This window comes from Staurois parvus, unplaced genomic scaffold (genome assembly GCF_062004578.1).
Source record: "Staurois parvus isolate SC_StPar_1 unplaced genomic scaffold, SC_StPar_1.0 ptg000445l, whole genome shotgun sequence".
Lineage (NCBI taxonomy): Eukaryota > Metazoa > Chordata > Amphibia > Anura > Ranidae > Staurois > Staurois parvus.
This window is the reverse complement of record NW_028318241.1, coordinates 4,938,498-5,010,586: the sequence shown is the minus strand read 5'-3', so window position 1 is coordinate 5,010,586 and position 72,089 is coordinate 4,938,498. Positions and strand designations below refer to the sequence as shown.

General features: G+C 42.1%; 1 protein-coding gene across 2 annotated transcripts; it reads left to right on the top strand.

Annotated features, from left to right (window-relative positions):
• The first annotated feature begins 17,700 nt into the window (after positions 1 to 17,700).
• GPBP1 (GC-rich promoter binding protein 1) lies at positions 17,701 to 44,513 on the top strand. Of its 2 annotated transcripts, none has more exons than XM_089688065.1 (10): positions 17,701 to 17,879; positions 24,227 to 24,346; positions 28,107 to 28,230; positions 30,530 to 30,753; positions 32,552 to 32,618; positions 34,178 to 34,356; positions 38,397 to 38,513; positions 41,416 to 41,600; positions 42,852 to 42,954; positions 43,776 to 44,513. In XM_089688065.1, the coding sequence occupies exons 2-10, from the start codon at positions 24,284 to 24,286 to the stop codon at positions 43,929 to 43,931; spliced, it is 1,218 nt and encodes a 405-aa protein (XP_089544191.1). In that variant the 5' UTR covers positions 17,701 to 17,879; positions 24,227 to 24,283; the 3' UTR covers positions 43,932 to 44,513. The 2 variants fall into 2 exon arrangements, with proteins under 2 accessions (XP_089544191.1, XP_089544192.1); XM_089688066.1 differs by lacking the exon at positions 17,701 to 17,879 and adding an exon at positions 18,093 to 18,236.
• Positions 44,514 to 72,089: the final 27,576 nt, after the last annotated feature.

The window sequence follows — 72,089 nt, the reverse complement described above, 5'->3', positions numbered from 1 at the left end:
AGTACTACCAGGATTAGGGATGAGCAAATCCACTGAGGTTCAGTTCACTGAGGGTTTGGTGGAACCATACAAAAATGTACCACATATTCTGCTAGGAATTCCATTAAAGTCAAAGCAAGGCAAATTTTAACAGGCAACTGTGGCCTCTGTTGGGCTGTTGGGCAGGCTGTCACCAAACAAATAGCATTTGAAGCATGAAGCAGGGTGTAGATGGGCCATGGGAGCCTATTGGGGATGTCATGGCTTCGGAAATTTCAAAGTTGCCGTTGAGCTCTCCTGTACAGAGAGGAGCTGCTGGATCACGTGACCACAGTGGGAGGGCATTTGCTAGGAAAATAGTAAATAACCGCAGTACTGGCCAGCAAACTCAGCTTAAAGGGTTAGTTCACCTTTACCAAAAACTGCCTATACAGATAAGGGGTGACTGTACATAGAAAGCTTTGACCAAAGCTGAATATTGCCCTTAGATGTGGGCCATTTACATACCCCATGAAGCCTAACTGGAAAACGTCCAGGATGTTGCTATAGATGTTGCCTAGCTGGTAACGCAGAGCTGAGTTCTCAAATGCTGCATCAGGGGACAGGAAGTACATGTAAGGGTGTTGATTCAGAGAAAGAGCTCCATCCTGTGATGGTGAAGGTGAGCAGTAACAGATGGGCTTCTCATAGAAATGTCCTGGGAGTTTTCAAGAGGTACATAAATTGCCTACAGCCCTACACCTATAGCAAAGGAATTATTTAATTATCGTCAGAGCTGCCCAGTTTTTTTTTATCTACAGACACCCCTTATCTGCATATGCAGTTTTTTGGTAACGGTGAATTATGCCATTAAGTAATGATGATTGCAGCCAAAACAACCTTGATATATAGTCATAGCAGAGCTACAGTGAAGGAAATAAGTATTTGATACCCTGCCTATTTTGAATATTTGCCCACTCACAAAGAAATGATCAGTCTAAAAATCGAATAGTAGGTGAGGGACAGAATAGCAACAAAAAATTCCAAAGAAATGCATATCTAACAAATTATGCACTGATTTGCATGTTCATGAGCGAAGTGTTTGATCCCCTTCACAAAACATGACTTAGTACCTGGTGGCAAATCCCTTGTTGGCAATCACAGAGGTCAGACGTTTCCTGTAGTTTGCCACCAGGTTTGCACACATCTCAGGAGGGATTTTGGCCCACTCCTCTTGGCAGATCCTCTCCAAGTCATCAAGGTTTGGTGGCTGACATTTGGCAACTCGAATTTTTAGCTCCCTCCACAGATTTTCAATCTGATTAAGGTCTGGAGACTGGCTAGGCCACTCCAGGACCTTAATGTGCTTCTTCTTCAGCCACTCCTTTGTTGCCTTGGTCGTGTGTTTTGGGTCATTGTCATGCTGGAACACCCATCCACGACCCATTTTCAATGCCCTGGCTAAGGGAAGAAGGTTCTCACCCAAGATTTGATGGTACATTGCCCCATCCATCGTCCCTTTGATGCGGTGCAGTTGTCCTGTCCCCTTAGCAGAAAATCACCCCCAAAGCAGAATGTTTCCACCATCATGTTTGACAGTTGGGATGGTGTTCTTGGGGTCATAGGCAGCATTCCTCGTCCTCCAAACACGGCTTGTTGAGTTGATGCCAAAGACCTTGATTTTGGTCTCATCTGACCACAACACTTTCAACCAGTCCTCCTCTGCATCATTTAGATGTTCAGTGACAAACTTCAGACAGGCCTGGACATGTGCTTTCTTGAGCAGAGGGACCTTGCGGGTACTGCAGGATTTCAATCCTTGTTGGCGTAGTGTGTTACCAATTTTTTATTGGTGATTTTGGTCCCAGCTGCCTGGAGATCATTGACAAGATCCTCATGTGTAGTTCTGGGATGATTCCTCACTGTTCTCATGATCATTGACACTCCACGAGGTGAGATCTTGCATGTTGCACCAGACCTAGGGAGACTGACAGTTGTTTTGTGTTTCTTTCATTTGCGAATGATTGCACCAACTGTTGTCACCCTCTCACCAAGCTGCTTGGCGATAGTTTGGTAGCTCAGTCCAGCCTTGTGTAGGTCTACAATCTTGTCCCTGACATCCTTGGACAGCTCTTTGGTCTTTGCCATGGTGGAGAGTTTGGAATCTGATTGTTTGATTGCTCCTGTGGACAGGTGTCTTTTATACAGGTAACAAAATGAGATTAGCAGCACTCCCTTTAAGAGACTGCTTCTAATCTCAGCTTGTTACCTGTATGAAAGACACCTGGTAGCCAGAAATCCTGCTAAATGATAGGGGATCAAATACTTACTTCCCTCATGAACATGCAAATTAGTGCTTAATTTGTAAGACATGAATTTCTTTTGAATTTTTTGTTGCTATTCTGTCTCTCAGTGTTTCAATACACCTACCATACTGATTATTTCTTTGTGAGTGGGCAAACATTCAAAATCAGCAGGGGATCAAATACTTATTTCCTTCGCTGTATATGCATATCCAAGGCATAGAGCAGTCTGAGGTGCAAGCGTGGCAGGACTTACTTGCTTACAGGTGTCTGGGAATTCAGGGAGAAGAGAAGGATCATAGCTGCTCTGTACAAAACCATTGCACAAAGCAGGTAAGTAAGATGTGTTTATTATTTTAAAGAAAAAAAAACAAGCCTTTAGAACAACTTTAATGTGATTCTAAAGGAAGGATCTTTCTTTAACATGATACTTAAAAATCAATAAGTTGATTCTCTAAATGTTTTAAACAAGAACCTAATGTGATATTAAAGATAAAGTTTTTTTTAAATAACAAACATGTCATACTTACCTGCTCTGTGCAATGGTTTGCACAGAGCTGCCCCGATCCTCTTCTTTTAGGGTCACCCAGCAGTGAACCTGGCTCCTTCCTCCTGAAGAGTACCCCAAAATCAAGTCTCTTGCTATGGGGGCACTCGAGAAGGTTCGCTCCTGAGCTGCGCTCCTGTGAATGGATATTGTCCATTCACACGCAGAGCTTGTCTCAGTCCCATTCCCCGCTCTCTCCTTATTGGCTCACTAGTCGTGATGGACAGCAGCTGTGTAAGCCAATGAGGAGACAGAAAGATCCTGGGGAGCCGGTGCTCTCATACACATTGAAGGACTGAGATGGGACTCAGGTAGGTATTGGGGGGGTGCACCCAGAAGGTTTTTTAGCTAAATACATAGAATGCACCCGTGAGCCTTTAGAACCACTTTCAGTTTTGTAGTCTACCCCTACGTATTATATATATATTTTTTTGCTACAAATAGAGCTTTCATTCAGTAGCAAATTTGGATCCATATGTATATTCTTAATTGGGGGGGCTGCACCCAGAAGGTTTTTTATCTAAATACATAGAATGCAAACTTTAAATTTTGTAGTCTACCCCTACCTATTATATATTGGGGTTTTTTTTTGCAACAAATAGAGCTTTAATTTGTTAGCAAATTTGGATCCATATATATTCTTAAATCATATTAGAAATAAGTAAAAAAATAGAAAATAATAGGAAGAAGAAGAAGAAATATAATAATAACAATAATAATTAAAATAAATAATAATAAACATTAAACTAAATAAAATAATATTAACATTTAAAAAAATGTCCTCAATTAAAATGATATCACAGTAAACCCTGGTTCACATACAGTATATGCGGTTTCCCTGCAGCTGTGTTTCTTGTGCATAGCAGCCCATTCATTTTAAAGGGCTGCAGTAGCCACTGGAAATGCAGGAAAAGGTCCCTACACCTTTTCATAAAACAGGACCCCAGGGACCTGCATTGTGCAGTGCAGTTCCCATTGCAAGAAAGTGTGCTGTAGTTTTCAGTGCGAGGGAGTGCCATTAGGGGCAACCCCCATGCACCTCCTCCATGGTAGCGCATTTTTCTGTGCGGGTGGTTGCAGCTGTGGAAACTGATGTGGTCCCGCAGCGGCAACCATCCACCTAGATGTGAGCCTTAGTGCAACTTTTATGTAACCTAGCGTAATGGTAGAGTTAGGAGTTAATGTACACGTTTTACTTTTGACAGAGCTTTATTCCCATTTTGGCACTAGATATTGATGAATATAGGGGAAGAAAAACGGTTTGTGTAAATTGATAATGTAATAGTAAGATAAGATGAAGCCAAGATGAGGGGGGCACAGATTAGCATGATAGCAACTTTTTCAGAGGTTTTCGATTGTGGAATGAAATTGCTTCACGTTCATGAGCAGTGAACGCAAATGTTATCCAAATCATCCAATGCCATTGTTGTGACTTGGGAAGGAAATATTTGAATGTATTTTTAGGATACGCTGTATGGGTTTGATTTACTAAAACTGGAGAGTGTTGTGCATGGTAGCCAGTCAGCTTCTAACTTCAGCTTTGACAAAAAAAACTGGAAGCTGAGACTGGTTCTATGCAGAGCTGGACCTAATTTTACACTCTCCAACCCATATATATATATATATATATATATATATATATATATTTGAGTCTATACATTCTTCTTTTGTATTTCTCATTTTAAAAAAATATCAGCACTGGAGAACAGGAAAAATGCTGAAAAAGATATCGATAGCCGCCTGTCAAAATTTCTGAGCTGATGGTAAGTAACATGTAATCATTATGTGATATGATTAGATGTTTTGTAAATACTGCAAGAACATGGCAAAAGGTGAACACCACAAATGCCTGATTTCTGAATCTGGGAGACAAAATCATAGAGCTGCTAATTATTAAATTAAAATAATTAAAAATAATTAAAAATAAAGCTAAACTCCATGCAGGTATAAAGGGCCCAGATAATAGCAGTTTTGTGTTTATTAATATAACCTTAAATATATTTTTTCAATGCAAGTAGTGTTAAGCCAGCCATAGATGGATTGAATATTGGTCGGTTCAGCAGGGACCAGCTGAGATTCTGAGCTTTGATCCATCAATGGGCAGGATGATTGTACCCAAGTCAATCCATGAATCAACTTGGGTACAACCCGCCTTTCAGATTTTTAGCATGCGAGTACTGCCTACGGCTATAGCCATTGGCATAAACATCGTGGTCTGCCAGCCGGGAAAGCTCCCCGCCAACAGAGCACAATAGCGCAGTGGGAGGCATTCCCCTGTTAACACTAACTGTGTTGATGGAGGAATCCAGCTATTTTCTTTCCTTCCATCTGTGCTGGACAGTCCATACATTTTAACCCATTTACAGACTGTCCATAACTGTCTGTTATTGACAGCAGACAAATGTGAAAAATATAGCTGAGGGCTAACTTTTGAACTGCGCAGGCCTCTATCTGTCTGTTGTATCCTCTCCGCAGCCTCTAACCATTTCCTGTACTATGTCCACAGCCTCTAACCATCTCCTGTATCATGTCCACAGCCTCTACCCATCTCCTGTGTCATGTCCTTAGCCTCTAACCAGCTCCTGTATCATGTCCACAGCCTCTAACCAGCTCCTGTATCATGTCCACAGCCTCTAACCATCTCCTGTATCATGTCCACAGCCTCTAACCATCTCCTGTATCATGTTCACAGCCTCTATCTCTTGTGTCATGTCCTTAGCCTCTTAACCATCTCCTGTATCATGTCCACAGCCTCTAACCATCTCTTGTGTCATGTCCTTAGCCTCTTAACCATCTCCTGTACCATGTCCACAGCTTCTAACCATCTCCTGTATCATGTTCACAGCCTCTAACCATATCCTGTATCATATCCACAGCCTCTAACCATCTCCTGTATCATGTCCACAGCCTCTAACCATTCCTCGTATCATGTCCGCAATCTCTAACCATCTCCTGTATCATGTCCACAGCCTCTAACCATTCCTCGTATCATGTCCGCAATCTCTAACCATCTCCTGTATCATGTCCACAATTTCTAACTATCTCCTGCACCATATCCACAATCTCTAACCATCTCTTGTATCATGTCCACAATCCATAATCATCTCCTCTATCATGTCCACAATCTCTATCTCCTGTATCATGTTCACTGTCTGACCATCTCCTGTATCATGTCTACAGTCTTTGAGGGGGAGCCTGGAAAGGAGTCAAGAGTGGGAGCACCGCCGGTGACATGACGGGTGTCAGACATGTGTGGACTGTGGAGAGGAGAATATAGGATGAAATAAGAGCCGCCAAGCTGGAGCCATCTGCTGAGCTCTGCACGGTGCACCTGTGTGGAGGTCAGTGACAGTGCAGCGAGGCCAATCTGAGGGGGGTTGCTGGTGTAAGAGGGAGTGAATACAGTAAGGTAAGGGGGACACTGAGATAAAAGTTCCCCCTTATATTAGTAATTCCCTCCTGCCTTAGTGTATTTACTCTGCAGAAGGTGGTCTGTGATCACCAGAATTCCTCCCCACATTAGTTATCAAGGCTTTCTCCCTTAAATCAGTGTCCGCAGAGTTGCTGGTTACATGAGAGTCTGCAGGATTCCCCCTTACAGTCCAAGGGGAAACTCTGCGGACCCTGATGCAAATGGCAACGCTGCAGACCCTGATATAAGTGGGAACTCTGCTGTAAAGGGGAATGCTGTGGACTCTGATGTAAGGGGGGCTGTGGTGACCAAAGACCACCGTATATCAGAGTTCCCCTTTACAACAAAGTCTGCAGCATTCCCCCTTACATCATGATCCACAGTGTTCCCCTTTACATCAGAGTTCCCCTTGCAATGTAAGGGTGAATCCTGCAGACTCTGATATAAGGGGGAACTCTTTGCTGGCTGGGTTAAAATTAACCTGACATTCATGGAAATGGAGAAATATGTTTTTTGACTTTCTTATAACTTAAACACACTGCTAATAGCACTAGCTATATGTTTATAGCCTATATATTGATATTTGCACTGTTTTGCATTTAAAACAGCGATTTTATGTACTTTTTTGAAAACCCAGTAAAAAATGTGGATCTGTCAGTAAATTTAATGATTTTTATCAGTAAACAATTGGTGCTGTTTGTAAATTTGGGCGTCCTGTCAGGAAATTTCACTTCTGAGGGGTTGGCAACCTACCAATCAGTAGTGTTGCCGTGTAAAGTACATACTAATAGGCGGAGGGGGCAGAGTGACAGAGACGCTCTGCCATTTGCGGCTTCTTTTTCATTGTCCAGTCAAAGGCTTAGCGAGGACAAGACCTATGAGTGTTAGAGCTGCTTCACACATCTGTGGTGCGGATTGAAGCTCAGGTTTCACAGCTAATTGATACAGTAGTTGTTCACCGGTTTATGTCAGGTTTACATCAGGTTCAGGACAGGATTGGGTCAGGATTTTATCCTGTTCACACATATGCGGTTTAGAAATGGTTCCCATAGAAGTCAATAGCCTATAATCCCCACCTGAACCTGAAGGCACTGCTCAGAAATCGCATATGACTCTTTTTCAAGCCGCATTGAATCAGCACTGCCAGTGCACCGGACATGTGTGAACATGCACCATAGGAACCAATGTTAGTTCACATGTCATGCTGATTGGATGCAATTCAAGGAGGAACATCAGGTATCAATTACTGTGCTTGCAAATATTAAGCCGGCCAATAATGGTTCGAATCTCAGCCAGTTCAGCAGGTACTGGCTGAGATTTGATCCATGTATGGGCAGGATGATTGTACCCAAGTCTATCCATCAACAGGGGTGGACTGACCATTTGAGCACTCGGGCACTGCTAGAGGGCCTGGGGTCAGTAGGGGGCCCCATGAAATGCCCCTGGTACCGTTTTATAGGCTTTTTTTGGGTGTGGTCAAGGACACAGGGGCCCCATGATCCCCTATTGCCCGGGGGCCCCATGAGTTGTCAGTCCGCCCCTGTCCATCAATTGACTTGGGTACAACCAGCATGTTGGATTTGTGGTTTGCAGTAATCACTGTGTTCTTCCAGCAGAGATGGCTCCCCACAACCAATCGCATCATCTATGGCCTACCTTATACTGAAGTCGCAAGAAGTAAACAGCTACATTGCTGTATAAAGACCCATTCACAATTTATGATTTGGAATCATTGAGTCTGCCCGTACTTCCAAACCAAGCTTTTACCACGGCAAAAAGCACAACATGCCTTTGGGTGGCATTCATTCCTAATTCCTGCGATTTTGCTGATTATCATAATAAAAATTGAATGAAATTCTTCGCCCCAAAAAAGTGCACGAGCTTCTTTTGTCTTAAAAACATGCACAGGGCAGTCCATTCAAATGAATGGGCTGCCCTATGCATGACACATGGAAACATGTGTAAATCATGCTGTAAAAAAATTGTGTGTTCCCACTATGAATGATTTGAACGGAGCCTTAAATGGAGCAGCACAATAACAAAATGTTTTTTGCAAATAAAGGACTCATAAATCTACACTGCAACACCTTGAAAAATGATAAATTTGCATTAATAAATGTCCGCCAGTGAGTTATAACAATGTGTTACGATAGGCATCCTGTGGTGCGTTATGGAAGTGGAAATAGAGAATTTGAAAAATGAAGTAATATACACTTACCATTAAATTATATGCAGGCTTATGGTTCCTCAGTAGCTGGAAGGTAATCATGGCTCCAACGTTTTATTATAACAAAATCTTTTCATCTTTTAAGGAAAAGATGATAAAAGATGACATACAGCTGATGAAGAAGAAAAGGCTGCAGCTACAAAGTCAGACTGTAGAGCTCAATGAGCAATACCAACAAGACAAAGATGTAAGTAGAAATAATTATGTCCCCTTATCAGGCCCAGGATGGGAGAAAAAACAGGCCCAGGCATTTTAGACTGAGCAGTCCATTTTTGTTTAACCCAAATTACAAATAATGACAACTAAGATGTTTTTTAGTTATATTTAGCCTGCTTCAGTCACTGTAATTTATCAATCATTTGGAATTATGTAAATCCTCTACTGAGTGCTGTGAGATGTGACACACTGCAGCAGGAGGATTACTCGAGCAGAGTAAGTTCCTACCCGTGTCACAGTCCCTCCCTGGAGGCCGGCACCAGTGATAATATGGAAGTATAAAACAGAATCAGGCTACAATGCATAACAGATTCTGTTTTCTGTCTTCCTCTGCTGGGATTTTACAGGCAGCTACCACTGAGCGCTGGCATCATGTTACCACTCTCTGCTTGGTTGCTAGAGATTACTGCACATCATTACCACTCACTGATTGGTTGCTAGAGGGTACAGCACATTATTACTGCTCATTGATTGGTTGCTAGAGGGTACAGCACATTACTACTGCTCATTGATTGGTTGCTAGAGGGTACAGCACATTATTACTGCTCATTGATTGGTTGCTAGAAGGTACAGCACATTATTACTGCTCATTGATTGGTTGTTATATGTTACTGCTTATCATTACTGCTAACAGATTGACTGCTAGAGGTTACTGCAAATCAATATTGCCCACTGATAGAAAAGTGATTTTATGTGATGAGAAACAGATACATAACTAAAAATTAGTAATAATATTGATGATCAATCATGGGGGGGGGGGCGGCACTGTAAAGTTTTGGGAATCATGATTTTTCTTCTATATATACCCAACTGTAATGGGAGACCACCAATACACCAAGCCCCCATATCCCCTTTGGAATAGATGTCAAGATGTGTGATGAAGCTGTTGGGGTACAGTTGGTTGGATAGCAGGATGCAGTTTGAGGTGATTGTGTCACCGTTGGGTGAGAGACTGAGGTCATATCACCCCTATAATGATAGAGGGGATAGGGTGATAGGATGCCAGCAGTGGGGTACAGGAGGGAGGATGATGATGACAGGAGGTAGGGTGGTAGGATGCCAGAGGTGGGGTACTGGGGGGGGGGGTGATAATGAGTGGGTGGAGTGGTAGAATGCTGGCAGTGGTGTATAGGGGGATGATTATGACAGGGAGTGGAGTGGTAGGAAGCTGGCACTGGGGTACAGGGGGGTGATGAGGACAGCGGGCAGATTGGTAGGATTACGGCATTGTGGTACCAGGAGGGATGATGATGATGACAGTATGGTATGGTGGTAGAATGCCAGCAGTGGGGTACAGAGGGGATGATGATGGCAGGGGGTAGGAAGCTGGCAGTGAGGTACAGGGAGGTGGATGATGATGACAGAGGGCGAGGTGGTAGTAAGCTGGCAGTGGGGTACGGGAGGAATGATGATGACAGGGGGTGGTGTGGTAGAAAGCTGGCATTGGGGTATGGGGAAAGGATTATGACAGGGGGTGGGGTGGTAGGAAGCTGGCAGTTGGGTAAGGGGGAGAGTAATGATGACAGGGGGTAGGTTGGTAGAATGCTGGCATTGGGGTATCAGGAGGGATGAAAATGAGAATGATGGAAATTGGCAGTAGGGTACAGAGGGGATGATGATGACAGGGGGGTGGGGTGGTAGGAAGCTGGCAGTGGGGTACCAGGACTGATGAAGATGAGGATGATGATGACAAGGGGTAGGTTGGTAGGAAGCTGTCAGTGGGGTACAGGGGGGATGATGATAAGGAGTATCATGACAGGAGGTAGGGTGGTGGGATGCCAGGTAGAGGGGGATGATGATGAGGATAATGATGATGTCAGGGGGTCAATAGGTGACATCATCTGAATCTGTGAAATGGCATATATATCATCAGGGATGGGTGTGTGACCTTCAGGATCCGGCAGACCATTCTGGAGAGGAGTTCAGGTTATAGCAGGCTTCATACTAGCGGGTCCTTCACATGGCAGGAGATCAAAAGAGCATGGGAGGTGCAAGGACATGGGGCCACCTACTGAACCCAGGCCCTCGGGCAGTGCCTAAGTACCTAAAAGATCAGTCCGCCCTGGCTGGGAGAATATCTTGCTTGCAGCGCATGCTCAATGGGCAGCTACTTTGAGCCCCACAACAATGACAAAGCACAGGGCAGCTGCCACTTTTGCCCCTTTTTAAAGATGGCCCTGCTTGTCAGGACAGTCGGCCCACTGGGCCTGGCTCACCGGACAAATGCCAGGTGTGCCCCATGGCCATTCCAGGCCTGTTCACACCTAATGATTTGAAAAGTAAATTTTTGTGTACTTTCCCACAGCATGCATAAGGCAACCTATTGATTTCAATGGGCTGCCCTACATGTGGCAAAGTAGCTGAGCAAGAATTTTGCAGCATTTTGGTTTGTGCATTTTTTACTCTGTATTTTCCATCTTTTCTTGTTGATTTTTGCACACTGCAAAATGTGCATAAGGTTCCCACGTTTGGGTTCCCATCACCATTAAATGGTGTCACAAATGCAACACCCATTTTTAGCACTTTACATAAGGCAGCATTAACATCTAGCGATTTGAAACATTTGTAGCACCTTCCTAGGTAGCTAGAGTTCTAATTTTCAGTTAGAAGGGCTGAGTGGCAGCCTGGGTGTAATATCAGAGGAGTCAAATTTCGATCGGGAGCTGAGAGGCTCTGCAGATCATCTCTCTTGCATTTCCCTCTGCACTAGAGCTTTGGAAAGAGTTCTAGAAGCAGTGGGAGGGAGTGAGGAGTGGCTGGTTTGCACTTTCACAGGATCCTGGCCAGTCCCCAACAGGAGGCTTGGTTTGGGGCCAGGACAGCCTTAAGAGTGACTGAGCCTGCTCAGTAGCAGGAGAGAGGAGAGTTCAGGTGGAAGTTGGAGATGGATTGAGGTTGGAGAGAGGAGACTGGGAGGGGGCCCAGATGGGAGAGGGGATCACCTATAGGCAGTGGAGCTTGGAAGGACGAAAGCTCAGAACTTCATCGGTCCCCAGAGCGAAGAAGACCTGTGCAGCAGCGAAGGAGCGGCCAAGCTAAAAGGCCTGGTGCAGCCACCAACCCACCAGCAGCACAGGAGAAGGACTGAGTGAGTAAAGCTGCACCTCCTGAGCCAGAAAGAAGGAGGCACTCTAGTGGGAAGCTGGATTAGCCTGCCACCCAGGAATGTTTCACCATGTATGTGGCAGACACTAAATATCCTGCTCAGGGTTTCACCCAGAACAGCTGGATTAGGAGCATTTAGGGTCTGGGGTGGTACTATAGGAGATGCTGGCTAGCTCTCCAAAAAGAGACTGTTTACTATAACCATGTGTACATAGTTCAGGAAGTTGTCCTCAGTTTCTCAGTTCCATTGGGTATCCCATACACCCCTTACTCCATCCAAGTTGTAATCCCCTAATAAAATACAAAAAACAAGCTCAAGCACTGGTCGCTGACTCCTGAATGCAAGTCTGTGTGGAGATACGTGTTGCCTGGCTGTGCAGGACTATAGAAGGACTCAAAACTTCAGCAACTACTAAGGGGGTAGTGCTACACGTGAATTATTTTGCATGTTTTTCATGCAACACGCATAGGGCAGCCAATTGATTTCAATAGGCTACCCTGCTTTTACACTGTTGCGTTTTCCCTGCGTGTTTACCTTGCTAAAAACACAAGAAAAATGTTTCCTTTTAAATCCTCTGGGACTTGTCACCCCCCTGCACTGCAGGTGCGTTACATTTTGAAAAGTCCTGCTTGCTGCATCTTTCGTGCACTTGTCAAAACCACATAAAAAAATGCAGCTCCCCATTGAAAGGAATGGGAGACACAACAAAAACGCACTGCGTTTGCATTTTTATTTCCTTTTTTGAGTCACATGTCTATTTTTCTCAGGTGCAGGCAACCAAAAACGTATAAAAAAACCTCTCAAAAACACATATGTATTTTGATACATTTTTGCAACTGAGCGATGTGAAAGCAGCTGAAGGCTAGGTTCACACCTATGCAGATTGATCCGTTTCTGCAGTACATTTTGTGGTGCGTTTTGTGTTTAACCAATTCAATACCGAGCAATTTTACACCTTCCTGCCAGTTTTCAGGTTTCAGCGCTCTCACACGTTCAATGACAATTGCGCGGTCATACAACATTGTACCCAAACTAAAATGTTATCATTTTCTTCACACAACTGGAGCTTTCTTTTGGTGGTATTTAATCACCACTGGGGTTTTTATTTTTTGCTAAATTAACAAAAAAAGACCAAAAATTTTGAAAAAAAAAGGTTTTTCTTTGTTTCTGTTATAAAAGTTTGCAAATAAATAATTGTTCTTCATAATTTAGGCCGAGATGTATTCTGCTACATGTCTCTGGTGAAAATAACCCAAATTAGGATGTATTTTTTAGTTTGTAGGAAAGTTATAGAGTTCACAAACTATGGGATAGATCTGAATATTGATCAATCCTGAAGTACTGACAGCCAATCTAATTTCTTGAGGTCCAAGAATGTCAGAACAGTACAGATCTCCCTCAAATGACCCCTTTTTACAAAGTAGATAGTCCGACGTACTTCATAAGAGGCATGGCGAGTTTTTTGAAGTTGTATTTTTTTTTTTCATCATTTTTCGGAAAATGAATAAATTAAGAAAATTAGTTTCACTATTTTTTTTTACATATTGTCACCAGTGCAGTACAGCGTCATCATATAACTGGCATGGCGGTGATCAGGGACACTGACTGGTGACAGTATGAAAAAAAAAATATATATATATATTTTTTATTAATTTTTTTTTCTTTTTTTTAAGATTTGTTTTCATATTTCACTATGACCAAAGTAGTACAATGTTACCATAGTAACATAGTAATTTTTTTACACAGTTTGCTTATAGCAAATAATTACTTTGCTATAAGCAAGCATTTACCTGAATGACATCGATTCATTCAGGGTTTTTTTTTTTTTGTGCTTAGCTGTGATTTGGCCACAGCTAATCATATGACATGTGCATGTGATTAACTGTGACCATTCACAGCTAGGCACTAGTATACAATGGATGGCATGAATGAAGCCATCCATTGTATACAACTGTCATGTGACCTGCTGTGATTGGTCACAGCAGATCACATGGTACCGGCAACGGGGCCGATACTCAGATCTGCCATCGGCCGTGTCCGAGGTACATGGCTGGTGACAGATCGCGCCGCTGCGCCACTCTGCAGGAGTGCAATCTGCGCATGTGCGGGAGGACGCCATATGGCGTCCACCCGGAACGCTGATGAGATTTGCCGCCCGCCATTCGGCCATAGGGCGGGCGGCAAATGGTTAAAGAAGTCCCTGACCCTTTCCAAAAAATGCACTGGGTGAAAATGCAGAGATGTGAACCTGTCCCATAGGAAATCATGTTAAATGGACTGCAATGCGTGTCCGCAAAACGCTGCAGAAATCGCACAGGTGTGAACCTAGACTTAGTATGTAGTCTACTGTAAATGGGCCCTAGGACCCTCAGAGTTCCTGCTCACAATTTTTCAAGCGCAATTTAAACACGTTTCCGCATGTTGAACATAGGGCAGCCCATTAACTTCAATGGGCTGTCCTATGTGTGATTGTCACCAAAAAGAAGCTCCTGCTCCTTTTTTTCACGCGACAAGCTTTGTGCGATTTTTAAGGCACATTTCACCTTAATGGAAATCCTTTGGGGTGCTATTAAGGATTATGGCATCCAAACACACGTCTCATTGATTGATTTGGAAACGCGGGCAGAATCACGGCAATTCTAAATCAGCAATTGTAAATGGGGCCTTAGAGTTGTCCCCAAAAGCAGAGGTGAGGGGAAATCTTCCACTGGGGACACCTAAGGCCCCATTCACAACTACGCTTTCCAGTAAAAAAAGTGTTTGCAGCTCCATGAGTTGTTAATGACATCCCAAATACAGCTGGGAAACTCTCATTTAGTCACGCACCATAAAACGTAGTTAAAAAAATGTGCAAAACCCACCACTTGTAAAAGCACGGAAGCATGGGAGGTTCTCTTGGTGCATTTGTTGCACATTCAAGTGAATGGCCTGCCCTAACCTGTCACATGTAAAAAACCTGTGACACACGTGTGATGAGGTGATTACCTTGCACTTCCTGTTCTTGTCTTTAGAACAGGAAGTCAAGGTAAATCTCCCCAAGGGGACACAAACCAGGAAAACGTGACCTGACAGGGGTGTTAGTCTTTCGTTTATCAAAAACTAGGAGCGTACATTTCAAGTGGTGTCTCCCTTTATTACCTATGAAAGGAGGGCTGTATGTATTGGTGGTGGACAGATGGATTGGTATGACATGGACAGCTGGGCTCTGTGTAATGGAAACACAGCAGAATCCTGCAGGGCTCTGTGTAATGGAAACACAAAGCAGAATCCTGCTGGGCTCTGTGTAATGGAAACATACAGTATAATCCTGCTGGGCTCTATGTAATGGAAACATACAGCAGAATCCTGCTGGGCTCTGTGTAATGGAAACACACAGCACAATCCTGCAGGGCTCTTTGTAATCGAAACAGCCCAGCAGAATCCTGCTGGGCTCTGTGTAATGGAAACATACAGTATAATCCTGCAGGGCTTTGTGTAATGGAAACACACAGCAGAATCCTGCAGGGCTCTGTGTAATGGAAACACACAGCAGAATCCTGCAGGGCTCTGTGTAATGGAAACACACAGCAGAATCCTGCTGGGCTCTGCGTAATGGAAACACACAGCAGAATCCTGCTGGGCTCTGTGTAATGGAAACACACAGCAGAATCCTGCAGGGCTCTGTGTAATGGAAACACACAGTATAATCCTGCAGGGCTTTGTGTAATGGAAACACACAGCAGAATCCTGCAGGGCTCTGTGTAATGGAAACACACAGCAGAATCCTGCAGGGCTCTGTGTAATGGAAACACACAGCAGAATCCTGCTGGGCTCTGCGTAATGGAAACACACAGCAGAATCCTGCTGGGCTCTGTGTAATGGAAACACACAGCAGAATCCTGCAGGGCTCTGTGTAATGGAAACACACAGCAGAATCCTGCAGGGCTCTGTGTAATGGAAACACACAGCAGAATCCTGCTGGGCTCTGCGTAATGGAAACACACAGCAGAATCCTGCTGGGCTCTGTGTAATGGAAACACACAGCAGAATCCTGCAGGGCTCTGTGTAATGGAAACACACAGCAGAATCATTCTGGGCTCTGTGTAATGGAAACACACAGTAGAATCCTGCAGGGCTCTGTGTAATGGATACACACAGCAGAATCCTGCTGGGCTCTGTGTAATGGAAAGACACAGCACAATCCTGCAGGGCTCTGTGTAATGGAAACACACAGCAGAATTATGCTGGGCTCTGTGTAATGGATACATACAGCAGAATCCTGCTGGGCTCTGTGTAAAGGAAACACACGTAAGAATCCTGCTGGGCTCTGTGTAATGGAAACATACAGTAGAATCCTGCTGGGCTCTGTGTAATGGAAAAACATAGCAGAATCTTGCTGGGCTCTGTGTAATGGAAACACACAGCAGAATCCTGCTGGGCACTGTGTAATGGAAACACACAGCTGAATCTAGCAGGGCTCTCTGTAATGGAAACATACAGCAGAATCCTGCTGGGCTCTGTGAAATGGAAACACACAGCGGAATCCTGCTGGGCTCTGTGTAATGGAAACATACAGCGGAATCCTACAGGGCTCTATGTAATGGAAACACATAGCAGAATCCTGCAGGGCTATGTGTAATGGAAACACACAGCGGAATCCTGCTGGGCTCTGTGTAATGGAAACACACAGCGGAATCTTGCTGGGCTCTGTGTAATGGAAACACACAGCAGAATCCTGCTGGGCTCTGTGTAATGGAAACACACAGGGTAATCTAGCAGGGCTCTGTGTAATGGAAACATACAGCGGAATCCTGCTGGGCTCTGTGTAATGGAAACATACAGCGGAATCCTGCTGGGCTCTGTGTAATGGAAACATACAGCGGAATCCTGCTGGGCTGTGTAATGGAAACAAACAGCGGAATCCTGCTGGGCTCTGTGTAATGGAAACATACAGTAGAATCCTGCTGGGCTCTGTGTAATGGAAGCACACAGCAGAATCCTGCTGGGCTCCGTGTAATGGAAACACACAGCAGAATCCTGCTGGGCTCTGTGTAATGGAAACACACAGCGGAATCCTGCTGGGCTCTGTGTAATAGAAACACACAGCGGAATCCTGCTGGGATCAGTGTAACGGAAACACACAGCAGAGTCCTGCTGGGCTCTGTGTAACAGAAACATACAGCACAATCCCGCTGGGCTCTGTGTAACGGAAACATACAGTATAATCCTGCTGGGCTCTGTGTAATGGAAACATACAGCACAATCCTGCTGGGCACTGTGTAATGGAAACATACAATATAATCCTGCTGGGCTCTGTGTAATGGAAACATGCAGTATAATCCTGCTGGGCTCTGTGTAATGGAAACACATAGCGGAATCCTGCTGGGCTCTGTGTAATGGAAACATACAGTATAATCCTGCTGGGCTCTGTGTAATGGAAACATACAGTATAATCCTGCTGGGCTCTGTGTAATGGAAACATACAGTATAATCCTGCTGGGCTCTGTGTAATGGAAACACATAGCGGAGTCCTGCTGGGCTCTGTGTAATGGAAACATACAATATAATCCTGCTGGGCTCTGTGTAATGGAAACGTACTGTATAATCCTGCTGGGCTCTGTGTAATGGAAACATACAGTACAATCCTACTGGGCTCTGTGTAATGGAAACGTACAGTATAATCCTGCTGGGCTCTGTGTAATGGAAACGTACTGTATAATCCTGCTGGGCTCTGTGTAATGGAAACATACAGTATAATCCTGCTGGGCTCTGTGTAATGGAAACACAGCAGAATCCTGTAACACAGAGGCTACCTATGGAATGACCTCCTCCTAGGTGTATATAGTAATCTGATTACTGGCAAAAGAAAGCGTCCACAGTAAACCACCAGTATCCATAACAGCACAGCCAGCCCCGCCCCCGTCATGTGACAGGTCTCGTCACCAACGCCATGTTGTTTGGTTTGCGGAACTACATGACGTCAGGCCGTGGGAAGGCCCGGGAGACCCCCATTGACTGCCTCCGAACGCATTTTAACCTCTTCGCCCCCAGATGGCGCCGCCCGATGGCTCCAAGCAGTACGGTTGTGCTCGCAGCTCGTGATCGGGTGGCTGCCTCCGGCGCACAATCAGGTGAACCAGACGGGAAGAGCTAGAAGGCTTCGGCTCGATTGCCTGAAACTCTTTGGGCCCCGTTAGTCATGTGAAGTCCACTGTGTGGTGGAAACCAAAACAGGCACATGTAGGGGCAGCTAAAGGTTTGGGTCCTTTGCGTTGAATTCGGTGGGGATGAGGGGCCTTTAAGCCCGGAAAGACCCTAAGTTTAGGAGTCCGCTTAGGCGCCTGCAAGGATATTGTGCATGTGTATTGCGGTGTTTCGGGTCGTTTGAGTGGCCAGTGATGAGGAGAATGTGCCTGTGAGCTGAGACTGCTGCCTGGTGATATGTCCCCCTTCTCATTAGTCCCTATGCTTCCTAGTTGGAGCAATGTGTGAGTACAACTCACTTTTCCTATCCTCATTGCACACTGAGGGGAGAGACTGGGAGCCACATGTGTCCCCTAAGGGCCCTTGGCTGCTCACTGAGATCCTGGAGATCCACATGGGGAGCACCAGCAACATTCTCTATCCAAAGCTGTTCGCTGTCTGATTGGACCTCCAATTTTAAAGTAGAATTAAAGGCAAAACTTTTTTTTCATGTTGGATAGAGTAAGGGAGGGTTGTAACTCTTGTTTGTGTCCCGTTGGAGATACTTCACTTTCTAATAGCCAAAACAGTAAACTCCACAATGGGATGCAGATAGGGAAATTTCACTTCACTTTCTGACCTATAGCTGAAACAGGAAGTGAGAGGAAATCTCCCCGATAGGATACAGATGGGGAAATTTCACTTCCTGTCCCATAGCTAACAAAGGAAGTGTGGGGGAATCTCCCCAATGGGACATAAATGAGATTCCCCTTCATTTTTTGGCCCAAAGCCAAACCAGGAAGTGAGAGAAAATCTCAGATTGACAGGGATAGGAGATTTCCCTTCAATTCCTGTCCCATAGCCAGCAAAGGAAATAAGGGCAATCTCCCCAATGGGACACAAATGAGGGAAATTCCCCTTCACTTCCTGACCCAAAGCCAAAACAGGAAGTGAGAGGAAATCTCAAAGAACCAGGGATGGGAGATTTCCTTTCACTTCCTGTCCCATAGCCATCAAAGGTAATGAGGGGGAATCTCGCCAATGGGACATAAATGAGGGAGATTTCACTTCCTGTACCAAAGCGGGAAGTGAGAGGAAATCTCAGGGACAGGGATGGGAGATTTCCCTTCATTTCCTGTTCCATAGCCAACAAAGGAAGTGGGGGAATCTACCCAATAGGACACAAATGGAGCTTTCCCTTCACTTCCTGTCTCATAACCAGAACAAGAAGTGAAAGGAAGCCCCTCGAAAGTGAGGGAAATCCTTTGTTGTCACTAGAACCAGTGTCCTCATTGAAAGATTTCCTCTCTGTTCCTATTCTGGGGACAACCCAAAATTTTCTGTTTTCTTTCACTTTCAGTGATAGTGGTAAGCGGCACAAATAAAGTGTCGGAATCTCCTGAACAGAGGCACAGACAGCTATAAAAACCCAACAGTGGTTCTAATGCCGCTCCAATCTATCCAAAACGAAGAAAGAAGGTTTGTTTTTAGTTCTATTCTAATGAAGGCTGTACTGTGTGGAGGGTCTGCCAGACTGGATGGAACACCCATGGAAGGTTTACACAAAATAGTATTTATATATAAACACATAAAAATGTTTTCGGTTTTGGATAGACTAGAGAAGGATTAGAACCCCTTTTAGATGGTGATTATCAGTGTGTGTCCCCCGCTGAGGGCATGTCAGGGTGACCACTCAGACAGAAGGTAATGGGACGTTGTCACTGGAACTGAAAGTGAGGGAAAAATCTTCCAATGGGGTCACCTGTTTCGGTGACTAAACCTGTCCATATATTCTGTTATTCTGATAGTCGGTACCTGCGGGTGTCAGAATACCCAAACAGCTCCTGCATCTGGTTGGTTGCTGTTCGGCTGATGATTTTACATCTGGCTCCTCCAACAAAAGACAGTTGTGTTATAGACTTGCTGAGTTGAAAGGTGCCAGCAGGGACACCCACGGCTCAGATTTAGTTCACCCTGCAGACTGAATGAAAGAAGTCTGCGTGGATGGGCAGCTTCAGCCATTGAACCTGGTGTTCGCATTGGAAGACTTCCCCCTCGCTTCCGGTTCAAGTGACAACTTTCCATCACTTTCTTTCTCTGTGGTCACAGGAGAAATTATCTGGGAAGTATAGGCAAATGTTATGGTTTCCAGATGGAGTTCTTTTGTGTCTAAATATATGCGTGTTCACATGCGTTTTGGACATGTTCAGAGTATCTAATCTGCCCCTGGACTCAACAGAATTCTGTTTTCTCTAAGGCATAGGTGTCAAACTGGCGGCCCTCCAGCTGTCGCCAAACTACAAGTCCCATGAGGCATTGCAAGATTGACAGTTACAAGCATGACTCCCAAAGACAGAGGCATGATGGGACTTGTAGTTTTGCAACAGCTGGAGTTTGACACCCCTGCTCTAAGGCCTTGTTCACATGGGGCACCAGGCTTCTTTGGCTGCAGGTTGCTTGTTCTTCTGCACTTCCCTGTTCCCAATTCTGGGGACTAGGAGTAGCTGGCCACACACAGTCCAGTATTGATTGGTGTAGTTTGATTGGATAAATTGAGGGGAATTGACAAGAGTGGTGCAAGCACAAGCTTGCACTACTCTACTAAACATACAAAATCTAGCAGATGCTGCTGCTCATTAACAAAAGGAGTGATCAGTTCTCTGTTCTGCTGCGTCTTGTGATTAGTAGCACAGAGAACGAACTCTGCATGTTCCAGGCTCTCTGCTGTCCCTAGTGATCACTTTGCTAAATGAACAACTTTTTCCTTTTAATAAATTTACCCCGTGGTGATGAGTACATTGTTTCAGCACCTACTTAAAGAGTTTGTTCATTCAAAATGTAGCACAGACTGTTCAAGTGCTGGCATTTCAAACACGCATAGAAAAATGTGAAAATCCTTCTACGTAATTGTCCCAGTGATTGTCCTCTGTAGAGATGAAACAAGGTGCTTGTGGTGAAATCGGGGTCCCTGCTGACTCCTCCAGTAACATACGTGGCAGTGGAGGGATAGCGCCATTCCCACTGTTCCCCCGACTAGAACTGTACTAAATGTCACTACTCTGCTAATAATAAATATTGTTGCTGAATCCCCCCCCCCTTCATTGTGAACTGCAGTTCCTGGGCAAGTGGGACACAAATGGAGGATTTGTCTCAGGGAAGGTGAAGTTGTTTTTTTGGTTACTTTATGGGGTTTGGACATCGATTAGTAACTGGATATGTACTTGTTCATGCTGTTCTACAATAAGTAGCATGTAGCTGTACTTCAACAGCATGCTGCACCTATTTTCTGCCTCTCATTGGGTATAGTGGATTATAAAGCCTTCTCTGTAGCCACTTCCTAAGTGTAGGGAAGTAGTCAGTCTGCTCTATTGTATGCTGTGCCCATTTTAATGGACCCTAGCATTGTCTATGAGCGTATGTGTATATGTGTACCTGCTTACCTACAGTGGATATAAAAAGTCTACACACCCCTGTTAAAATGTCAGGTTTCTGTGATGCAAAAAAATGAGACAAAGATAAATAATTTCAGAACTTTTTCCACCTTTAATGTGACCTATAAACTGTACAACCCAATTGAAAACAAACTGAAATCCTTTTTTTTTTTTTTGGGGGGGGGGGAAACATAAAAAACTAAAATAATGTGGTTGTGTAGCTGTGTTCAGAATTAGGCAATCACATTCAAAATCAGTACACACCTGCCATCATTTAAAGTGCCTCTGATTAACCCCAAATAAAGTTTAGCTGTTCTAGTAGGTCTTTCCGAACATTTTCTTAGTCGCATCCTACAGCAAAAGCTATGGTCCGCAGAGGGCTTCCAAAGCATCAGAGGGATCTCAATGTTAACAGGTATCAGTCAGGAGAAGGGTACAAAAGAATTTCCAAGGCATTAGATATACCATGGAACACAGTGAAGACAGCCATCATCAAGTGGAAAAAATATGGCACAACAGTGACATTACCAAGGACTGGACGTCCCTCCAAAATTGATGAAAAGACGAGAAGAAAACTGGTCTGGGAGGCTGCCAAGAGGCCTACAGCAACATTAAAGGAGCTGCAGGAATATCTGGCAAGTACTGGCTGTGCGATACTTGTGACAACAATCTCCCGTATTCTTCATATGTCCGGGCTATGGGGTAGAGTGGCAAGACGGAAGCCTTTTCTTACAAAGAAAAACATCCAAGCTCTGCTAAATTTAGCAAAAAAACACATCTGAAGTCTCCCAAAAGCATGTGGGAAATGTGTTCTGGTCTGATGAAACCAAGGTTGAACTTTTTGGCCATAATTCCAAAAGATATGTTTGGCACAAAAACAACACATCACAGCACATCACCAAAAGAACACCATACCCACAGTGAAGCATGGTGGTGGCAGCATCATGCTTTGGGGCTGTTTTTCTTCAGCTGGAACTGGGGTCTTAGTCAAGGTAGAGGGGATTATGGACAGTTCCAAATACCAATCAATATTGGCACAAAACCTTCAGGCTTCTGCTAGAAAGCTGAACATGAAGAGGAACTTCAACTATCAGCATGACAACGACCCAAAGCATACATCCAAATCAACAAAGGAATGGCTTCACCAGAAGAAGATGAAAGTTTTAGAATGGCCCAGACCTGAATCCGATTGAAACTCTGTGGGGTGATCCGAAGAGTGCTGTGCACAGGAGATGCCCTCGCAATCTGATAGATTTGGAGTGTTTTTGCAAGGAAGAATGGGCAAATATTGGCAAGTCAAGATGTACCATGCTGATAGACTCATACCCAAAAAGACTGCGTGCTGGAATAAAATCAAAAGGTGCTTCAACAAAGTATTAGTTTAAGGGTGTGCACACTTATGCAACCATATTATTTTAGTTTTTTATTTTTACTTCTGCCCACCTAAAAGATTTCAGTTTGTTGTTCAACTGAGTTGTACATTTTATTGGTTACATTAAAGGTGTGTTAGACTTACATTAGGGGTGTGTAGACTTTTATATCCACTGTATCTCTAATATTTCCCCAGACTTTTGGACCTCGAGGCATGATGTTCAACCCTGTTCAGGGCAGCATTGGATGGAAACTAAGGCCTGTTTCACATTGGCTTCAGCTTTTATAAGAGCAATGTGAACAGTTGAAGAAGTTTTTGCAGAGCTTTCACCATGCTTCAAGTAGCCTTTAAAGTGCCCTTCAACTTCTGTTTGTAAATATTATGCACATATCTCAATATAAGAGCTGATTGCCACTTTAAACAAGCAGCTGGCAGGCTTTCAACAAGCTTTAAGTAGTAGAAATGTTGACTTGAAAGCCCCTCTTTTTTTATTCTCAGCATTGGGTTTTTTTTAATGACAGCCTGTGGTCTCCTTTCGGCTTCTTTGGAGTATGTGAAAATATGCTTAAATGTCTTTATTTATTTATTTTATCGAGTTTATATAGCGCCAAAGGGTTTGCTCAGCGCTGTACAATAGAGGGGGGGACAATACATGAAACAGTACAGTATCAACAAACATCACACAAGGGGTAAGAGGGCCCTACTCTTTCGAGCTTACAATCTAGGAGGGAGGGGGTAGAGGCACAGGAGGAAATGGCTGTGGGGGATGGAGTGGTAGGAGGAGGGAAGGGCAGCAGCTGTTAGGTGAGGGTGGGGTAGGCTTCCCTGAAGAGGTGGGTTTTCAGGGAGCGCCTGAAGGTGAGGAGGGAAGGTGACAGTCTGATGGATTGGGGTAGTGAGTTCCAGAGGATGGGGGAGGACCTGGAGAAGTCTTGCAGTCGTGCGTGGGAGGAGGAGACCAGGGAGCAAATGTAAGTTCACCTTATAAAAGATGAACACCCTACACTTTCCCCGATCCTCGCTGTACGTACATCTGTGGGTGATGAGCGATCAGTTCCCACTCAGCCAGTCCAGTGGTCTAGAGGGTTTTAATACCCAATGCTTCTTCCACATCTTTCTGTAGGCCTTCTGGGAAGGATCAGAGCACTGGTACAGAGAATCACTCTTATCCATCCTGGAAGCCCTGCAGGAAGAGCAGGGATTTCAGTTCCCTGGATCACTACACAGGCTGAGTGGGTAAGAGCAGTGTGGACTTGGAAGGGGGGGGTGGAATATAGAGTGCGCACCTTTTTAGCATTATATAAATAGCTACTTTCAGAAAGGTAGATCTTTGTGTGAACTTTATGCAATAGCTGCAGCATCAGTTATGCCAGAGCAGATAAGAGTCTTGAAAGAATTGGAGGATGGTTGCTGTGCAGGGAGGAGAGGGGGTTCATTTGTATTCCATAAGCTGATGACCGGTATGGTTTAACTCACTGCATTTATTTTACAGGGACTTGCAATGAGGTGCTAGAGCCTTGTTTCACTTTAGCCAAGTGACTTGACCTAAATGGCGCAGCATGACTTTGCTCCAGCCTGGCTTAATTTCCCTACACCGCCACCCTCCACAAAGGTAAAACTTCTTTCTGTAACCTGTTGTAAGTTTTCTGTTATTTATACTCTTATGCCTATACTTCTATGATGTGAAAAAGCTCCACAACACAGGGTGCGCTCACCAGAGGAATGACTCAAATGTCTCAGTGGGAAGATACTAATCAACAGTCTATAACCCGACCTCAATCCAGGGTTGTGCACAAGAGCAGAGGTTTTCCCTGCTCTTTCCCTCCTCATTGGCTCAGAGACAGTCATGGGAGCTGCTGTCAATCACAGCCAGTGAGGAGGGGGTGGGACTGAGCAATGCTCTGTGTGTCCTATAGACACACGTAGTCAGCTCGGGATCGTGCGCGCAGGTGTGTCGCCATAGGAAGCGGCTTTCTATGGTGGTACATTGAGAACAGGAGGAGCCAGGAGTTCCTGAGGGGGACCTGAGAAGAGGAGAATCGGGGCTGCTGTGTGCAAAACCATTACACAGAGCAGGTAAGTATAACGTGTTCCATTTTTAAAAAATCAAAAATCTATCTACCTCTTGCTAATTACAAATTGTAACAGTTTTAAGTTCTGTGGAACCTACGGAATGCACACTTACTACACCGTGTATTTTTGGCGTTCAGCTTTTCTCCTTTTACTCAGTAATATGTCTCCTTTTTTTGTACTGAGACGCTTGTACTGTTTGTATTCGACTTACTAAAAATATTGAAAATAAAAATTACTGGATTAAAAAAAAACAAAAAATTTACAACCGTTTAATCCTTTATTTCCAGTCAGGGCCCCCTTTAAAGTTATGCACAGTCTCTAGGCACCCCATTCTAAAATGTAGCAAACCAAACTGATAGTTTTACATAATGTAGCTGCATACACAAATATGGGACACCCAGCATTAGAGAAAAGTGATCCTTTCAAAGCAAATACACCTTTGCACAATGGTACTGACTTGTATTCCAGCATTTCTCTTCTCTCTTACTCAGCTAATGTGATCCACGTTATATTAAAGAGAGGGTAAACAAGAATGCTGTACAGGCATCCAACATCCTCATAAACTGACCATGTCATTGGTTGTTAGGATGCCAGCGGCTGGACTGTGCAGTACCTGAGGTTGTAATGCTGCACAATAAAATCTGTGGCTTTGTGTAATAAAAAAGCAGGCTTGATGCACTCAATGGCTTTTTCACAATTTTGGTGCAATTTGGGGTATTTTTTTAGGCATTTTGCCAAGAACTCAAAAGGCACCCTGGTTGAAAAAGACTGGTCTATGGGATATGCAGGATAAACAAAAGTCCCAATTCAAAATGTCTTCGCTGCAGACCCACAATTAGTACCCTATGAAAATACTGAGCTCTAAAGCCTCCAATCCAGATAGTATTCCCACAAGGGTTAAAAGAAGGCCCTCAAAACAGGTTTTTTGCCTGACTCTATGTATGATGCAACAATCATTCTGCTACGAAAGCCTGATAAGGATCCTTTGACCCTTACAGGCCTACACTTTATTACCAAAAGTATTGGGACACCCCCAAAATCATTGGATTCAGGTGTTCCAATCCCCTCTATGGCCACAGGTGTATACAATGAAACACCTAGGCATGCAGACTGCTTCTACAAACATTTGTGAAAGAATGGGTCGCTCTCAGGAGCTCATTGAATTCAAGTGTAGTACTGTGATAGGTTGTCACCTGTGCAATCAGTCCATCCGTGACATTTCCTGCCTACTAAATATTCCACGGTCAACTGTTAGTGGTATTATAACAAAGTGGAAGCAACTGGGAACAACAGCAACTCTAAAATGACAGAGCGGGGTCAGCGTATGCTGAAGCGCACAGTGCGCAGAAGTAGCCAACTGTCTGCAGAGTCAATAGCTAAAGATCTCCAAACTTCATGTGGCCTTCAGGTTAGCACAACAACAGTGCATAGAGAGCTTAATGGAATGGGTTTCCTTGGCTGAGCAGTTGCATCCAAGCCTTACATCACCAAGTACAATGCAAAGCATCAGATGCAATGGCCCCTTTCTGTTCCAACATGACTGCACACCAGTACACAGAGCAAGGTCCATAAAGACATGGATGAGTGAGTTTGGGGTGGAGGAACTTGACTGGCCTGCACAGAGTCCTGACCTCAACCTGATAGAAAACCTTTTGAGATGGTCAAATATTCCCATAGACACACTCCTAAACCTTGTGGACGGCCTTCCCAGAAGAGTTGAAGCTGCATAGGGTGGGCCAACTCAATACTGAACCCTACGGACTAAGACTGGGATGCCATTAAAGTTCATGTGTGTGTAAAGGCAGGCCGACCAATTCTTTTGGCAATATAGTGTATCTCGCTTCTCAACCTGGATTGTAAAATATGTCCAAGATCCTAGCCTTTAGGTTGAACTGCTATCCTGTCCATTTTCCACAAGGATCAGACAGGCTTCTTATAGTCCACTAGGAAATATGCACAACGTTATGGATCAGCAAATTACTTTTTAATGATATGCAGGGAGATACAGCCAGTGAAAGTCATCAGCCATTCGAGTCTTAATCATAGCAAACGGGCTTCATGTTTGGGAAATCGACTTTGATTAACGTCCATAGAACACAAATAACGGCTCAACTTAGAGGTCATATCCCAGAATTATGCATGCTGACCTCCTTTGACACGGCCATGGGCACATGTTATGTTAAGGGGGCACAAATGGGCACATAATGTGGCAAAGAGCACTCTGATGGGCACATGTGATGGAAAGGGGCAGTCTGATGGGGAAATATGATGGAAAGGGGTACTTTGAGTGTAAGAGGCCACTCTGGCGGGAATACCTGATGTAAGGTGGCACTGTGATGGGGAGAATTCTGATAGGTACACCTGATGAGATGGCATTACGTGATGTAATGTTGCACTCTGGGGACACCTAATGTAAGGAGGCACACTGATGGGCACCCTATTCGGACCTCGGCCGGAAGAAAATTTTAGTGACCGGACCTCCTTGAATTTTATTTCAATATCCCTCGTGTACATAATTCCTGTGATAGGTGTTAATTCCAGTTTTCATCTTTATTGCCATCTGCTGGTGAATGGTGGTATTGCTGTATCACCATAAAATATGGAGAAGGTCAACAATGCACAGAAAAGTGCAGAACAGTTTATAATAACTAAGCTAGATCTAATAAAACATTACAGCTTGAATTAAAACCCTTCCCCACCCCCATTTAGCACTGCTCTATTAAAAGTATGTTCTTGACCACTTATTTGTTGTTTAAAGTGTTTGTTTAAAGTGACCTTGTGAGGAGGTCAACAAAATTGCATAGGCACTAAATTGAGCAGAAAGCAGCATTAGATGGACCTATCTGATGACATGTTTGCTAAAATGTAAGGGCTTAGTGGTTAGAATCACTTTCAGGTTGTTATTGCTGTTTGAATACAATAGCGCAGCGGGGAGGATTTCCCTCATCCACCTCTAATGTGTGGGGGGAATCGGTTCAGTTTTTTTTTTTTTTCGCTGGGTGAACAAAAAAAAAAACTGAACCATGTATGGGAAGATTTACAGTGTGGAGATTACAGCAATATACATTTAACTCCTTGGAGAGTGCAGAGGTGTCTGTTTTCATTTCACCTGCTTCAGATCATTTTTTATTACCCTTTCCCCTTGAATAGAACTGGTCTATCACTGAGCTCCCAGTTTAAGGAGTGGACAATATGACATCCCAGTGATGATTACAGAGCTGAAATCTGGTTGTTTGGTTGTTTTGCTTTTTATTTCCTCTTCAATACTGATTTGAAGTATTTTATGTTTCTTCACACAGACCTCTTTAAGCAGTGACAAACATTCTGAAAATGTGGTGCGTCCAGACAGTCGCTACAGTGTAACTCGCAGACGTCACAATTCATCCGATGCATTTGATGCTTCTCTTGGTCGTTCAAATGGAGGTATATTTAATATTTGTCTTCCAGTTTGACTTTTTAACTCCTGTACATCCCTGTAACCCAGATGTGTGGAAGCAAAAAGTGGGGCTTTAACTCCCGCACTCCACACATATGCGTCACTGGGTGGGCTCAAAAGACCTAGCTGACAATAATGGCTTTCGGCCCCGAGAAAACATCAGCAGGTGGGACTGGCTTCCAATCATGTGACCACAGTAACAGTCAATCTCAGTGTTCACATAATCCTTCCTGCCCCCCTGGATGTGGAGAACATTTAAAGTGGATACCAGGGCGGGCAGGAGGGAAGGGGTTAAATTAACCTTTTTGCGGGAAAGAAATGTGGAAGCTGCCATTGGGGTCAGAAGTCTGACAGTTTCTGACCTGTCACCTGCCGGTTCTCACTCTGTGTCTTCTGTCATCATAGTACAGTGTGTGCACAATACAGTACACTCGTCAGAGGCATATGTATGCTGCATTTCTCACCAGTCAGGGGGGAAAAACTATTTGCTTTGGCTTTGACATCATGTGGGCATCTGTGGTTTTTGAGCCACTGGCTAACAGTGAATGCAGCGATAAAATTCATTTTCTGCATGGTTGTTGCAGGCTTATAAAGTTTTGAAGGCAGACACAGGCAGGCAGTTTGTATTTTCAGATGACCAGGAGTGGCCCTTCCCATATTTCTTTAATGACAGGTGTACTTTAAAAAAAAAAAAATTACAACATGTAAATTCTAGTGGTACATGTACATCCACGGGCGCTTTGTAATAGTCAATCTTCGTGTTAATTTCTGATTTAGTTAAAAAAAAAGAAAAAAAACTAGCCTAAAACCCTCTTTTTAATTAGTCATGTAATGTTTCAGGCCATGAGTCCTCTATCTTTTTCATTGTCTTTTTTTAATTGAGTAAGAGGGGTCTTTCTCTATGTGGGTGATGTGGGCACTACCTATTGGCTGTCCAGCGGCTAAACAGTGTGATGATGGCACAAAAGAAGTGACTAATTGGTGCAGGCACAGACTGCAGGGTTTGCAGTCTAGTACTTCAGAAGAGTATAATGATGGCAGTTGAGCCCTAGTAAATTGAGAAAACACACACCTATTTTAAAAAAAAAAAATATAAATCTGTTTATCGGCTGTACCCATATTTACTCTTTACTAAGAGCTGTGATAAGAGAACAGTAAAATGATTTGTGCTTTACTGCACATCATTGGAATCTAGCATGTGACATTAAAGGTTAAATAAAAAAGAATTAACACTTACCTGCTCTGTGCAAAGAAATGTTGCTTGTCATCTTCTAGCAGTGCTTGTTGGCACTATGGGCTCCTTCCCTTCTTTGGGTACCCCCTTTGCAAGTTGGGTGCTAAGGGGCACCCGTGCTTGCCCACTCCAGGTCCAGTGCTGAGCTGTGTGCTTACATGGAAATGCAGAACACTGGTTCCCACCACCCTTCCTCCTGTTCCCTACTCCCTGGAGTTTGACTGACATTACCAGGAGGGGAGTGGGGTGGGACAGGTAATGCATTAAAGTATATGTAAACCCTTACCTTGTAAAACAACCCATTCAGTTTAAAATAGAAATGAAATGCAAACAAATTGTGTATACATATAAATTACATTATAAATACCCCCCACTTTTTATCACAAACCCTCTGTTCTCAGCTACATATGGAACTTAGAGAGTCAGGGAGGAGAAACAGCAGGACACGGATCTTCCCAGTGAATGGCTGTGTAGGGAGAGACATGTCAGCAGATGTCTGACTATTGGAGGAGAGCAGGCACAGGTAGAGAACTGACCACGCTGTGCTGTCATGCCTGGTGTAGTCAGTTTTTATTAGGAAAGCAGAGGAGCCGGCAGGAATACAAAGGATTTAACACAAAGGAAGCAGTACAAAGAGAACAGGATACTTTTTCATACAAATACATGTTACAGCAGCCACATATCAGGAATATAAAATGTTGGGCTTACATATTTTTTAAGGTTTAAAAAACGTTAAATTTAGGACTACTTTAGGACGTTCTGTCCTGCTGAAAAATGTTTTATCAAAGTGGTGAATCAGAACCACTGTGTTTAAGTTCTGCAGAATTGCCAAGAACCATCAATCCAATCACTGCTTTGGGTATGTGGTTGAGCCGCAAAATAACCACAAATTGTGCTTGACCTCGGTGGAGTTTTGATTTTTCAGGAGGAACTGAAATCATTTTGGTGAACAGCAAACGCTTTCGCTTTGTGATACTACAAAATTTGTCCTCTTAGTTATTAAAAACATATTTCTCAGCACAAACTACTGATGCCATGTTTTCTGTTTGAAGGTAATTTTGGAAGAAAAGAAAAGAATGGGTGGCGTTCACAGGGCAGGAATGGATCGGAAAATATAAATCACAACGGTACTTCTAATGGTACGGGCTCCCGATCTCGAAGTAGCACATTCCATGGAGGTAAAACCCATGGGCATCGTGAAGGCAGCTCTTTAGAGAATGAAACAACACGAAAAGAAGATCGTGAAAAACGCAAGCAGTTTGAAGCTGAAGATTTTGTGAGTAGACAGTGAGGAAACCATTAATCTTGGTGTTGGCAGTGTCTTGTGTGGCCAAAACCTCCACCTGCTGGCAGAATAAAAGTATGCATACAACTAACCGATATTTTAAATTATCTGACTAAAAAAATGTATTTTCTTTCTCGTCCGTTCAGAGACACAGGACGTCTTTAATTTTTAGGTTATACCTACAGGAGCATTAGACACTGACAAATATAAAAGAAAAACCCTGTAGGCCAGCCCAGGGTAATCCCCCTTATTGCTGGATGTTGTGGGGATAGCCTGAAGTGTTTCCAGGTCTAGCTTTTGAAGACTCAGTTAGTGAGTGGGCTGGTTTTCTTGTGGAATAGATTAATGCTGAAGGCTGATATAATTTGCTGGGGGAAGTGTCATGTGCTTTTTTGTTTCTGCCATACAGCATTAAGATTGCATCTCCTCACTGATGCAACTGCTTGCAAAGAGCCTTGTGAAACTTGGATCTTTGATCTTTTCCTGCTGCCAGCCTACAGTGACTTTGGTCATCTCCAGCCATCCGACCATCACCTACTACCAGTTGTCTGGGTTTCTTGAGTACCTGAGGCCTTTCCTCTTGCCCTAAGCTTATATATTGGATTACTGTTGTGCATTTGCAACATGTCTGGTCGTAGAGATGGTGGGGGAGAGTCCCACTGGCACCAGCTCAACTATTAGCTCTGGGGCTGCTTGCAGTGTGTCTTCTGACAGTGGAGACTTCTGTAACTCTGCTCTCTAGAGTCTGTTCTGTTGGATGTGGTTGGGTCCTCTGCCCTTTCAGCTGAGGTGTTTACCATGGTCCTTCAAGACTTTTTTGGACTTGGCCCAAATCACACAGGTGTTTGCTATGATCGCAGAGGGCATGCTTGCTCCCACACCCTTTTCTGACCTAGGTCAAGAGTCAGTCTGATTTTGAGTCGCTACAGTCTTTTGACTGAAGAGCTTACCCCTGAGGAGTTGCAGTCTCTTGCTATTACTCCCAAATTAAAGAAGTTTCTTTGAATTTAGAGAATCAGCATGTTGCTTCTATGAGTACTTTCACCAGCCTTGGCTCGGTTAAAACTCCTGAGGTTGCAGATACTTTCCCTTTTGTACCCGTTTTTTCAACTGTCTCTTGGTGGAGATTGGAAACATCCTGGTAAGTTATTGTTTGCCTCATTGTTGCCCATCCTTCTTGTTCACTGCTTGGGGACGTCCAGACAAATGTTTTCAATGTTATGTTTAGCATGTCCATAAAGGACCAAATAAACATTTTGTTACATAACTGTGGATTCCCAAAACATGGTTTAAAGAGATATCACAGTAGAGGTGACCTCACTTTAAGAAAAGCTTGAAGCCAGCTGTACATGCATCAAAATTCAGCAGGTTCAGCCAGGACTGGACAAATTTTGATCCATGTATGGGCAAGGTGGTTGTACAGAAGTCGATCTACTGATCGCCCTGTTGAATTTTGGCCGCTCAATCAGTGGCGCTGACTATAGCTGGCAACACTGATCACTGTATTCTGATGGTGGGAAAATCCATGTAATGGGTAGAAATGCAGTAAAAGAAGCCTAGAGGCTGGCTGGATAATAAACCGCTTAATATTCATATATAGTTTTACTCAACACAAATGAAAAATAGTCGTGTCCATGATAAACAAAATACATACAAAACCACTATCCATTCTCTAAATACCTGTAACTGATTTACTTTTAATGACTAATATGTTTCCTTGTATTTAATTGTATGTGTATTGTATTATTTTGGTTGTTTAAATTTTTGTATCAATGTGTGTGTTTTACAGCCTTCTCTAAATCCTGAGCATGACAAAGAAGTGAACCAAAACAAGTCTCTCTCTGCTGGAGTGTGGGGTGAGTCTGTTAAATTTTTGAATGGAGCAGTATCTGTTACCTGAGATATATTCATTAGTCAGTTTGAAGTTAGGAAAGTTTCCAATTTGCACACAGCAGTGGAATCCTTATTCGTTATGATTGTTATTTTATTTTCCACAATCTGCTCCTGTCCTGGGACTTGCCTCTTTATCAACCCCAAAGGGGTGTTTTCTGTTTTGTCCAAAAATGTGCTGTTTTACGAACAAACGCAAGTTCCATTGTTATGCATGAACAGAAAATGTAGGTGCAAGTTTCATATTTTAGCATGTATGCCTATGCCCCAAGGCTGCTATCTTTGGTGTCACTGAAATCCGTTTCCTTCTAAATCCTTTTTTTTTTTTTTTTTTTTTTTAAATAACGTAAACAAGCCATTGGGGTAGATTTACTAAGACTGGAGCACTGAGAATCTGGTGCAGCTGTGCATGGTAGCCAATCTCAGCTTGTTCAATTAAGCTTTGGCGATAAAGCCAAGAAGCTGATTGGTTTCTATGCAGAGTTGCACCAGGTTTTGCACTCTCTAGATTTAGTAAACAACCCCCATTGTGTGATTCCACTAGTAATCATGTATTCTATCGCATCATATTGTCAATGTCCTTGACATCAGTAGAATTCATCCTCAAGTGCCCTGCTTTCAATGCTGTTTGTTCTAAAGGCATCTTCAGCGCTATCCCTTGAGCACTTGAGACACTGGTGTAGTTTTTTACCATTACACATTCATGTAAATGATGTTCTTTATACAGAGTCAATGATGCATGTAATAGCCCCTCTTGTGACAGTGCAACAGCCTAGAAGCCAATCATTAGGCCTGAGCACTGTCACATGACCAGGGAAGGGATGTCAACACTCTTCCAGTTTGGCAAAACAGATCACTGACTGCAGCAGAGCAAGGTACTGCAAGGGAGCCTATGTAAGGTGAGTATAAGGGGGTCGGGTTTGCCCAAAACCAGGAAGTAGGCAGCGGGATACCTGTATGTCGATTTGCTTACAGCGGCCACGCCCGCAATGTACTACGGTTAAAATAGAGGTAAAGGCAATTTTTATGTGTTGGTTAAGGGAGTGTTATAACCCCTGTCAGTTTTTTTTTCTCCCATCTATGTTCCATTGGAGAGATTTCCCTTTACTTGTCCCATAGCCAAAACAGAAAATGAAAGAAAATCCCTCTAAAAATTTAATTTCTAGTTGTCACCAGAATCACCAGAACTAGTGTACCCATTGGAAGATTTCCCCTCTATTACTCTTCTATGGACAACCCAAAATTTGTGATTTCCTTTCTCTTTCACTTTCAGGTCCCCAAGAGACGGTTAATTTCTGTAACAGGGGCAAAGACAGCAATAACAACCTAACAGGTGTTCTAATCCCCCATCACTCTATTCAAAAGTAAAAAAAGAAAAGTTTTTTTTGCCTTTAGTTATACTTTAAGGTAAAAGTCAACATGGGAAAAAAACAAGATTACTTTTCAATGAATTTTAGATCTGTGTGTAAAGCTTAACATATTGAGTATTTTTAACTGTATTTTGTGGCAATTTTATTTCATGCAGAATACCCTTTGAATTCTAAATCTAGAAGTTCTCGAATGCTGGTCATTAGAAAAGGGATGAAAGATGATTTTTCATTGTCTGGGTATCCGATTACAACAAGTAGTACCCGCATTCCACCCGCGAAGAATGGGATGGACATCTCTAAGGATCTAGAAGCCAAGGATTCTAGTCCTACTAAGGTAATATGATGCACTGCATTGTTGTATGAGGGGATAATGTTTACAGAATTGATTCATTTTTGTTAAAGGCGAATGTGGTTGTACGCATGGTCAGGGCAGCCCTAGGAGCCAGATATCCTAAAACAAACATTGTTCCCTTCACCCACTACTTATTTTTAACACCCTGCCTGTTTTCTTATTGAGATACATACAGTATATGCAACACTGTTACATAGATGTTGGAATATTTTCCTGTGCATCTTTTCTGATCACAGATGGCATGGGGTTTGCAAAAGGATTTGGGGGTTCAAAAGGCAGTGGTTCAAAGTAAGCATGTTGCCAACCAATTTTCAAATTCATTGTGATGAAGCATATGATGGAAAAAAAATAAACACAGGTTGCCTTCAGTGAAAACTACCTATCAGATCAATAAATCAGGTGTATAGGCTGTTGCCTTTGCTCTTTCCTGTAAAAGAATACATTACTAAACCCAAGCCAGAAAATGATATAGAATATTCATAACCTGCACCACACATGAATGAATGCTAATCGGCATGCCCATTGGAGTATGCAGATGAAATGGATTTTGAGAGTTGTCATGAGGAGAGCAGTGCATGTGACCGCAGTATCTATATATTGCTTGTACTTCAAAACTAGAAGTTAGGGGGAAGCGCTTCTGTGAAAAGCACTTTTTAGAATGGAATCATAATGGTGAAAAAAAGCCAGATTAACATCTTTTGTTGATTATAATCAAGAGGTGATGTTTAGGATATTATGCTGGATTGGAAATTTGTTGTCAGCTAGAGGGCTTATTGACACCCTTATTTTGGACCCTACTTTCCTACTTCCCTCTACATCTTTAGGCTGAGAATTAGGGGCAGTGTTGACTGACATTTGCTTGTGTCTAAGCTGCTTCTCTCTTCCTACAAGTCATTGGGAATGCAAAAGCAACTGGAATCAGGTTGATGCAGCTTAGAAGGAAGTCTAATGCAGGTCAGGAGGAAAATGCAAAATCCACCTGTCAGCTGTGGATGGTCTCTAAAGCATTTCGCGCTAATCTCAAATGGGAGAAGAGCGTATCTGGAAGGTAGCTGTATATGCTTGTTTATACTGATCCATAGTAAGGCTTGAGAGGCAAGAAAAGGTGTCCAAAGGTTGACTTTTACAGGTAAAGTCAAGAAGTACCTAGAACTCCAGACTCCGTTATCATATTGCAATTTTCACTGAAACAGCATCTGCTTGTGAATTTGTTCATTATACACTTATTTTGGAAGGAACAGGTATGAGACTGGTTTACTATATGGTTTTATAGATGTGTGTGCTTTGCAGATTAGGCCATTTTTTGTGATACAGCGCTGCGTTACTTTAACTGACAACTGCGTGGTCATGCAACACTGCAGCCAAATTAAATGTATGTCCTTTTTTCCCCACAAATAGAGCTTTCTTTTGGTGGTATTTGATCAACTGTGTGTTTTTTTTTTTTTTTTAAATTTTGCGCTATAAAAAAAACTAAATTATTTATATATATTTTTTACTTTTTCTGCTACATGTCTGCTGAAAAACAAAAAATCCCAATGCATGTAAAGTAAATAGTTTACGTGAAAGTATATACTACATATACTAAAGTATATATTATAATAGCATCTACAAATGGCGGTATATATACTGGAATTGTTATTTTAAATTTTTTTTTTTATACTAGTAATGGCTGCAATCAGCGACTTATAGCAGCACTGCGGCGGACATTCTGATGCTGGGTGGGAACTGACTAACTGCCACTGACATTCCCAGTGACACTAATACAGTGGTCAGTGCTAATCAAAAGTACTGACACTGTACTAATGACACTGGGCAGGAAGGGGTTAACATCTGGGGGGATCAGAGGGTTAACTGTGCTGTTTTTACTATGTGTGCTGTGTGTGTTTTACTTGGGAATCATGCTGCTGTGTATTTCTCTGCTGTGCAGAGTAGGGGATAGCTGGACAGATTGATGTACAGAGTTCCAGAAGATGGGAGAGGTTCTGGCAAAGTCCTGGAGACAAGTATGGGAGGAGGAGACCAGGGAGCTTGAGAGCAGGAGGTCTTGAGAAGAGCGGAGAGAGTGGTTTGGGTGATATTTGGAGACAAAATTGGTGATGTAGCTCGGGGCAGAGTTGTGGATGGATTTGTATGTGGTTGTTATTATATTTTTAATTTGCTGGGCAATCAGAAGCCAGTGAAGGGATTGACAGAGAGGGGTGGCAAACCCTAAATGATTGGTAAGGTAGATGATCCAGGCAGCAGCATTCATGATAGACTGGAGAGGGGATAGCCTATGGAGAGGTATGCCTATGAGTTGCATTAGTCAAGGTGAGAGATAACAAGGGAGTGAACGAGTAGCTTGGTGGTTTCATTGGTTAAAAAGGGGTGAATTCTACAGATGTTACGGAGGTGAACTCTCCAAGCTTTTGACAGCAATTGAATTTGGGGCTGAAAGGATAGGTCAGAGTCTGGTTACACCTAGTAGGCTTGAGGGGAGGGACTGAGTTATTTATCTTGATGGAAACGTCATGTAGAGGTGCATGAGGGGGAGGAAATTTTATCAGCTCAGTTTTAGAGAGATTTAGTTTAAGGAAGTGATGTGACATCCATGCTAATATGTCAGTTATTAATTTAGTAATTCGAGTGGAGACTGAAGGAGTGAAGTGAGTTGAGAGATAGATTTGGGTGTCATCGGCATAGAGGTGGTATTTGAAGCCATAGGAGGTTATCAGGTGACCAAGAGAGGAGGTGTAGATACAGAAGAGAAGGGGTCCAAGAACAGAGCCTTGGGGGACCCCTACAGAAAGAAGTGGAGAGGAGGAGACAGAGTTATAGGTAACATTGAAGGAGAGCTGTGACAGGTAGGAGGAGAACCAAGATCGAGATGAATCTCGGAGACCAAGGTAGTGGAGTTTATTGAGAAGCAGCTGCTGGACAAGGTATGTTAAGTGGGGAAGATATCTGTATAGTGGATGTGTCTTCATACATTGCTTCAATCTTGTCCTTGAAGTGATTGCCAAGCTCTTGGGCAGTGAGTGATTTAGAGGGTAAAGGAGGTAGAGGACAAAGCAGAGAGTTAAAAGTAGCAAAGAGCCAACGAGGACTGGATGACAAGGTAATAATAAGAGAGACAAAGTAGGTTTGTTTGGCAGCATGGAGGGAGGAATGGTATTTTAGTAGGGCAGATTTATATAGGGTGAAGTCCTGCAGGGATTTGGTTTTACGCCACAGTCATTCAAGAGCAGGACAGTGTCTCCTTGAGATTTCTGGTGTTGTCAGTTTGCCAGGGTTGTAACGATTGAGGCCCGATTCTTTATTTCTGGTGGGTAAACGGAGCATTTGGGACCCAGGAAAGAAATATATTCTTTCTTTGGGTTGACAAGCTATTTAAACTGATGTAACGGTTTTTAGTTTGCACACAATGGGATTTTAGGCTCCATTTACACTTGTGCGACTTGTCATGCGACTTTGGACACATAAAGTCACATGACAGGCCAAAGCTCATGTATTTCTATGGGAGCCGTTGAAATCTATGCAACATAGTTGCAGCTGCTTTAAAAAGGTTCCTGCACTACTTTGATGCGACTTGAGTGCCATAGACTGCATTGTAAAGTCGCATATTAATGTTTTCAATGTGACATTTGTGCAGCAGTCAAAGCCAAAGTCAACAGCCAAGTTGAACCCATCCAAAGTTGCATCAAAGTCGCAATGGAAATCGCACGACTTTGGAGTTGCAAATGTGTGAATAGAGCCTTAGATGATATATAGCTCCTGTATGATACCTTAGAAAGGTGACCATACACTGCCAATTTGTGCTGCCTTCACTCCTCATGATTTCCTTCAAGCCTGAACTGCAGTAGACTAACCTATGTATGGTAATATAGACATAAGCTGCCAGATTAGAACATCTGAACTATGCATGTAGTCCCTTATCTTGGCTAGACATCAGCCTGCATCTTTAGACAGAAATGAACTACGTATCCAACAAGATGGGGAACCCTTTTGCAAGCAACTTATATAATGTTTTCTTTTTGTTGTAGGAGAACAGTAATGGACTATTGGACGAGAACAAGATTGAAACTTCTAATGAAACCTTCAGGTCAAATAAAACTGTTCATAATGACTTGACAGATGCATCTCAGACTTCAGTACAAGAGGTAACCATGTATAAGTAAAGGATTTAGAAAACTGTTGCAGGATTTTTTCCTATGCCTAAAGCTGACATTTTCATAAGGAAACACCTGGATGGGGATATCTGGGTAAAATATGACCACATTGGGGGTCCCTTCCCCAGGGTAGGTTGTGACAACCTGGTTACCAGTCATGTTTTTTTGCATGGTTAATCTTCCTATCACCACCGCTGTACTTATTTTTATTTAGCCCATTCACAATGGCCCTACTAGATCGTAAATGTCTTTCCACGCTATAGTTACAGGCAGTGTGCTGGAAAAGCCCTAATATTTCGAAGAATATTCACACATTGATCAACTTTATAGTGCGGAGGTTTGTATCAGGACCTATTCATATTTAGGTCCTTGTACTCCAGTTAAAGAGGAGAAAAAGATTAATAACAATATTTGCAAAAGTATATCAATTCATTACTCATATAGAAAATTAAAACTGCAAATTTTTGTCCATATCTGTGTTGTTTATACAAAATATATATTTTAAAGGATAAGTTTACCTTTCGTAACATGTTACACCCATATTCATGAGAATACTACAAGTTCCGACAGCCTTTGCGCTGTGGAGCGCCATGGTAGTTCATTGAGTCTTCCTGTCAGTAAGTATCTGCTTCCCCATATGGGATGTACGAGCACACAGATACACTGACATGTCTGCAGGAGACCTGCATGGCATCAGCGAACTGCAATGCTGCTGCAATGGTTTAGAGGCTTCAGAAACAAAAAATAATAAATGCACATTTTTTTACTTGCCGAAAAAACGTGCATTTATTTTTTTTGTTAAAATATGATCTTATCCTTTTTAAGATGTTTTTCAAATCCTTTCGGCATCCAAAAACGTTAAAATGTGATCTAATCATTAAGGTTTTGATTAACACTGGGCATGAAAGGATTAATTAACTCATGGTTTTTGTTTGTGAGAGATGCAAAGCAGGCACTAAAAGTTAGTTTTTTTTTATTAATTTCAGATAGTGTGGAAGAATTAGAATCTCTGTCAGGCTTTTATTACTGCCTGTGTCCCTGCTGGGAAGAGTCACTTTTTTTTTTGTACTAGTATCCTTTGTCATCAGGACTCAAAGTGAGGGAAAATCCAAAAATGAGTTGTCAATGGAACAGGAATAGGAAGGAAATCTTCCTTACTTGTATTGGTGACAGCTGTTTTAGAAGGGATTTCCCCTCATTTCCTGGTGCATATATAGGGAAGGAAATTAAGGGAAATCTCCCAGCGATGGGACACAGATTGCAAAGACAAAAACATCTGGAAGGGTTTTGACCATTTCCGTTTACATTTAAAGTGGATCTAAACACTTACATATACTCAGTGAAATGACTGGCCTCAGGTGATAGACCGAGATGAAACAACTCCTCCTACAAAAGTTGTGCCTGTCTGTCAGCAATCTTCTCTTCTTTACATCTATTCAAAATGCCTAATTTATAAAGCTGGTCTGAGAGTTCAGAAAAAAGGGGCGGAGAGCTGAAATTACACACTGCAGAGCTCAGTTAGGAGAGCTTTGAGAGCTGATTGGAGGGAATGGACACACCTCCTCCACACAGGTCGCAGGAACAGAGCTGGGACTGTCAATCTGCTGGAGGTCCCTCCCCATCACCATTTTTCTCTTGGTGTCAGGAAAACTTGTCATAAATGACCTGTCCTGATAGCAGAGGAATGGAGCAGCAGACAGAAATGACACTTAGGGGTTTATTTACTAAAGCTGGAGAGTCCAAAATCAGACTCCCTTCTGCATAGAAACCAATCAGCTTCCAGGTTTCATTGCCAAAGCTTCATTGAACAAGCTGAGGTTAGAAGCTGATTGGTTTCTGTGCAGAAGGGAGTCTGATTTTGGACTCTCCAGCTTTAGTAAATAAACCCCCTAGTGTTCTTAATTGAGACAAGTACACACTATAGAAGGATATGATTTGTTCATATTTCATGTCTGAGGTTAACAACCACTTTAAAGGAGAAATACAGCCAAAGCTCATTTGGCTGTACTTCTGAGGTGGATCACAGGAGTGCAGTTCATTCTGCACCTCTGTTCCCTGTTTTCAGTCAACTAAGGCCCGCTGTCGGTTGATATCACAGAGCTGGTCTAGGCTGGGGAAAGATCACGACCATATGGATGGGATCCACCCAGGAGCCTGGACCAGCACCTGACTCAGTCTTTTATTGATCCACTGAGAGCATAAGCCAGCCGCACCTGCCCCCGCCACACCCCAGCACTACAATGAGCGCTGGAGGGGCAGAGCAGACAGCAGTGACTGAGAAATGAGCGATCAGCTGCTTCCACAGGTTAGTATAGTTATAGGAAAAAAATATAAATATAAAATAAAAGCCCAAACTACTCTTTTAAGTTGAACAAAAAATGGCTTTGCATGTATATTAAAGTGGTTCTAAAGCCTTTGGTTTTTTATGTTAATGCTTTCTATGCATTTAAGTTAAAAAAAAAAAAAAATCTCTGCTGCAGGATCCCTTATACTTACCTGAGCCCGATCTGATCCAGCGACATGCACTGTAGCAGCGGCTCTCGCCGCTGTCTCCCTCCTCATTGGGCAGATTGATAGAAGTGGGAGCCATCGACTCCCGCTCCTGTCGATTAACTCCAGTGACGAGGGAATGGGTGGCAGGGCTGAGTCCTGCTGTCTGTGTCAATGGACGCAGTAGCGGGACTCGGGAATGAGCATGCATGAATAGCTCTATGGGGGCACTGGACAAAGAGGAGGAACCTGGAATGCCGGTGGGGTTCGGTGCCGCTCCTGGGCACTTCTATCACACAGAGCAGGTAAGTATAGAGATGTTTTGTGTGTGTGTGTGTGTGTGTGTGTGTTTTTTTTTTTTTTTCTTTACAATTGCTTTAATCTGTGCTTGTGTTTTTTACAGGAAGTTGATTCTTCCAGTTTTTCGAATAGAATAAACATTTGTCAGGAACATGACATCAACTTGAATTTTGAAAAGAGGGAAATCCCTCAGGGGAACGGAAATTCCTTCACTTCCAGACAAATTACACGGTCTTCTACTTTCCCTCAGGAGGTTGTTCTGTCAAGTTCACTGGAAGCAGAGCACAGGTAAGCTGCAGATCAGTGTTGCCTTGTCACACATCAACTTGTGAATTTTTTTAGACTGCATCCAATTCAGCTCATGGCACCAGTGGGCGGGGCCCAGCAGATTAGTCTCTTTTCTGGCTACTGGCTGTGCTCACATTCATGTGGATTGATGGCTGCTCATCCACCAACAGTCCTCCATCAGAGTCAAGGCATTGAGTAAATATAGTTAATGAGCTGCACACTTTTGTAAAACAAATCAGATAGACATTTAACTAAAGTAACATGTTATGTTATGAAAGGTGAACTTATCCTTTAAAAGCAAAGTTTTGGATTTTAACAAAATAAACTTACATACTCGCCTTGGTCCCCTGCCTCTTCTAAAACCAAGAATTAAGCAATCAAAGGCCGTTGATCGCTCAGTTCTCAGTCTTCAGTGAGCAGAGAGCCGGTGACTGTCAATTACTGCTCTCTGCTTTTGCTCCTCCAGCACTCCCTGGAGTGCCAGACTGTGAAGAAGGCAGGAGTGGCTGGCTCAGGCTCTCAGCATTGTGTTGAGAGGCTGAGCCAGCTGCCAGTCAAGAATCTGGGTGGATCCCAAAATTAAAGTCAAGATTCCTCCAGAACCATAACAAACTTAGTGACATAGCCGACAGCGGGCTTTAGCACACTGGTGGCTGAATTCGGGCCACAGGAGTTCAGAACAAAGTGCACTCCTGTGGCCCACAGGAGAAGGTCTAAAAGAGCTTTGTCCCTACTTCTCTTTTAAAACTTTCTGAAGCTTGCTAAAACTTGTCTAAACTTGCAGCCTGCTTGCCGTTTAGGATGTGTTCAGCAATCTCTTACTGGAGTTAAAGGAATCTTGTACACTGGGAAGTATGGGCCTTGCCTTTGCTAATTCTCGTTCCGAAAATGTCAATTGCTCCCCTACAAAGCTGATTTAATGTTCTTAATACTTTAAATCACTAACCTGGCACGAACATGTAGCAAACCATATCTGGGAAGTCAGAAGCTCCTTCTGCAGACCTGTTCCAAGTCAGTGACCCAAAGTAATCATCAGTTGGGCAATTTTCTGACGGAAAGGTCAACGGTGGCAGGATTTCTTGTTTAAGAATTTAAAAATGCTTCATAAATTCCATATAGATCAGTGTTAAAAAGCTAAGATAAAGAAATGTTTAAAGAATGAGGTTTAACGTCTCTCTTTAGAAGGCATAGAAAAGATTTGTGTTAAAGAGATGACCCAACATAACCTTTTTGTCACTTTGCGACTTTCAGGCTGTTGAAGGAAATGGGCTGGCAGGAAGACAGTGAAAACGATGAGATCTATGCACCACTAACAGAAGATGAGATGAGGGAGTTCCAGGTCATAAGTCAGCAGGTAAACTTTGTATGTTAAGCTAAACCTCCAGTAAAAATGAAGAAAAAAAAACGCTCTGGCAATTGGGCACTCCCTGTAGTCAGTGCTCGTCTCTTCCATGCTGTGGGTTGTGATTGGCCCTCTGGATTGCTGGTACTGCTTTTTACCTGATGCCAGAGTGCTTGCAACCAACAGAGTGGCAAAGAGAAGCAGCTTTGGGGAACATTTGTGCAGCTATGATAAATCCTTTGGGAGTGAGGAATATGATAACTATGCGCCCTCCTTGCAGACAAAACATGCATTCAACCCATGGCGAACAGCAGCTTTAAAGTGGTTCTAAAGCCTTAAGGTTTTTTTTTATCTTAATGCATTCTCTACATTAGGGTAAAAAAAAAAAAACCTCCTGTGGGCCCCCCCAAGCCTGCCCTTATACTAAGGAGACAGAGAAGGTAAGTATATAAAAATGTAAGGTTTAAAATCACTTTTTAAAGAGACTGTCACAAAGTCAGAAATGTGCAAAGTGACAGAGTCTGTTTAAAGCTTACCTCTGACTTAAAATCTCCTTTACAGTGCTCGTCTGCAACTCCGAAAAATACTCTGTAAGCTCTGTGTCAGATGGAAGTTTACACAGGATGGAAGATGGTAGTTTCTCCGTCATGCTACACTGTTTTGGCCTGATGATTGGTCACTAGGCCCAAGCAGTGTATTTTGGGGATAGGGTGCCATGCTGTGAATGTTCCTTATTGGGGGTTTTTGGCAAACTACAAAGAATTGCTTTTACAGATCTCAGATTCTACAAGGTAATATTGAATTGCTAACAGCCTCTTTTTATATTTCTACAGCTGCAGAAGAATGGGCTGAGGAAGAATAGTCTCCTGAAAAATGGGCTTTCATTTGAATTAAAATTTGACCCCTGGAGACACAGTACTTTCACAACCACAGATGAGAATGATGACACTGAGACCAGTAGCAGTGACACATCAGATGATGACTTCTGAGGAACTGGCTGACCAATCTGAACTAATTTTCTTAGAAGATAATTGTGAACACAAAATAATATTTACTGTCGCTCAGAGCTCATCCTATCACTGCGCTTCTACATGGAAGTAGTTTTGCTGGCTCTCTGTCTCTCTCTGCATATTGGTAATGGACACTGTAGATGTTTGAAGATTTTGATTGGCTCAGCATTGATTTCTCTTCCTCTTGGGAGCATCTCACTAAATGACAATGTGACAGTAACAAAGGGAACCTCCTTTAAGAAAGAAAGCCAATTGTATAGTATTTTGCCAAGGTTTTTGTTAAATTTTGTCTTCAAAACAAAAAAGAAGCACTTTAATGACAATACTTTTTTTCTGTTCTCTTCCACTGCAGTCTCATACAAATGATGTAGCATGTTTATTAGATAAAATAGTCCTGGTTTTTTTGAGGCCTTGAAAAATATTTTTCTCCAGTTTCACAGATTAAATGCATCGTTTTCATTGTTTCACTATCAAGGTTTTATTTGGGTATCTGTAGAGCCTGGCATTGGTGAAGTGACATGGACTAAACTCTGTTCAAAATAAACTTATTTTGATATAAAATTTCCAGGCTTCTGACCTATCCCTGAATTTATATAAAAAAGTATATCCATCCAAAACGGTTTTCAGCATTTAAAAGGCGCTGACAGGTTGTATCAGCCAATGGCTTCTTTTAGCTTTTTGGAAATTCACCCGTAACTCAATGTTTGAGTGGAATTGAATCTGTTTAACACTGTTTTGCCTGGTATACAATACACTTTCTTTCAAAATGTGTTGCTAATAAATAATCTGTAATAGACTAGTAAATTAATTCTTAAAGTAGAACTAAAAAGATGTTTTGGTTTTTTTTTTTGGAGTAAGGGAAGGTTTTTTGCTTTCTGTGTCCCATTGGATAGATTACCCTTCACTTCCTGTCTTATAGCTACAACAGGAAGTGAGAAGAAATACCACCAAAGTGAGGGGATCCCTGGTTGTCACCGGAACTAGGGTCCCCATTGGAACATTTCCCTTCTATTATTGTTTGGGGCAACCCAAAGTTTAGGATTCTTTCGCTTTCGATGATAACCGTAATAGAAGAAATACAGAAGGTGAATATCCATAACAAACCGCAATAAAAACCTGACAGCCTTTCTAATATTTCTCCACTCTATCCAAAACGAAAAAAAAAAAATTGCATTTAATTTTTCTTTAACCACTTCCCGTCTGGCCCATGTAGATAAACGGCCAGACGGGAGTGAAGCCGAAGCGGGTTGACGTTTCTAAACGTCACTCGCGCTCACTGCCTGTGCGTGCTCCCTGGGAGCGTGCGGAACCGTAATTGGTGCTCCGGACACAGCGGAACACCGATCGCTGTATGGGTCACATGGTCACATGGTACAAGGCTATTCACAACAGCCTTGTACCATGTGAAAGCTGTGACCAATCACAGCTCTCACAGTATTCTCAATGGCTGCAAGAATGCAGCCAGAGAGAAGGAGAAATTATTGCTTTTACAGCCTTTATGGGTGTAAAAGCAGTGTAAAAAAAAAATAAAAAATAAATCTTCATCACCTCCCACAAGCAGTACAGGGTCACTATGGTGACACTATACTGCTAGGGTGACATTATGTAAAAAAAAATAATGTAAAAAAAAAAAAAATTTAATTCTAATTATTAGGTGAGAAACTAATTTGGGTTATATATATATATATATATATATATATATATATATATATATATATATATATTTTTTTTTTTTTTGTTTTACTAAAAAGATAGGTAAATACATTTTGGCCAAGATTTAGGAAGAAAGATTATTTATTTACAACATTTTATAAGAAAAACACTTTTTTCACAATTTTTTTACTTTTTCATTTATATAGCAAAAAAATAAAAATCCCAGTGGTGAATAAAAACCAGCAAAATAAAGTTTTTTTATCTGTCTCAAAAAAATACTAAAAAATTCATATGGGTACAGTGTTGCATGACCGCGCAATTGTCATTCAAAGTGTGATGGCGCTGAGAGCTGAAAATTGGCCTGGACTAGAAGGTGGTGAAAGTGTCTGGACATGAAGTGGTTAAGCTAACCATACACTTTCCATACACTAACCGTAGACTTTCCTTGTTCAGCCTGTGGGTTAAATGGGGGGAAAATCGATCGCTTTCTTTAACCATGCTATAAACAGCAGGGATAGGGGAATCTGAACTGCCAGCTATTGTATTCAAGCAGCTACAGCGCCTGTTAAAAACCTAAAATCACTGTCTCCTTCAACTTCTCAGGCGTGGTGTCAACAGGGCCCCCCTTAGCTCAAATTTTGACTGATTCAGACAAAATGTGACACATGTATGGACAGCTGAAAAACTGGTATATAATACAGGCCAAGTTTGAGTTTGCCAATTTGCTTGACTGTGCAGTTGGTGGATTGGTTGTATCGTGAATCTGTACTGGGATTCACAATCTGTATAATTGGTCACAGACTGCTCCTTTAAAATGAACTAATTCAATCAGGTTGTAAAAATGATAGTTTATTCTGTGTTGTCTGTATCAACCAATCAGAGGCTCTGAGCTTCTTGTACTTTCTATGATGCCTGATTGTAACTGTTGATAGTAACATAGGTGTGCAGGATAAGGGCTAATTGGATTTACCTGGGTGTTTTTGCACATCAGATAGTTGTGGGTCCCTCTTGGTTATCTCAAATCTTTGTAATGCTCCATTGTAACTAAATTCTCAACCCTAAAGCAGCCCATACAGGGCCTCATTTTCAGTTAAGGTTTTTTTTTATAATGTGCTATTATGCAATGCATACTAGCACAAGAACATTATAATATTGACTTGCAGGGGATTTTTTTTTTTTTTTACCGCTGTAATTGGCTTAAGCAGTGCTTTGTGTACTTCAGACAACAGAGGGCGCTGAAACTACATCCTTCACTGACTTCCCAGGCATTATGATCTTTGCATGATGCACATAGCCATGCACAGACCTGTTCAGTAAGGCTAGGTTCACACTGCTGCAATCCCATTTTGATCTGACTTTTAGTGAGATTATGTAGTGCAACTTGGATGCAGTTTGCGTATTCTGTGGGGCCAAGATCATGCTGGAATCGCATCACAGGAACCCTTTCCAAAATAACACCGTGCTGAATTACATTGATGTGCATGAGCACCATTGAAAATAATGTGATTTCCATTGTCATGTGATTCTGTGCAACACACGGTGCATCTGAAATCACACTAGTGTGCACAGAGCCAAAGTGCTGACAGAAAAAGGCCCCTTACTCTGTCAAATGCACTATATTGTCAAAAGTATTGGGACGCCTGCCTTTACATGCACATGAACTTTAATGGCTTCCCAGTCTTAGTTTGTAGGGTTCAATATTGAGTTGGCCCCGCCCTTTGCAGCTATAATAGTTTTAACTCTTCTGGGAAGGATGTCCACAAGGTTTAGGAGTGTGTCTATGGGAATGTTTGACCATTATTCCAGAAGCGCATTTGTGAGGTCAGGCAATGATGTTGAATGAGAAGGTCTGGCTTGCAGTCTCCGCTCTAATTCATCCCAAAGGTGTTCTATCAGGTTGAGGTTAGGACTCTGTGCAGGCCAGTCAAGTTCCTCCCCCCAAACTCACTCATCCATGTCTTTAGGGACCTTGCTTTGTGCACTGGTGCGCAGTCATTGGAACAGGAAGGGGCCATCCCCACACTATTTTCACAAATTGTCCAAAATGTCTTGGTTTGCTGACACCCTACGGGGCCTAGCCCAACCCCTGAAAAACAACCCCACACCATAATCCCCCCTCCACCAAATTTTACACTTGGCACAATGCATTCAGGCAAGTACCATTCTCTTGACAGCTGCCAAATCCAGACATGTCGATCGGATTGCCAGACAGAGAAGCTTGATTTGTCACTCCAGAGAACACGTCTCCACTGCTTTAGAGTCCAGTGGCGGCATGCTTTACACCACTGCATCCAACGCTTTGCATTGCACTTGGTGATGTAAGGCTCATGCAGGCCATAGACGGGTCATTTATCGGCCGAATTTTCATCTGCACAAAAAATCGGCCGATAATTACGCCGTTAGTGGGGCCAGCCCGTCGCCGTTTTTCGTGGATCTCTGAATTTATTTTTATCAGTCATGCTGGAAAATCCTCAAAAAACGGCCGTTTTTCGTGGACATGGGTGGCAGCATCGGCAACGGAGCCGACCGATTTTTCATTTATCGGCCGAAAATTCGGCCGATAAACGGCTCGTCTATGGCCTGTCTTAGATGCAGCTACTCAGCCCTGGAAACCCATTCCATGAAGCTCTCTACACACTGTTGTGCTAATTTGAAGGCCCCACGAACTTTGGAGGTCTTTAGCTATTGACTCTGCAGACAGTTGGTGACTTCTGCGCACTGTGCGCTTCAACATGCACTGACCCCGCTCTGTCATTTTACATGGCCTACCACTTAGTGGCTGAGTTACTGTTGTTCCCAGTTGCTTCCACTTTGTTATAATGCCGTCAACAGTTGATCGTGGAATATTTAGTAGCAAGGAAATTTCACAGATGGACTTATTGCACAGGTGACAACCTATCACGGTACAAATCTTGAATTCACTGAGCTCCTGAGAGCGACCTATTCTTTCACAAATGTTTGTAGAAGCAGGCTGCATGCCTAGGTGCTTGATTGTATACAGCTGTGGCCATGAAGGTGATTGGAACACCTGACTACAGTGATTTGGAGGGGTGTCCCAATACTTTTGGCAATTTAGTGTGTAGGGCGATTCAGTCAGGTCTGCCGTCGGTTCTCTGGCAGCCTGATCAGAAGGTCTATGCAGAACAGGCAATGCATGAGGAACAGGCAACGCATGTCAAAAGAGAAGGTGAGGAGGAGGAGCCTGAACATGGCGACAAGCGGGAGTTCATGCTGAGAACTCCCGGTACCTGAACCCTTACCGAGGTCCCTCCATGTGGGGAAGGAGGCTAGGGAAACCGCATATGAAAGCGGTCCCCTATGCGGAGAGCGTGTCCCTTGAGCTTGCTGAGTGGAGGAGTGGTGGAGCGAGAGACTGGAGGATCCCTGTGACTGGAGGGAGCCGGGAGGACGCCGAGCAGTCATGTGACTCAGAGTGGAGGAGCAGTGAGAGGAGAGGAGAAGCCGGCCAGCGTGCAGGAGGGAAGAAAGCTTCGGCTTGTGTCTCCCATGCACCGGCTCATTGGGACAGAGGATAAGACCCTGTTGGGATATTCTGGAGTGTCCCCCCTCCTGAATGTGCCTGGTGTCAGGAAGGTGCACTAAAGCCAGCAACACCCTCCCCCCCCCCCCCCCCCAAAAAGAGGAATCTGAAAGCTGCCTCACTGCAGAGAAAGTCGTGACAGCCAAGAGGGTGAGTGAGAATGGCAGGAGAAATAAAGTGTACTGTGAGAATTTATATTGGAAATAAAAACGAACTTGAAAGTAATGTGGAGGGGGGGTATGTATCCAGGAGGGCTTATTAAAAAGTTTAATTAAGAGAAGAAGTGGTTAAAGGATAAAAGCAAGAAATAGAAGAATTGAAAGAGGTGCAGAACCTGACGGTACATTTGCAGGGAAAGAGCGGGACAGAAAAGGAGGGAAAAAAGAGGACGAAAGAGAGATATTCCTCCGGAGCAGTGGAATTTTTTTTTCTTGCCCTACCCTTCCAGCTGATTAGGAATTGATGTTAACAATAAAAAAAAAATGAAAAACAAAATGTCAAAGGGAGGAGGTCCAAAGGTCTCACTAACAAGTTCAATTAAAAATACATACCGTCGCAGGAAAAATTTACTCCCGAAAGACAACCAGGAATAAATGGTAGCTGTGAGATGGAAAATAGTATCGGAGAAAGTTCTAGACTATCCCTAGGAATGGCAAATATTAGCCAAAGTATAGAAGATACAGATATAGAAAAAAACAAGGGCGTTGGAGAATATAGAAGAACAAGAAAAGAGCTCACATTTGCCCACTAAAATAGGAATAGCAGAAATGTTTAAAGGTCTGGAAAAATCTTTAAAAGAAGAAATGGTGCAACTACATAAAGACCTACGGCAGATAATGTCAAGAGTTGAAGAGACAGAGGAAAAATTGGACAAACATGCTCAAGTAATACATGTCTTGGAAAAAAGAATAACAGATATGAGGAAAGAACAAAGAAATCTGCTATATAAAATTGAAAATCAGGAAAACAGGGATAGAAGATGCAAATTAAGGATCCAAGTTCTCCCAGAGACCCCCCAAGGAGAAGATCTACAGGAAACAATAAGGAAAATGTTAGATACAGTATTGAATAGAACTTTAATCAAGCTGTTTAAACTCGATGGAGTCTATAGAATAGGCAGACTCCAACAACAAGAAGCCAGAAAAGGAAACCCAAGAGATATAATTGAACAATTCCATTATTATCGGGATTTGGAAAAATTTAAAAGGAAGAGCAATAATAAAATATGGGGAAGTAAATATACAGATTTTTGCTGATATTACAGCAGAAACATTGATAAGGAGATCTTTAAAACCATTACTTGAACAAATGAGAAGGCAGAATGTTCAATATAGATGGGGTTTTCGAGCTTGTCTGATCGGATGGAAAAATTGGACGATCAGCAACATTGAGGTTTCCTGAGGACCTGAAAGACTTCTGTGAGAGACTTGAAATGCAGAAAATAAATATTCCAGAATGGGAGGAAAATGAGGAAGAAATGTGGGAGTCGGAAAAAGATAAGTGGCAGGCTTCAAAAAGAGGGGAGTGAGAAGAGAGAAGATCGAGGGAGTAAGAGAAGAAGGAGCAAAAGGTGTCTTTGTTAAATATTTTGTTTTTGTTAAATATAATTTTTTTTTTTTTTAATTTTTCTCTCTCTTTACTGAATATTTTAGTTCCCCTCCTCTGTTTTTTGTTGTTAGAGGAGAGAGGGAGATGGTGAGAGGAAAGAGAAAAATAGAGATTTTTTTTTTTGTTTGCTCCATGGTCTTTCTTGCTCCCTTGAGGACTAAGGATTAAGTATTAAGTTTTGTTCTTTCTGTCTTTGGTGGGACGGGGGAAGGGAAACGTGTATGTTCAGAGCTACACCTCAGGTTGAATCTAGGGTGGAATTAGAACCACAAATGATTCATAGGCAAACTAAAGGCCTAAATGAGGAAAAGGGGGATGGAGGGGTAAGAGTAGGGTATGGAGGGGTAGTTGGCAGCCTTAGATTTTGCGAGAAAGTGGGAGGTATATTGTTCTGGAGAAATTCTGGAGAACGAAGAGGGAGAGAAAGAGGAAGGGAGAAAAAGAGATGACAGGAGGAGAGAAAAAGAGAAGAACAAAAAAGATTAATTTTGTGATTTATGATGTAAGAGGTTTAAATTATCCTGGGAAGAAATGTAGGATTCTTAGAGAACTTCAGCATGGATTCTCCTCAGTGGTGTTTCTACAAGAGACACATTTACTACAAGATACAAATGTGAAATTACAATCTAGACATTATCCAGAGTGGTTTTATGCAGACTCCCCAATTAAACGTGCAAAGGGTGTGGCAATAGGCTTTTCGAAAGATATAAGGTTTAAATTGGAGGAGAGATTGGTAGACCCGGAGGGAAGATTTTTGTTCTTGAAAGGAAAACTTCAGGAAATAGAATGTACATTAGCAAATATTTATTGCCTGAATAAGAAACCGGAAGTATTTTTTAAAAATATTTTGAAAAAATTCATGGATTTTAAAAAAGGTAATCTGATTGTGGCAGGAGACTTTAATTTTTGTATGGATCCACAGTTGGATGTGGCCTCTCCTGTGCAGAGAGAAGAAAGTCGGTTTTTGAAAAAAAATGTTACATCAATGTCAACTTGTAGATAATTGGAGAATCAAGCACCTGAAGGATAGACTATATGTTTTACTCTCCTGCACATGAAATGTACTCAAGATTAGATTATATACTGTTGGACCATAGACTTATCGAGTCGTTGGTCAAAGTAAATATAGAAGCCATGTCGATTTCTGATCAAGCTCCTGTTACAATGCAATTACTATGGGGAAATGAGCAGAGTGGAGGAAGAGTATGGAGGTTAAATGAGACACTTCTCCAGGATCAAGAGACAGAGCAGAAGGTCAAGAAGGAAATAGAGCAATTCTTTGAGGAAAATGATTCTGGGGAAGTGTCGGTAGCTACGGTTTGGGAAGCTCATAAGGCTTATAATAGAGGAATTTTGATAGCAATAGGAGCAAAGAAGAAGAAAAATACACTTTTGAGTGAGTTATGTGATTTAGAGCAAATACATAAAAATTGAGTAACAAAAGCTTATGCAGAAAATAATAAAAGAAGAGTTAAATATTTTTCTGGAAGAAGATAAAAGTAGAGTGTTTAACAAAATAAGTGAGAGGTATAGATGGGGAGATAAACCAGGAAAATATTTAATGAGGGCTCTGAGAAAAAAGAAATTTAGGAATTATATAGAGAAAATAAGAGATAATAAAGGAGAATTAGTGTTTTCAACTAAAGGTATTGTCAAAGTGTTTAAAGAATATTATAAGACGTTATACAATATTAAGTCCCATGGTTATATAGGAGTAGATGAAGTAAGAATAGCAGAAAGAAGACAGACATATATAAAAAAAAGCGAGATTACTGAAACTAAGTGAAGAACAATTAAAATCCTTAGAAACAACAATAACTCAGGAAGAAATTCAATTAGCATTAAAAAGCATTAAAAAGTACTGTAGCTGGGAAAAGTCCCGGACCTGATGGGTATACAGTGAGATATTATAAAAAATATGAAGAAATATTACTACCTAAATTGAATATATATATGAATGCTTTGGGTGGAGAGATGGAAATGAGGAGGGAATCCCTGCAGGCCCACGTAGTCCTCATACGTAATGAAGGTAAAGATGATACTCACTGTTCAAGCTATAGACCGATTTCCTTATTAAATACAGGTACTAAATTATATGCAAAAGTACTAGCAAATAGGCTGAAAGACCTAATGCCGCAATGGATACATGTAGATCAAGTAGGATTCGTCCCAGGGAGAGAAGGTAGAGATAATGGGTTGAGAACTTTGTTTCTCATACAAAAAAGTAGGAAAGAGAATACTCCTGCGTTGGTACTCTTGATTGATGCTGAAAAGGCATTTGATAGAGTAAATTGGGGATATATGTTAGACACCTTGGAAGTTCTGGGATTGAGTCCTAGAATGAGAGAATGGATTAGGAAATTATATAGTCAACCTTCAGCAGCAATTATGGTTAATGGGGAATTATCAGAGTTTATTGGGATGCAGAACGGAACAAGACAGGGATGTCCTCTGTCTCCATTGTTATATGTTTTATCTCTGGAATCTCTCTTGGCTACCATAACGAATAATATAGATATAAAAGGAATTTTGGTAGGAGAAATGGAGCATAAGGTGGCAGTTTATGCAGATGACATGCTGTTCTATGTAGGTAACCCAAGGATAACATTGCCAAATTTGATGAAATCTCTAAAAGAATATGGAAAGTTGTCAGATTTAAAAATTAATCCAACCAAAACAGAGATCTTAAATATAAACCTCTTAAATAAGGAAAAAAAATGTTACAGGAGGAATTTCCCTTCGTTTGGAGAGAAAGAGAATTAAAATATCTTGGTATAAAATTAACTGTGTCTCTAAAGAATTTATATAGATCAAATTATATTCCACTATTAAATGAGATTAAAGATGAAATAAAGAAATTAGGATGGGGATCTCACTCATGGATTAGACGGATAAACCTGATAAAAATGGTTATTGTTCCAAAAATTCTTTACAAATTTCAAATGATACCAAATAAATTACCAGAAATATATTTTAGAATAATTAAATTTTTTTTAACAAGATTCATCTGGAGGAATAGGAAGCCTAGAATAAGTTATGAAGTCTTAAGTAGAGATAAAGAGAAAGGTGGATTGGGAGTACCAGATTTGGAAAGATATTATAACTCAGTAATATTGGTGAGAATTTTTGACTGGACATATAATGCACAGGGGAAAAGCTGGGTAAAAGTAGAAAACACACTAAGTTCCACGAATTTAAGTAGAATTATTTGGTTACCTCCTCAATACCAGGGATTAATAGTACAAGTTTTCACGTAATGTTCTAAGAGTATGGGATGTATTACATAAACAAATGGGATTGGAATTTAATTCACTATTGATGCCTTTAGGGTCCACTGAGTTTTTTCCTCCAGGTAAAGAGAGTATTACAGGGAAGTGGATAAAGAAGAAAGATGTACAATTAAAGGATATTATGGTGGGAGAGAAACTATATTCACTTAGCTAATTGAAAAATAAAAGGGAGACATTTCTGAAAATGAATGAATGGCTTTATCTTCAATTGAAACATTTTATAGGGAACCTCCCAAGCCACTAAGAAAAAAAAGAGGACTGGAACCCCTTTGAGCAATTATTGGACACACGGGGAGAGGGGAAACACGGGATTTCTAAAATATATAAGATTCTCACAGGATTAATTATGGTCATAAAGCCATTATTTATAGAGAAATGGGAAAGGGATTTAGGAGTAATAATGGATGAGGAAAAACAAAAGAAAATGTATAGGTTGATTCACGTGAATATAAATATGAAGAGGTCGAAATGAATTATAAATGTTTAGTGAGATGGTATATTACACCAAGTGTAGCACATAACATAAATGGAGATAATTCACCTTTGTGTTGGCATGGATGTGGAGAAAGAGGTACAATGATTCACTTATGGTGGGAGTGTCAAAAAATTCAAGAGTATTGGGAGGGAATAGTTTGCTTAATTCAGAAAATAACGGAGATTAATATCCCAAAGGAGCCTGAGACTTGTCTTTTTTATGGCACTGAATTATCAGTAAAAAAATATAAAAAATCTGGATTAATGTATTATTTGAATGCAGCTAAGGGCCTGATACCCAAGTTTTGGAGAGAACAAGTACTGAAAATAAAGGACTGGGTTGAGAGGGTTGAAAAAATGTATAGATTGGAAGAACTTTACCATATAGATGAAGACAAGATGAAGGTTTTCCGTATGAGGTGGGAAAAATGGGAGGAATTTGAAAAGTCAAAAATATACCTAGAATATGTGTAATAGAGAAAAGTAATTCTGTAGGATAATTGAAATATTAATCTGGTACTCCCATGGAATAAGAATTATAGTGAGTGGAAAAGTGCATAATCAAGGTTATCTATGGGGGGGGGGGGGGGGTAGATTGGGATTTGGGGTAGACTGGGAGGGAGGGGTGAGGGAAAGGGGAAAAGATTACCAAGTGTTAATGTCAATATTTTTTTTTGCTATAATGTTAAAAATAATTGGAGTATATTATTCTGTTGGTTTTATTAGCTTTTGTATATATTAAATGGTATTATGAAAATTAATAATAACATATTTAAATTAAAAAAAAAGAAGGTCTATGCATTCATATGGACAGGCGGGTGTAAACTGACTTGTGCCCATTTACACCCACCTACCTCCAGGTCCAATTAAAAAAAATAAAAATAAAAAATGGAAGGGAATCCATCCTCTTCTGTTTAGGCAAATCGGATTGGAGGGTAGTCAGGTGTAAATAGCCAGCAGAGTCCATTTATTCCTGTCCACCCATAGAGCAGAGAGGACAGATGTGTCATGTGCCCGCTCTGCTCTGATCAGAAGGGAATCTGTGAGCTAGTCCCCTGCTGATCGGAATGGAATCCGCCCCATGTGAAAGGGACCTAATCTGTTGCAGTAAGGGTAGTGGGTAGCTTGGTATTACATAATAACATCAGCATTAGCAAACAAAAACTGGAGAAATTGCACTGCATTAAAATGCTAGCACTGCCATATGAATATCCTCCTCCCTCACCATATGTTTAGTTTCTTGATGATATTCGTATGATACTCATAGTTAGACCTTAAATTAATTTGTTTAACAACCTTTTCACATGCATCGATTGTGCACATTGCATTTCTGTTTTTTGTTTACTTGCTGTACATAATAGGAGTTCACTAAGTGAAACTGTGCTTCTTTGGTATATCACCTAGTTATATAGTGCATTTCTCTGTTTTGCCAACAGGGGGCACTCTGGGTTTATTTTCCTTCTTTTAATTCCTAAATTAACTGTGCCCAGTACAAGTCAATTCAATGCTGAGATCCTTGGGCAAGAAAAAAAGACATTCACTACATTGAGAGCCTGTTCACTCCAGATACATTTGAATGCATTCCCAATGCAACTGCAAAAATGTGAATGTGGTGTGTAGTTCACAACATTGCATTGTGGTTACATTTGAAAAAAAGTAAAGCAGGCTGCATTTTTTCATAGTGCGTGCAAAAACAAAAGGCATGTGGACACAATTCATTTTAAAAAAATTGCAGGTTTCTTTTTAAATAGAGAGAAAAAAACCCCTAAAAAACAAGCACGTGGGAAAAAAAAGTTATAACACATGCAAACGCATGGGAATGCAGAGGCTTTATCTGTGTGTTTTTCATTGCATTCTGGTGTGAACAGGCTCATACTGTATGTACAAATGATTGAAAATCATTCTCAAATTGTGTTCTGGTGACAACTGTAATATTTAGGATTTACCCTCATTTGTCTCATCAGGACAGAAAGAGAGGATGAATATCCCCAGCAGGGGCAACAATCTCAATAAAACGTGGCAGAGGGTAAAGTTTTGCTTTGACATATGCTATTATGGTTTTGTAATGGGGTATGTTCAATTGAAGGATTGGGTTGTGTTTACAGTTCTGCTTCGGTGTTTTATCTGATTAACAGAATTACGCTGACCATACACTATACAATTTTCTGTCCAATTTCTGCCCAATTCCCTTTAGATTTACCTTCAACTATGTAGTGCAAGAGCCTGACTAATTGGATACAATTGAAAGTGTTGTTAGGTTTGACCTCCTATTATATGATTGTTGGTAAATCTAAACCAAAAATCTTAAGAAAATTTGATAATCTATGGCCAGCCTTAGGTTCTGTTCACTTTGCTGCAACTTGGGATCTGATTTGTCAGACCCAAAGTCGCATGACATGTGAAATCCCATGTGTCAATGAAAGCTGTCTTAGCACTACTGAAATCGCTCCGACTTTAGAAAAGGTTCATGTACTACTTCAAGGCAATTTCTATCCAACTTGTGCCCATAGATTTTAATGGAAGTCGCCTCCAAATTGGAACCTCATCTATATTCATATGATTTGGATCCGAAGATTACTTGTAGCTGATGTTCTCGTTAGCCACAGGCAAAGTCGCATCAAAGCAGTACTCAAGTTACTTCTAGTCACCAGCAAATTGCCAGGAAGTCACCTGGCAAAGTTGCACCGTAATTGCATGACTTTCAGGTTGCAGTAATGTGAACCAAGGGAGTTAGCTTTTGGATAGCAGTTAACTTGGTTGCAAATTATTTTTAGTTTCAAATATGACGCACTATATGGCCAAAAGGTTGTGGAAGCGTGACCATCACAGGTTTATGAGCTTATTGGCTATCCAATTTTAAAATCATGGGCATTTATTATGGGGTTGACCACTTTTCTTCACCAGATTGTGGACTGGGAATATGTGCCCATTAATCTCACTGGAGTGTAGCTTGGGGTAAAGTTTCAGCACCACAAGCGGTAACCCCGAGCTACACTCGGGAATACACTGCAGCGTTGCTCTGGGATCTCTTCTTCACTTACCTTGTCCTTCGCTCCCGCGATGTTCCTCCTGCAGTGTCCCCTGTAATGTCCTCCAGCTGATGCCGGCATCTGTCTTCTGGGTTCCGTCCCCTGCGACGTCAGGACGTACGGGGACAGAACGGCAGGAAATTTCAAAATGTGAAAAAGTGACATTCACTAAATACACTATAATCACATAGTAAAACATTACTGTATCAAAGCATTTCACATACATTTTGTCCCTAGTGCTTTGTCCTGTGCCCTGCCTGCATTTTTACTGTTCTTTCTGCCTGGAAACTGAGAAATGTCCATGGCGTCCAAAAAGCGTCCCTTTAGGTCAAAAGCGGTTTTAGACCAGCTAGAGAACAGCGATAGTAAATCAGAACCACTTGCAGAATTGAGTGATAATGATTTGTGGGGAAATTTGTCATCAGACACTGAAAACGATTTTGCGACTTTGCTCAGTGATGTGCGAACTTGGCACTCTATTTCAAATTTCAGTGTTTTTGGATTGATTATATTATTTAATTAAATTTATTATTATTATATTATTATTTTTTATGATTGTTTATTAAATTATAATTTATGATTTTGTGTTTCAAGTTTTATCATATCCGGAATGTTTACTAGACTCTTGTTCGGACAGATTTCAGTGAGTTATTCCTAAAAATTACAGGCCTACAATAAAAAAATACATATTTCCATGCAAAAAAATGTACCGCTTTGAGCACAGAAATACTGACATAATCAGACCGCTAGGGAGGCTACGCCAACAAACCACTTGTGAGGCCTGATCCTGATGCTGGATAGGAAGACCTTGCTCACGTTTGGATTTCCAATTTATCCACAATGTGTTGAGTAGGGCTGAGGATAGGGCATTCTGCAGGCCACCTGAGTTCTTACACACAAGATTGGAAGCACACAATTGTCTCGTATGCTGATATTGTAGCTTTTACAATACCCTTCACTGGAAGCACTTAAACTCAGTCATTGGAAGGGGTGGCCACACACTTAGGATAAATAGGGGGAGATTCACTAAAACTGGTGCACACAGAATCTGGTGCAGCTGTGCATGATAGCCAATCAGCTTCTAAGTTCAGTGTGTTCAATTAAGCTTTGGCAATAAAACCTGAAAGCTGATTGGTTTATATGCAGAGCTGCACCAGATCTTGCACTCTCCAGCTTCAGTAAATCAACCCCTATAGTGTTCTAATTTTTTTTCAGGAGTGTTCTTTGAGAGGGTTTGTTCCAGGTATGAAACTCATTGTTACCTCCACTGAATGATTAACTTTCAACATCAGTTTGTATTAAAAAAAAAGAAAGAAAGTGTTCTTTGTCATGTCATCACCTAATGCACAGGCATAACAAGAGAGAATACACTACTCCAGGTCTGCCAGCCACACACTGCTGTGAAAGCACTGAACCAGTGCTGGCCCAGCTCACAACTGCTGTCGAAGGTAAAAGGAACTCTGAATGGCCGCACTACCATAGAAACCACCTTTATTTAGAAAACGATAAAAGCATCAGCCGAGGTTCACATATATGTGGTGCAGGAAATGCAGCAAATCCTGTGCGTTTCCCGCACTGCATCTAAATCCCACTGTAGTCATGCGATCTGTTGCGGGTGTCAATGTTAAGTTAATGACACCCCAAAAACAGGGCGCAGAAGTGAGATTGCCAGATTCAGATCACATGGGTTTGAACAGTCATGTGATCCAATTCCGGTGCAGAACAAAAAAGCTGCCTGCATGCTTTTTATGTTTTTCTTTGTATGGGTACAGTGTGATTTGTGCCATACAAAATAAATGGGCTCAAATTGCACTGCAAAGAATCACATGATTTGAATAAGAAAGCGATGAAATTCCTATCCAAATCACATGCGATTTCCCGCACCGCATATGTCTGAGCCCAGGCTCAAGGAAACAGCAGCGAAGGAGCAAGATGACCCAGTCGTCCCTGTAGTCTCTGAATCTGCCTGTGTCCTGTAGTGTATGAACATAAAATGGGATTTCTGACTTACCTGTAAAATATATTTCTTAGAGTAGAGGACACAGAAAACACTCCTCTCTGTGATCTTCGTATTGCTTACTAAAGTACTGAGGGTTGCTGTGAGCAGAACGGGTTATATGGGGGTCCTCACAATTTTTTGGCAGTGCCCAATCACTTGAAGGCATCTGCCTATAACTCAGTTGCTTGTGAATCCTAACCATGTCCTGTACTGTATGAAGCAGAAATGGATTTTACAAATATGTAAAAAATCTAAAATTTCAATAGACTTTTGTTGAAGGAACCAGGTGGAAAATCGTGGGCCAAACAGTGACTGCACCTAGTCAGATGCAGTCACTGTTCAGGTACTCTGACAGCTGTGCATGTCGGCTGTCTGAATACAATAACCATCAGGGGAGATTCTTTCACCCACACTTTTTTGGCCTGTTTCACACGGACTTCGCCTTGTATAAGAGCAATGTGAACGGAAAGCTTTGACAAACCATTTGCAGAGCTTTCAGCAAACTGTGTTGAAGCTTTTAAAGTACCATTCAACTCCAGTATGCAAATGTTGAACACAGATCCTAATGGGAGCTCTGATTGCCACTTTAAGCAAGCTGCTAGCAGGCTTCAGCACTTCTTGAAGCTTGTTGAAAGCCTGCTAGTAGCTTGCTTAAAGTGGCAATCAGCGCTCCCATTAGGATCTGTGTTCAACATTCATAAACTAGAGTCGATTGGTATTTTAAAAGTTTCAACATCTCCTGGGGAAGCCGGTGGAGGGGGTACTGAGAAATGTGAAACGCCTGAACGCATTTATATTTACTGCTGCCAGGATATCTATTGCACGCTCTTGATCTTCTGAAGGCTAAGTTGACCTGGATAATGGTCAACGAACGTTTGACCGCTATTATTCAAGACAGGATGGTATATTTTGAAAAAACCTGGGAACCTTGGATGCAATATCTTTCAGCATCATCCTAGGATGGAGGATACTTGACATGGGATGTCGATAAACATAAACCGTCTTGCTCCCTGTACCTGACTGTTGGTCAGACCCTTCTTCAACAAGCGTCCTTTGTTTCTTCCCTTTTTTCTTTCCTTTCCTTCCCCTATCTCTATTCTCACTCTTCCCTTTCTATTTTTACTCGCCTCCTCTGTCACTTCCCTGGATTTGAACATCTTCCATCTACAAGTCCCTAAGGGACCCCTTTAGTTACCATCAACAGAGATTTATTTTTCTTATTGAAACATTGTATTTTGTGCACTGCCTGTTCTGGCCCGAATGGGCTGCAGTTTGTATGGGATGGAGGGGGGGGGGGAGCATAGATGTATATCTTCTCTGTACTCATTTGTAATTTCTTATGAAAAACCGAATAAACACTATTGGAAAACAAACGTTTCAGCAAAGCTTGCTGAAAGCTCTGCAAATGCTTTGTCAAAGCTTGCTGTTCACACTGCTGCTTTACCAGCTGAAGCTCGTGTGAAACAAGTGAATGTAGGAATCTATTAGATTTTCCCATCAAGCTCCCATGGACTGCACAAAAAAACTATACATGTACAGCTTGCCTAATTCTACCCTTTTCACAGGTTGACAACGCTGCTGTCCAAGGGTGTCTCTATTGGAGCCATCCTGAGATAAGAAGCCTGTTAATGCAGAGGCGTAGCTAGGATATTTTGCGCCCAGGGACGAAATATAAAATTGGCGCCCCAGCCCCCCTCCCTGTTTAATCACATCAGTGACACCTATGATGGGGCACTATTCCTACCACTGACACGAATGACACTTACCTTGCTGACCCCTGCTCCAGCCTAGGCTCCTTCCCTCTCCCATCCACAGCCAGCATACCTGGTTGCAGCAGCACCATCTGCACGGCACAGTTACCGGTCAGCTGTCTTTTTTACTTGCTCCGGCCGCTCCCTCACTCGATCTTTGTGCTGCCACCTGGCTCCTCCTCTCCAAGCTCCACCTCCTTTCAGGTGATTGGCTGCCTGTGTGCCGTTCCTGAGCTACAGTTCTGGTGACCAATTACCGGTGAGGAGGCGGAGCTTGCAGAGGGAGGTACAAGCTGCCATGGGGTGTACAGTGATCCCAAGGGTGTGGCCAGATGACAGGGGCGGCATGTCATCCCGCCCACACATCGCGTCCAGGGAAAAGAAGACACCGGACCTGCAGACCTCTCTTTTCCTCCTCCAGCAGCGCCTCCTGGACTGGATCGTCGTGGGACTAGGACACGGAGCCAGGTAAAACACAGCAGCCCGCTGCCTGCCCCTGTACTAAGTGTCCCTTCTGTTGGAAGGGGGGGGGCAGAGGCAGCGCGCCGCTACCCTAAAAAGTGCTGCCTTAGGCAAATGCCTTGTTTGCCTCGCGGCAAATATGCCCCTGGTTGTAAGCCTCATTTTGGCGCCCCTGTTCCTTGGCGCGCGGGTACATATGGCCCCCCCCCCCCAGCTACGCCTCTGTGTTAATGGCAGGATCACCAGATGAAAACAAAGGGGAAAAAAGCCTAAAAAAAGAAAACTAATTCAAGTATGAGGGATGTCTCAAAGTAATGCATGTATCCTAAGAAGACCCTTCTCCAATCGTAAATGGCATTTTAATAGGCTTTACTGTGAAACAACAAACAACTTAACCAGCCAAAGCCTAGGAACTTCTGAATTATGAAATAACTGTGTCATCTTGTTGCAAGGCAGAAATCATTACTAGATTCACTCAATAACATTAGAAATGTCCTCGAGTAAAGTCCCGTGGGTTTGTTTAAAGTTTGTTAAATTTAATCAGTAATGAAAAAATCACTGGAAGCAAGAATTAAATAAATGCCTTAAACAGTGAAGATCTACCCACGTCATGCGCTCGATTCCAGGAAATTCACTAAAGCCACATAACTGCATCAACAAGCCTCAGTAACTTAAACAGTTTATCCTTCACCTCTGTAGCCTGCTGGGTTGTTGAAAACTTTCAGAGGATTATGCAGCAAGGAGATCTTTAGAGAAAAAAAAAAAAAACAGGAAATTGGTTGTTAGAAGTACGGCTTCAATAGCTAAAAATAAGTATTTTGCAGGATGACACATTAAAAATATGACATTATAGAGTAATAAAATAATTATGATGACTCAAATAGTTCTTCAAGTGATTTTTTTTACTTTTTTCTGTGAGATTCTGATATTTTGCAACATTCTTTACTTGGTTCAATAGACTTCAATGGACACATTGCAGAAAAAGCATGTAGTGCGTTTTGATGTGTTTTGCATTTTAATCTGCTCAGCAACAAGCTGGCCTCCAAAAAAAAGAATAAAAAAAGCTTAAAAAAAAAAGCGTAAAAAATGCAAAACACATTGCAAAAAAACACAGGAGAAAAGGACAAAACGCAAACTGCATTGGTATGAACCAGGCCTGAGTCAGCCATACATGGATCATAATTGAGCCGGTTCAGCATGGACCGGTCAAATTTTAATCCATGTATAGACATCTTGATTGTACACAGGTCAATCTGCTGATCGGACTTGTGTGCAACCGGCCCGTCAGAATTTTTGTAATAATCTGAATTGCACAATCTATGGCCTGCCTTAGTCACAATTAACATTTCTAGATATTTCCTAAAACATAGCAAATCTTTACTTTATGGGTCCAAACACTGATCAGTATGGCATTGTTACTTTAATGGGTAGGCACCTTTATCTCAACAAATAAAGGAATGCCGCACGAAGAATACATGGCGGTACAGAATGCTGAGAAGTCGTTGCAATTTAGTGCTAGCCCTTGGAGGCAATAACCAGGGTTGGCAAGCTGTCATATTTTACCTGGATATTCCACATTTTCATGACTCTTGCTGGGAGTATAAAAATGTCGGCATGTTTGATAACTGACTGTAGTAGTGATGTAACTTATCTCAATCCCAGCAGGTGCCAGACCATACTTGTCTTTTGTGCCAGAGATGTGAGGAGCTTGAAGTAGGCCAGGCTGTTCTCTTCCCTCCTTCTCTGGGAACTAGGAAGATAAGACACACAGGTCAAGGGAGAAGGAGAAGCTGTACCTGATGCTGTTATTGATGTTGGGCTGTTTGTATATTTTATGTTATTATTTATTACAGGTACTTATATAGCACCATCAATTTACTCAGCGCTTTACATATATATTGTACATTCACATCAGTCCCTGCCTTCAAGGAGCGTACAATCTAAGATCCCTAACTCACAATCATATATACACATACTAGGGCCAATTTAGACTCACCAGCATGTCTTTGGAGTGTGGGAGGAAACCGGAGTACCTGGAGGAAACCCACGGAGGCACAGGGAGAACATGCATATTGATACTGGTTGCCATTGATTTGAAATGGTTTCCTTTATATTGCCACCAGGCTGCTTACATAATGCCACATTTACTTAGGTTTTGCTCTAGTACTGTATTCGTATTTCCTGTGTACTACTACAGGGCTGCCTGTGGATTGCCATAATGTTTTGCTATCTTGCTACCTGTGATAAACCTCCCCTGTTAAACCACCACCCCTAAACACCAGTGTTTGGACCACGACCCTAGTGTTTTACAGCATGAGATATGCATTGAATCATTGTCCCAACCTTCGCCTCACAAATTCTCAGGCTTAAGGGATTCTACATGTTCCTAGGTATCACGTTACATAGTTAGTCTGGCTGAAAAAAGTCAAAAGTCCATCCAGTTCAACCATAAAAAAACAAACAAATTTATAATCCTATACCTACAGTTGATCCAGAGGAAGGCAAAAAAACCCAGCAAAGCATGATCCAATTTGCTCCTGCAGGGAAAAAAATTCCTTCCTGATCCCCCGAGAGACAATCGGATATTCCCTGGATCAACTATGCCTATAAATGTTAGTATCCAGTTATATTCTGTGATTGTAAGAAACAATCCAGGCCTTTTTTGAAGCAATCCACTGAGCTGGCCAGAACCAACTCTTGAGGGAGTCTATTCTACATTCTCACAGCTCTCACTGTGAAGAAACCTTTCCATGTTTGGAGATTAAATTTCTTTTCCTCCAGATGTAAAGAGTGCCCCCTTGTCCTCTGTGATGACCTCAGGGTGAATAGCTCTACACCGAGTTCACTATATGAACCACTGATGTATTTATACATGTTGATCATATCCCCCCTTAATCTCCTCTTCTCAAGAGAGAATAAATTCAGTTCCTCTAATCTTTCCTCATAGCTGATCTCCTCCATGCCTCTTATCAGTGTAGTTGCCCTTCTCTGCACTTTCTCCAGTTCCCCAATGTTCTTTTTGTGAATTGGTGCCCAAAACTGAACTGCATATTCCAGATGAGGTGTTACTAATGATTTGTACCGGGGTAATATGATATCTCTCTCTCTCTGGAGTCTATACCTCTTTTAATACAAGAGAGGATTTTGCTCACTTTAGAAACCGCAGCTGGGCATTGCATGCCATTATTAAGCTTGTGATCTACCAGAACTCCCAGATCCTTTTCCACCATTGGATCTCCACTTTAACTTTTTCTTCTATTAGCAGCATGTATTATTGCACATGGATGTCTTCCAAATTGCTTGAAAATCTTGATGGAAATTGCCTGACTTTTCAGTTAAGGGTGAAGAGGAAGGTGATCTCTGCACATTTCCATTTGAGTCTCTCTGGCACATCTTATGATGAACATCTACTGTACATACCATATCTTTGTCTGCTTTTCCAAGGCCAGCCTCAGACACACCTCACTGACAACTGCCATTACTACACACGCCAGCCATTTTGTACTAAATTATGTTAACTGAATATTTTTGTAAAACAAATAATAAAAGAAAATGAAGTCCTCTGCCTCATATACAGATCTATGAATGGTCTCCCATCATCGGTTTGCAAAACTAAGATTGAGACGCAATAGTCGCTCTTGTGACTTTCTGTTAATCCAAACCTTCTCCTAATTAATTGCAGTGCTCTATTTGTCTAGAAATGCTCCAAGGTGGCCATGCAAGAATGTAGTTAAAACTGTAAATGAGTCCTTTCTAGCAGACAGGTTAAATGTATTGCACCATGAATGCATTGCCACTTCACGTGTGTTAACAAAGTTCTTTTAAAGTGTTACTAAACCCAGGACCCTGCATTCACTATATCTGGTCTCTCACAGTACACAGAACATGGAAATGCAATTATTTTAGTAAAAATAAACTGCTAAATACCTTTTCTCATTAGCAGTTAGAGCAGTCTTGTGACTTCTATCAGTGCCCAGCAGAGCACATGTTAAAGCTTGTAGGAGGAGTTTTCATTTTGCTCTAGGAGGATGCAGAACTCCTAACCTCTGTCTGGACAGTGATGATTGGCCCTGTGCTGATCACATGCACTCTCCCAAGAAAAAGAAAACTCTCTAGTAATACACACCAAACTGAGCATGTGCAGAGTGACTCCACACAATATGTCTTATCAGGAGATAAGAGGGGGACACTGGAACAAGGGGAGATTCTGAGAAGACAGGATCAAACAGCCTTTTTACACAATGCAGAAGATTAAGCCCTTAGGTTCCACAGTGAGTATAACAAGCATGCTTTACAGCATATACAGAATGGTTTTACTGTTGTGGGTTTAGTAACACTTTAGAGTTTTAAAATGGCAGCAGCCAGGTAAGATACTCTAATATGTAATATCCTCGGAATGTCTGTATTAGGTCATTATTTACATAGGATCTTCAGTCAATCGAAACAGAGATCAAAGATTACTTTTATCCCCATCCACGAAGCATTTGCCTGTGCTGGCTGCCTACATTTCATTTGGTGATGAATGAAGACCTTACAAATGATAATTACTTCTGTGCTGTAATAACTTGGAGTGATTAGCAGTGGAGATGAGTCCTTCACTGCTGACATAAAGTCTGGATGTTCACTAGCAGCACAGTTTTGTCATCTTAGGTTTTCTGTTTTGGTCGAAGATGTAGTGTAATTGAAAAAGCTGATAGAGCAGAATTACATGATTAAAGCAAGCAAAAGTTCCCTTTACCTGCTGAACACCAGCTGTACGCATATATGTCGGCAGAACAGATGTGCCTTATTCCATTCTGTGCTGCCACATACATGCACACTGCTGGCATTGCTGCTTTATGCTGGGGGGTGCGCTCAGTTGTGTGCCCCCAACACTGTGACCTGCCTGTCACCAACAACTCCTGACCACATGGCAATGATCGGGAGGCAGTAGAATGGGCCTCGAATCACGTGATCAGTGTGACAACCAATCGCATGTTCAGGAAACCAATGTAACATCTCCAATGTTACAGTCTCTCAATGGGCCAGCAGGAGCAGATGGTAAGGGGTCAAACATGGCTTGTGAACTGTGAGGAGGGCTTCACGTAGTAGTAGAACCATTTTAGAACGCCCTGAGCAACTTTTGATCAGGGAGCAATTTAGTATGCTGCGTCCCTAGGGTTGGTGTCACCCGGCGCGATACCATTTGGTGACACCCCCTCCGACGATCCCCGCAGAATGGATCGGATCTGCGGATTGAGCATAATGGATCGGAGTCCGATCCATTATGCTCCTCAATCTGCATATCCGATCCATCCTGCGGGGATTGTCGGCATGCAACCTATACAGGGTGACACCGGATCCGCTCCACGAAAAGGTAAGTTGTAAAGAGAGCCGACGATCCCCGCAGGATGGATCGGATCCATCCTGCGAGGATCGTTGGCTTGCTTTACAACTTACCTTTTCGTGGAGCGGGTCCGGTGTCACCCCGTATGGTGCGCACCCGCCGCACCTGCCTCTCGGGACGCCACTGGTATGCTCTCATCCTCAGTCCTCTTCAGTCTTTTTCTAGACCTCTAGGGTTGCATTATAAAAGGTACAAACTCTAAGACCGACTTCACAACTTAGAAGTGCGTTACCGAGCATACTGCGTCACGCAACAAGTGAACATGCACTGAGCTCAAACAGCCCATTCATTTGAAATAGACTGATAGGGAACCTCAGCGAACTTTAACCCGCATCTCATTTTTTAACAATGCAACTCACCATTTACATAGCTCCCAATTGTCCCTGATATCGAAGGACTGTCCCTGATTTAGAACCCTCTGTCCCTCTTTTCTCCTCATTTGTCCCTCATTTTGGTCTGATCTGTATATAAAATGCACTATTTATCTTTCAAAAAGTGTTTCATAGTGCTAAATCGGTCATCCAGCGTCTAAATTTCAGCATTTGAAAATGTTAAACGCCAGTATAAAGCAATAGTAGTGGTAAAAATAAAGCACTTGTGGGTTTAACTAATCATGTTTTGTATTATTCTCCTTTACCCGCCTCCCACTCGCGGTAAAATTAAATGACGGACGGGTGGGAGCTCTCTTGTTCTGGGAGGATGTCATATGATGTCCTCCCACCCTAGCTGCACATGGGCCCCCGGGAGTGCGCTGTGTCACTAGGACACAACAGATTACTGATTGTGGTAAAGAGCCAATGAGGTAGGCTCTACCATGTATTCAGCTGTGTCCAATCACAGCTGATCACATGTAAACAGGTAATGCCGGTTATCGTCAGTCGTCTCCTCAAGATGACAGCGTGTGAGGAGGGGAGGAGAGCTGGTAAGCAGCATTTCTCAGAGGAGACATCTACACTGATAATCAGGGCATTAGTGCTGGCTTTCATTGCCCATCATTGCCGCCGATCAGTGCACATCAATGCCACATATCAGTGCCCATTAATGATGCCTGTCAATGCCCATCAGTGCCGCCTATCAGTGCCTTCTCATCAGTGCAGTCTATCGGTGCCCATCACTGATGCCTTTCAATGCCACCTATCAGTGTCAATCAGTGCCAGTCAGTGCTGCCTATCAGTGCCACATATCAGTGCCCATCAGTGATACCTGTCAGTGCCTCCTCATCAGTGCAGCGTATCAGTACTGACCAGTGCCCCCTTCAGTGCCACCTATCAGTGCCCATCAATGCCGCCTATCAGTGCCACCGATCAATGCCACATATCATTGCCCATTAGTGCTGCTTTTCAGTGCCCATCATTGATGCCTGTTAGTACCCATCAGTGCTGTCTATCAGTACCACCTTTCAGTGCCCATCAGTGCTGCCTATCAATGAAGCCTCATCAGCACACATCAGTGAAAGAGAAAAATTACGGTACTTGTTTGCAAAATTTTATAACAGAAACTAAAAAAATTTTTTCCCCAAAAGTTGGTCTTTTTTAATGTTTGTTTAGCAAAAAATAAAAAACCTAGTGGTGATTAAATACCACCAAAAGAAAGCTCTGTATGTCTAAAAAAAAATTATAAAAATTTGGTTTGGGTACAGTGTTGCATGACCACGCAATTGTAATTCAAAATGTGACAGCGCTGAAAGCTGAAAATTGGACTGGGCAGGAAGAAGGTAAAAGTGACTGGTAGACAAATGGTTAAGGGGCATGGCAGGGGGTGTGTCCTATGCCTATATACTTTTGCTAATAGGTGTCCCTCGTTCCTATCGCAAAAGGTTGGGTGGTATGCATTTATTATAAATGGACCAGTGTGTTACTGCAATGCATTGGTGTGAAGAGATGGTTGGTTTTAGAAAAGATAATTTAATAATAAAAGGACCACATATGTTAAATACAGGAATTAAGCAACCAATCACACAAGGTAATCGAAATACCAACATTTTCAGAATGCAGATGACCTGAATCTACCTGTCTTCTCATAGCACTTGAATTATCCCACTGCTGCTACCAGCTTCAGTATGTCATGGAAAAGCCAATCAGAGGAAAATGAAGATGTAATGAAATCAGAATCTTACCGGCCTTGGAAATAATATAACACTTAAATATATGTGACTGAGTTCCTGATGAAAATAAAAAGCACGTCATCTACCTATTAGGATATGACATCGAATGAACGTGAGGTTATATCAAAGCAATGTGTATAGCAGGGACCCCATTCAGGGAAAGGGCACAAGCCACATTCACATATATCAGGTTGTAGTGAACCATACATACGAATATACAGTATATAAATAACTCACAAAAGATTTTTGCTAATAATAACTGGAACTTAAAGTGTAAATAAACCCTAAATGTTTTGTGCCTATTTCTTTAAAATTATGTTCTATACCTGTGTGCAGAATCTTTCCCATCATGCATCCTTTCCTTTTTGGTAAAGCCCTATTGTTCGTGGCAACGCTGTAGTAGCTGATCCTCTGGTTGCTGCGTTGCCACTCTCAGTGTGCGTGCTCCACCAGTTGCCTGTTTGGAATTATTATTATTATTATACCCCTGAGGACATGCATAAGCACGAAACGCGTTGGGTGGATCCACATTGCTGACGTCACACCACCGCTGCCGAAGGACAGAGCAGCGGCCATTTTGGTACCTGTTTTTTACCTTTTATCACTCCACGTGGATATTTTACTCTGCTTTGTAATACTCAATAAATACCTACACTATATAAGATTTTCTGGCTCTTGTGTTGAGCTATGTCCCCCTAGGATAAGGGTTCCTCTTCCACCTATGCCTCTGATGGAGCAGTTCGTTTAACCCCCTGGCTGCCTCTTTGCCTCCAGATGTGATATACCTATATGCCTGTTATCATTAACCTTCTGGTGAGTGTACATCTAACCGAGGTGATGGATTCCCCTGTGTGATTATTTTCACCTTCCCGTCCTGCACTTTAGATTGCTGCACTTTATGATTCCATGTTTGAACTGAGTTTCTTTTATGGGCTTTTAATTTTAATGTTGCACTAATTACCAATGTGCAACCAAGAATATCAGTAATATTACTATTTATTGATATTAATTGCCCTTGAAGTGCACCTATCATCACTTCTGCTCACGGACATAATTGCCTTATGGCTTGCTGATTTGCTGTTCATTTTATTCACAAGTTTTATATACTTATGTGTTGCACATTACTGTTCCACTTGATACATTTAACCATTTAATGTGATTTTAGCGCTGCACCTTTTTTATACATATATTTTATACAGGATTTATATAGCACCAACAGTTTGTGCAGCACTTTACAAAACAAAGGCAGACATTACAGTTACAATACAATTTGGTACAAGAGGAAACAGAGGGACCTGCTCGTTAGAGCTTACAATCTAGGAGGAAGGTTTGAGTGATACAAAAGGTAATAGCTGTGGGGGGGATGAGCTGATGGAAGAAATAAAAGGCAGTTTACTAGTTAGAAGCAGGATAGGCTTGCTTTCGGAGATCGGTTTTCAGGGATTGTCTAAAGGTGGCTATATTAGGAGATAGCCGGACAGAATGGGGTAGGGAGTTCCATAGGATGGGAGAATCTCGGGAGAAGTCCTGGAGGCGAGCATTGGAGGAGGTGACATGGGAACTAGAGAGCAGAAGGTCTTGAGAGAATCGAAGAGGGTAGTTTGGATGATATTGTGAAACCAGGTTGGTGATGTAGCTGGGGGCAGAGTTGTGGATGGCTTTGTAAGTTGTTTTTAGTATTTTGAATTTTATTTGTTGTACGAGTGGAAGCCAGTGGAGGGATTGGCAGAGAGGGGTAGCAGACACTGAATGGTTGGTAAGGTGGATGAGCCTGGCAGCAGCATTCATGATGGACTTGAGAAGGGATAGTCTATGTAAAGGTAAGCCAATGAGGAGGGAGTTGCAGTAGTCGAGGTGAGAGATAACCAGGGAGTGAATTAGTAGCTTTGTGGTATCATCGGTTAAAAAGGGGCTTATTCTGGAGATGTTGCGGAGGTTGAGGCAGCATGATTTGGACAGAGATTGGATGTGGGTCTGAAAGGATAGTTCAGAATCTGTTCACTTCCTGATCTCTGCTCTTGAACCTACTCCATGTACCCTTTTCATTGGTTTATGGGGTGGAGCCAGCTATAGAAATATGAATGAAATCAGCTCCCTCTCCTCTACTATTGGCCCCCATGTCATAGAGGAGCTGTCAATCAGCATAAACTCCACCTCCACCATTACAATCATGATAATAATTGATTTAATCCCATCACAATTGTTATTTAAGATAATAACATTGTCTTGAAAATTATTTATTTACTATTTTTATTTGCAATTGTAATCCATTGTTTTAACACACATGATGGCAACTGAGCCAAATGGCTCTGTGCAGCCACAGGAAAAGAAAGTCAACTATCTGCAGTGATGTCTGCAGGCTGCATCAGAGATTTTATGGTTGCTCTGCCCGCCAATCGTATTTTCAGTGCAATCTATAGATTATTGCTTCTTCTTTTGTTACCAGGTGAACATACAAAATTGTTTAAATAGATTTAATGTCATTTTACATTTTTTTTTCTATTATGTGAAATATATAAATCAGATGCCTTCTGCTTGACTTTAAGTTTATGTAAAGCTTTTAATACTGCAGCTGTCCAAATAGGAGCCAATTAAAGTGTATTTCCACTTTTTCAGCAACATTGGAATATTTATATTTGTTGCATGCCCCCATTCACATAGCATAACTTAAAAAAAAAAAAAATTGCTGCTTAACTTTTTAGATTCTCTATTCTGGATCTTCCAGCAGGGAAATATCCTACATTGTTCTATTTTTTAATGAGGGAACTGGGCGGCTGTATTTGCCATATTGAACCCTTAACAAGATTTTAAGAGGCTGAGCTTCTTGCATTGTATGTTAG

What these genes read in the sequence shown, in the direction of transcription:
- GPBP1 (XM_089688065.1), top strand. Translation starts at nt 24,284, where the DNA reads ATGGCGCAGCATGACTTTGCTCCAGCCTGGCTTAATTTCCCTACACCG. An exon ending in TCTTGGTCGTTCAAATGGAG is followed by an intron (nt 28,231 to 30,529) that starts GTATATTTAATA and finishes TTCTGTTTGAAG; the next exon opens with GTAATTTTGGAAGAAAAGAA. An exon ending in CTCAGACTTCAGTACAAGAG is followed by an intron (nt 38,514 to 41,415) that starts GTAACCATGTAT and finishes TGTTTTTTACAG; the next exon opens with GAAGTTGATTCTTCCAGTTT.